Source organism: Cyprinodon tularosa, unplaced genomic scaffold (assembly GCF_016077235.1).
Source record: "Cyprinodon tularosa strain WSP-4 unplaced genomic scaffold, ASM1607723v1 ctg1675, whole genome shotgun sequence".
Lineage (NCBI taxonomy): Eukaryota > Metazoa > Chordata > Actinopteri > Cyprinodontiformes > Cyprinodontidae > Cyprinodon > Cyprinodon tularosa.
This window is the reverse complement of record NW_024038510.1, coordinates 1-65875: the sequence shown is the minus strand read 5'-3', so window position 1 is coordinate 65875 and position 65875 is coordinate 1. Positions and strand designations below refer to the sequence as shown.

Below are 65875 nucleotides of genomic sequence, written 5' to 3'. Positions count from 1 at the left end.
GGTCTCAGGGAGCCATCTTTCTTTCCAACGAAGAAGAACCCGGCGCTCAAAGGAGAGGAAGATGGGCGGATTATTCCTGCAGCTAATGATTCATTAATGTATTTTTCCATGGTTTCTCTTTCAGGCTTGGAAATATTATATAACCTGCTGCTAGGTAGTGGTGCACCAGGTAAAAGTTCAATGGCGCACTCATATGGTCTGTGTGGAGGTAGGGACGTCGCACTGACCTCACTGAAGACAGGAGCTAGGTCATGGTACTCGGAAGGAACAGAAGAAAGGGCAGGAGAGTCCATCTCCCCCCCACCTCTAGGAGACCCCACCAAGGGGGCAGCTGAACGGAGGCATAGGTTAGCTTTGGGGTTAGCTTTGGGAGAGTCACTGTTGGATCTGGAGAGGAGTAGTTCAGCAGAGTCCGCTTGCTGCTTCAGCATCTCACGTCTAAGAATGAACAGACCTTGGCTTTGTGTTTTCCAGCTCTTAGTCCAGAGCTGCATGGAAGTTCTCTATGATTCTTCAGGTTTGGCTCAGAGGGTCGGCTCGGCAGGTTAGCTCTTCCTGAGCTTCACAGAGGAGACACTGGTTTCCTGGAAGACAGAGACAATGGTTAGAATCCAGGCTGGATTCAAAGTCACAAAGTTACACTGAGGATCTAGGCTTAGGCGCTGACCAACTGGATCAACACTGCGGCGTTGAGGCAAGGTCTGAAGACAGCTTATATAGTGGATCCTCTGATGATCCTGATGGGCTGCAGCTGTGCAGGAGGCTCACTCAGAAGGATCCACGGCGGACTCTGCTGGAGAAAGGTGGAACTTCTCCAGCTCCCAACAAATAGATGGTTTCACAGCAGAATTCCGGTTCAAAAACATTGAGAAAACTGCATGAAGGCAAAACCTAATTCATAATCATAATTCCTAATACATAATCTGAATAAAAGTTTCAGCACCATAGATGTATGGACAGCATAATCAAGATAGTGACATGCAGAGAAAAGCCATTTATGTCAGATTAAAACACATTTTAGCACTGATTAGTAGAGGCACATCACCACTCATTTTGGAAAAAGAGCACTTTTTAATTTATGAGTGCCTTAGTTCACCACGTACATAATTATGTTAATTTTCAAAAGACAGACATACTGAAAGCTGCTTCTCTGTACAAACAGCACTATTTACAGTATGGTTGTGTAGATTTTAAAGCGCTGAATATCCACTGGTCAAGGGTTTTGTAAACTTGTTTTTTCAATGTGTTCGGCTTAGAAAGAAATTCAGGGTTACATTCTGCGTAAGTCAAGGAAAACAGAAAAATGAAAACATTTCTCAGATTTTTCCACATGAAAAATAAAAACACTGGTATCCCTGTGAAGAAGTCTTTCTTTCATTTATGATTCAAAGAAGAGCATTAAAGCTAACAACCAACAATTATGCCAAATGATTCTGGTCCTTGCAATTGAAAGCTTGTTATTTTGGCACAGAAATGTAAGTTATGTGCATTTAAATGTAAACAAATTACTTTTTAATTGAATGTAAAATGTTATAAAATGAAGCAAATCTGTCTTGAACCTTATTTTTTAATTTCATTTTTTATTTAACGGCACGCTTATGTAATAATTCAGGTTGTGTTTGTTTATCCCTGCTCTGTTGATGGGTCAGTAAGTTGGATGCTATAACCTACAAGACCCCAGCTATGTTAACTGGCTGTTCACTCGAGTGTCGTGGCATATGGGAAGAGGAGCTCCAGTTGAGTGCCATATGTTATAAAAACAAGCAAAGCTCATAAATGTTGCATGAGGGAAAGCAAAAGTTACACTTAGAGCACTCCGGCTTCACAGCCTGCTTGTTTTGCAAGATAACAGTGCAGGACTGTATTATGGTTGATCCAACAAGTGTAATAACACATTATATAATGCTCCTTGGGTTTTTTATTATGTGAAAGAATTGGGAAAATAGTTTCACAAAAACGATTTCAACATTATGTATTTAGCTGAATTTTTTTTTTTCACCAATGGCTGTGCTTTTGATAATACTTTAACACTGAGATGTAATTTGGAAAAAGCAGGACACCTTTGAGCGGGGTGGGGGGGGGGGGGGGGGGGGGGTTGATTGAAAGAACAAATGTTGCATCATCGGGATTTGCTCCGTGATCAGAGGAAATGTTACTTGGCGCAGAACAGTGGTGAAAATTGGAAGTTTAGTTTAATATAATACAACTCTGTGAATAGTTCCATCTGAAATGAATGAAAATAGTTTTAATGGTTATTGAGTCAGATATGTGGCAGTAATGTTTGATTTATCTAAAGGTTTTTATCTGTTACTGTGTAAATGGGTTTGGCTGTAATTAAAGGACAGATTCTAATAAATCTACAGAGTGGGAACTATAAATCTGATAGGAGTTTAATTTTTTTATTGTTGTTTTGCACAATATGCTTAACTAAGTATTTTTTGTTGTTGAATATTAGAGATTTTGCAGATATATTTTGTAGATACATTGTTTAGATTTACTTATATTTCTAACCCTTTTATAGAATAGAATAGAAAATCCCTTTATTGTCCCACAATGGGCAAATTTACAGCAGCAGAAAGATTATTGAAAATAGTCACACAAATAAGGACCTTAGAAGAATAACATAATAGTAAAGAGTTAAAATATAAAAAATGAAATTCTGTAAAGTGTTTTAACAATATAAAACTGGAGAACTAATAACCAATATGCAGCTATGGACATTTTTACAGTGATGGATATTTGAAAATAGCAGCAGCATCAGAGATGTGCAGAATGACAGCAGCAGGTTATTTAACTGACTAAGGTTTCTATCATTACATTTGATTTTATTTGTTCCTGCTCCAGGGTGATTGGAATCTTTATTCCACTCTGGATTTCTTGTGAGTGTAGTCTTTGTTCACCGTAACTTTAAAAAAAATAAATAAATAAACAAACAGTTTTGAAAACCTCGGTATTCATTCTTTTCCTGCTTTGTGTGTCAACTTTCACGGTTGCTAAGCAACAGAGCATACGGCGGTAAAACCCGCCGAAGGGTGGACCTGGTCGAATTCACAGCCAAAACTCTTCCGGCCTCCTTATTATTAAGGACTTCGAAGGATCAAGTCTAGGTAGACCGCATCCTTGGAGGATGCGTCCTAGGTTTTCGAACAGAGCCTCTGATTAAGAACAGGGCTGCCCGCACTGACGCGGCTCAGGGATTACGTCACACAGAGCGTCGTGCGCAGTGAAATCAGGACATTTCCTCACTTTCTAAAAAAAACCCGGGACGCCCGGGACAGGACGTGAAATACGGATATGTCCCGGGAAATACGAACGTTTGGTCACCCTAAATTTGAGAATCATTATTCCTTTACTCATCCAAGCACACACTATTCCGTTTGGGTCGTGAATTGGTTGCCATTCCTCCACAAGGCTTCAGCTTTTGTAAAAGAAAGTTATTTTTTGCCAAACTATCGAAATTAGTGATTTATGCCAGTCATGCACGCGAAACTGGCAAATATTGGCATTTTTTGCTCCTCCCGTTGTTTTTATCCAGTGTTTGCAAATGTCAAGTGCATGTCAATTCAAAGAGATCCAGCTTTTCATTGTGGCTCCATTTCTATGTTTTGGTTTATTATAATTTGTAACCAGGCTTCTAGTAATTTCCCCAAAGATATCTATGAGTCCCTGTATCAAACTCTGTAATCTGTACCAAATTACAGGGAATTGGCACACCATCAGTAAACAGTATGATACCTCTGAGGAATCGACTGCTTACCCCTTCAAACAAATACAAGCACATGAGGCAGTCCCAGATCATTTGTGAAGTCATATTTTTTATTTTAATTAACTTATTTTATACAGTTATTAGACAATAGCAAAACAGGCTTTGAGAGAAATTTGATTGATCTTAGAATTTTTAAATCATCTGTAATTATTGTAGGTATTTAAGAAATAGGCTTGAGAATTCTTCTTTTGTCTTTTGAGGCAACAGAATATGGCTTTGGGATCATTATGATATCTTGATTTGATGCGTGAATTAATATCATTCCACCTATTAAATTCAGTACAATAACGAACCCATCCATGTTTTTACAACAATGCTTATATTTGCACATTATGTGACAAAAAAAAATGGATTATCAGGTCTTAAATGTTATAAGGTCATGATAAATATTTTATTTCCCACCACAGGTTTAATATAAAATTACTTAAAGTAATAGTCTTGGCAGTTTAACATTTGGGATTAATTGAGAAAGATATCCAGAGTGGACTATAAAATAGCTTTGCAAACATTGCTGCAGGCAACTAGATGGTTGTTTCATAGGCTGTCATGTTTGAACTATACCAGTATAGGTATGCTGGTCAGAAAAAGAAGTGGTTTTAAATTAAAATCTTGGAAATACAATATTCTTTTAGAAAAGATGCCAAAATATTAGAAAACTCTATCTCCAACTAATGTACTGCATTACATGTATTCTTAATCAATAAAGTAAACGCCTCTGGGTCAATACTTATATCTTTACAGCTCTTGACATGGATGAGGCATATTGATCTCAAGTTTCTAGTCTAACACTTTCTCCATTCAATCACACACCAACAGACACACAAACACATCCAATGTTGTCTTCATAAATGGGCACAAAACTAATATTTACTTATATTTTTTTCCTCCAAGAGCACAACTCTCTTCTACGTTTGAAATATATATTAAAAAAATCTAATTTAACTACATTTATTTAGTAGAGAAATCAAATGAAATCCCAGTAAAAAAAAATATTGAAATGAATGTGAAGAAAGGTTTTCCTTCAATGTATAATTTACTTATTTTAAGTTCATAGAAATGTATTAAAAGTAATAAACCAAGAGCTTTTGAAGCAAAGACTCATTTCTTTTAGCCCTTTTGTTAAAGAGATATAAACCATGTTTACATTGCCTTGATAAATGTTTCCTGCCCTTCACAGTGTCCCGTTTAACCCTTAATGTGATTCTATCAAACATAAGTAGTGTACAATTACAATTAAAAACCGATATTCTAAAATAAGAATGTCTGAAAAATTCATTTAGCGCCCCTGGGTAAATGTTTTACAGAACCACTTCTACAAGCACTTACAGCTTTAACCCTTGAAAATTAATCAGACCAAGTAGGGACTGCCAAAAGTTTTAGATGGATACAGGTCTTAGACTTAGACTAATTTTATTTTCATTTTTTATATACAGAGTGTATACAAAACAAAATTTCATCTTGTACAGCTCTCATGACATTTCCATTTCTTAAAAAGCAGCAGGGATCAAATTAAAAAATTGTGGGAGAAAAAAAAACATGGTGCAAAACACTGAATGTTTGTGAGAGTCTGTGACATGATTTAGCAGTCTGATGGCATTTGGGAAGAAGCTGTTCTTGAATCTGCTGGACCTGCAACAGATTCTTCGAAGTCTCTTGCCAGAGGGCAGCAGGGAGATCAGACAATGGTGGGGGTGAGAGGGGTCCTTGATAATTTTGCAGGCTTTGGACACGCAGCGCTGTGATGAAATGTGTTTTATACAGGGAAGAGGAGCCCTGATGATCCTCTCTGCTGTTCTTAAAACTCTCCTCACAGTCTTCCAGTCTGAGGCGCTCCAGCCTCCACACCACAGTGAGACAGCTGGTCAGAACGCTCTCTATGGTGCTTCTGTAGAAGGTGGGGAGGATGGGTGGGGGCAGGTGGGCTCTGCTCATCATCCGCAGGAAGTACAAGCACTTCTGTGCCCTTTTGATCAGTGAGGTGGTGTTTACCAGAGATGGCAAAAGTTCTCACTTTCCATACATCAGTAAAAGTACAGATACTTGTGTTAAAAATACTCTGGTAAAAGTGGAAGTACTGATTAAACTTCTTTACTCAAGTAAAAGTAACAAAGTAGAGGCTTGTAAATTTACTTAAAGATAAAAGTAAAAGTAGAAACCACTTTTTTCATGCCGTTGCCTACATTTTAAATGGATGTCTGCCAATAGGACTAGATCTCCGTTGTGTTCATTTTCAATCATCTCGTCGTCCATACTACTATGCTAACGCCACCGCCACCAAACTGCAATGATTTGCTGCGAATGAATACCGCCAAATCTGTCGATTCATCTTGTAGTGGTGCGTCATATGCAGCGTAGATTCCCATCCAATTAGATTGAATTTGGTATTGATGACGTGAAAAATAATAACGGTAACTCCATTGAAATAATTCAAAACTAAAGTAATGAGCCAATTTTTTTAAAATGTAAGGAGTAGAAAGTACAGATATTTGTGTAAAAATGTAAGGTGTAGAAGTAAAAAGTCACCATAAAAATAAGTAGTAAAGAAAAGTAAAAATATCAGAAAAATCTACTTGAGTACAGTAACGAAGTATTTGTACTTCGTTACTTCCCATCTCTGGTGTTTACAATCTAGGTGAGGGTGTCTTTGATGTGCACCACCTAGAATTTGGTGCTGCTGACCACCACTAAAGCTGAGCTGTTGATTAGGCCGATTTTTCCTGAAGTCCAAGATGATCTCCTTCGTTATCTCCACGTTCAGGATCAGGCTGTTATCTCTGCATCAGCCCACCAGCTGCTCCACCTCCTCTCTGTAGTCCTGGTCGTTCTCATCTCTGATGAGGCCCACCACCGTGCAAACTTCCCAATCTGATTTGTTGTGAACCTGGGGACACAGTCTTAGACTTAGACAGATGTATTTTATCATTGTGTAAACACGAGTGTACAAAACATTTAAAACAGCTCTAGACAATTTTCATTTTTTTAAAGTGTGCCCTGAGGAGATCCTGTGCTTAGGGTGATGACATCAGAGCGTTCTGTCCAACCCGGACTGACAGAGGTGTGTTTGTGAGAAAGAGCTAATTGCAGAGAAGTGTATTAAAGCCCAACTTTTCCAATTTGCCTATCAAATACTGTGGGATGATGCTGTTTGAAAGCTGAAACGAATGTGTCCATTAACATCTTCTTTGAATAAACACACAAATTACAGCTCTTTCTTTATATTTAGAAATCTTGTCAACCTAGAATGTAGACCTGACCTATAGTCCATGTTTAGTTTCTAGTAGGTTTTCTATGAATATTTAGCTCCACCTAACTTCCCATTGACTTTGACCCACTTCCCTGTCTCTGCCAAAGAAAAGGATCTAAAATGTTAAATGATCTGATCATAAAAGATTGATGGAAATGGCAAGATACAAAAAAACTATGCAAAAAAGGTTTGCTTGAGGTGATTGTTAATATGCAAAAAAGGCTCTGACGTAGCGACTTTTATCTCATATGACAGATCAACTGTTTCCGTTTTTTCCAGGTTGCACAGAGATATGACAGGAAGCAATATCTCCATTACCAACTGACATGTTAACGTAGGAACAACTTGCCTGATAGCAACACATTCATTAAAACTTTCCTCCATTACTGATCAGTAGGCCTGTGCTTGACTGCAGCCTCTACTTCCTGTTTATTACAGCCATCCATGACAACTTAATGTGGGGGAGGATGTCTAAATTGCAACTTTGTGGTGCTTCATTAGTTTGCTTTGAACCAAATGGAAACACCGCAAATTAGCAGGGTTAGGTTTGCTTAAAATTCGCATTTCAGTTGCATGTAAACAAGACCAATGATGCAAACTAGACTCCTTCAGGATTTCTTTGAAAATAAATAAAAATAACAAAGTCCTTTTTTTAGAATGCTCCAAATATTTCTGCTTATGACACAATTCTTGTAATAGTGTTCCCCAGCAGACCTCTAAAACCTTTAAATTGATGCACGGATCCATTGTTATCCTCTATTGTTAATCAAATTTCAAAGTTTCAAAGAAGAATCAAAGGATCTTTATTTGCCACCCAGCTAGGAGCAGCACTCCAGTAGAGAAACATTAAATTTTTTGGTACAGCATCCAGTGGGACAAGGTGTCCAAGGCGTTGCTGCAATCAACAGCAACGCCATCTCTGCCCAAGGTTGTTAGTTGAACTGAGTTTTATTTATGTGCATCGATAAAGAAGATCAAGTTAAATAATGAAGATTGTTATGTAGTCAACATTATGCATGACTTTGTGTTGGTCTCTGACAGAAATTCCAATAAAATAAATCTAGGTTTGTGGTTTTGCAAGACAATGTATACAACAAACACAGAAATATTTGAAACACTGTTTTTAAAGTCAGCCATTTTTTGTTAGTTTGACTAACTGTATATCTTTAAATCTAAACACAAAGGCTTAGTCGTTGCCTTAAAAAAAAGCATAGATTGGAAGCTGCTTTTATTGGTCTTCAAAGGCTGTATACTTCCAAACGTGAAGAGGCTTAAAGATCAAGCATACTTGACACCCACCAGCCTCCTGCAGCACACTCCACTGGCCCTGTGAGAGAGGCAGTCTGCTGCTCCCTGTATGCTCTTAAATCATCCAGCCTGATAAAGACAGCTCGACGGAGCCTCATTGGAATTTTAAAACCTCCAAGCTCGTCTATAAACACGCAGCGTGCTGCTTTTAGCGGTGGCGGTGGACTTTCTGCATGAGCTATTACTCCAGAGTATGCCGCTAACTGGCCAGCTGCCTTGTTTCTCCTCAATTATGTCTACCCTGAACCATGCAATCCCCAGTTTGAGTAAGGCAGAGATGGTTCTGCCTCGTATGTTTTCATAGCACAGGACCAGTTTCCACATTTTATACAAGCAGCCATGGCACACATGTTTCTGAAAGGAAACTGCTGCAGGTTTTGACACTGGTGTAATAAAGTGATAGGAAAAAAGGGTGAAATACAGATTTTTTTAAAAGACAATCTCTGTATGCAGCTGCCACATTGCCTGCATCGGATTAGTGAAAAATAAATAATTAGTGTTTCACTAGTAACCTCCCCTTTAGGGATGGTATCTGCATGACAGGTATTGCTTCATGTCGCTCTGAAAAGTCAAACGTTGGTGCTGTAGTCTATTACCTCATTTACACTACCGTTGAAAAACCGTGCCGAGACCGGTCCGAGCTCAGTAACTGAGATAACTTATCGTGTGTAAATGGAAAGCAAACTGAACTAAACCGAGCTAGACACAACCGGACCGAGCTAACTGCAGACCAGTTCCAGTGGTGGGCCCGGCTCGGTTTTTTCCTGGCTCGGTTCTCTGATAACAAGAGCGCATGAGCAGAACGCGTCATCTACATCTGGCTGCACATCCCGATTCGCACTCCATTCCAGTAGTTGGCGGTAATGCCCCACCAGAAACAGAAGAAGAAGAACAACTTCTTCTTCAACTATAAACAACAAACAAAATCTTCTCCATATAAAATTTTAAATAATATCATTTTAAATAATAACACTGAAGTACAGCAATGATAATCAAGCATAACTTTCTGAATGTGACGGACGCCGCCGTTTTGATTTGCTTGATTTTCTCCTTCTTCGTCTTCTTCTTCTTGTGTTTTATAGCTGTTGACAAACAACTTTTGGTGCATTACTGCCACCAACTGCTTGATTTCCTCCTTCAATACTGGCAATAATACCGCAGATCATCACTAGAAGGCGAGGAGTCGAGGAACCAAGATAGCGTGATTTGTAAACGGTCGTCAGAACTGAGGTCGGCCTGGTTAGCTGATCCGAGCTTGGACCGGTCTCGGCATGGATCGGTTTTTCAAGGGTAGTGTAAATGGGACTTATCTCTAATGACTCAAGACACCAACACTTGCCATATATGTATTTCAAAAGCACACAGAAGGTGAGGATATTGTTGCATGCATGCAATAAAATCAAGGAAGGGGTCATTGCTTGTAAGACAATTTGGGAAACTGCACACAGACAACCTGAAAGTATAGTGGACACACAGATGCAAAGTATTTTACATCTCTACAGCTGAGATCTAGACTCTTTTACCACTCATCACACTTTTTTAAGCTCAGTCACTGCAGTTTGAATGTATAAGCAGGCGGAGAGATGAAGGCGTCTACTAATTTTAGCTGCATGTGCGTGGCAAAGCGGGACAAAGTGAAATCGCAGGGACAGTAATGAGGACTGTCGGGAACCAATCGAAACTAAGAGATGTAGTGTGGGTTTTGAAGAGCTTTAATCATTACAGTTTGTCAAGAAATGGCATGCATCCTGTCTCTCTTCTTCCTGCTGGCTCGTCTTTCAATCAGGCCGATTGCAGGCGCCGCTGTTGGATGTCATTTCTGCCAGACTAAGCAGATCGGCTTGTCTCTCTAGTTAAGAGTAAGATGGATGAATTTCTGTCAGGGTCCCAGAAATGTGCAAACTGAAGCTGTAAATCTTGAGGAGGTCACATAATGTGTTCTCCACATACTCCAATGTGATAATGTATCCTCCCATAGGATTTGTAGAGGGGTGAGAGGATTGGAAACATAATACACCTGTGTCAAAATGAGTGACAGGGTGACCTTGTCATTAGGAGCATCAGATGAGGAATTTCAAGCTACCTACTGTACAGATCTTTTATCAATAGGTAAAGATTGAACTGTGGTTATTATTATTATTATTATCATTATTATTATTATTGTCTTAAATAATATTAGGAATTCAGTTTAGGAGCTCTGACATCTAAAAGAGTGACCATAAATATGAAGTCAGAATTCTGTAAAAATTGCATACCTAGTAAATAATCAAATGAGCAGCTTTATTTAAAACACATTCACATAAATTACTCTCCATGCACATTTTTTATGTTTTAACCGTAGACACCCCCAATATATCACAGGCATGATTGCATGCTCCTTCTTTGGGCTTGTCGCTCGCTTTTCAGACATCGGTAGCCTCTTTCTTATTCATGTTTGGATCTCTTTCTATGCGCTTGATGTGAAATTTTCTCACTCTGATTGAGAAATTAAAGGTATTGTGGAGGATTTTCGCGAATTTTTTAAAAGGCCTGCCCCCTCATCTTTAAAGAAAATACGGGTGCGAGAGCATGCACAAGCCCATTTCACCTTGTGCACGTTCTGTTTTAAAATTGCTGTTTTCATTGCTCTTAGAAGCTTCCTGTGCCCGAACGTATGCTGTAACCCTCAGTCACTGCATAGAGCAGGGAATATATGGTGGCATTTATAGCAAAGTCATTTAACTTACCATTCAGACCAACATATTCTCATTATCAGTTCGTATGAAATCGTACGAAAAGTTATGCACAGTATTTCGTGGGTTTTTGACGTTTTTCCTCGAAAAAACATATCAGTGCACATGCGCAGCCAGCCAGACGAAAAAAGCAGATCAGTGGACGGACGTAAAACTGGGACGGACGAGCTTTCGACAGTGTAATAATTACTTCATGATGTCTCTCACTAGGTTGCTTGCTGTTTTGTATGTTAGGGTTAGGATTAGGGTTAATTGTATGTTAAATTGTATGTTATTCAATGGTGCGTAACATGCGCATGCGCACTGATATCTTCTCTCGAGGCAAGACGTAAAAATACAACGAAATACGATGAAAAAAACGTAAGAAACCCACGAAATACTGTGCATAACTTTTGTTACGATTTCATACGAACTGATAATGAGAATACACTGTTCAGACATATGATCACTGCTTTTTGCTCCCCGTTGGTCATGTAACTCCTCCTTCACTACATGGTGCGTGTTGCACCTTTTTTTATTAATTGTGTCAGCTGTGAAAATCCCATAATGCTTTGCGAGGAGAGCTCTCCATACAAAGAATTCTGGGATATACAGTATCTGCCCCTTCTGATGCCTTTCTTTTCTTCTAATACACTTTGTAGACACTTTTTCTCATATGACCCTCTGCCATTTTCAAAGAAACGCGTTGAGAAAGTTTAGCACTCTGAAACCGTAGCTCACTACAGATAGGAAACAGGAAGAGCATGTAGGATGGCCAGAATATCACCAGAATGTTTGATAATTAGGAGGACAACTTTATAACCTAACATTCATCAAGACGGCATCTACTATATTTGATGTACATATGTAATAAGATAATCAGGATTACTTGGTATCACTTATGCTCGTAATACTGCTATTGCAACAAAAATATATTACAGTTTCAGACAGCAAGCAAATTATCCTTCTGTCCACATCTTACCCATCAAACTGACATTCAGACTTCTTCTGAGACTTCATCTGAGACCACTGAAACCTAACTTTGTTTAGTGAAAAGAGATATCTCAAGCTTTAAACATACATTATAAATAAGCAGCCTATTTTGAGACATCTGCTACCTCACAAAATCCTTTTGCATGCCCTTAAACACAAATTGTGTTTGAAATTCAGATGGATTCCTTTGACAGACATACAAAGTGCATCATTCAATGTGTGGGGTGGCAAATGCTAGACGTTCTCACATGAACAAAGTAGAGCTCATCAGTGCACTTTTGCTCCTTTTCTCTGCAGCATTCTTTGTTCTGGTACTAATGGAGCATTGTGGTTATGATAGAATCATGTCAGAGGGAGTTTTAATGTGTATTGTGAATGGTGTTTTAGTGGCACTTTGTGATAACACATACTTGAAATGCAAAAGTCTTTACAAGCCTTTTCTTTTCAAGTGTTTTTTTCTACTCCCAAAGTAATTTCAAGTGTTTATCACCCTGACAAAAATAACAATTCAGTTTTAGTCTTGAATTAATGCATCTCTAATGTAACTGCCAGTTAAGTATGCTGCTATTATTCTTTCAAAGTGACATTCAGCTGAACACTTTATCTGATCAACAAGGCTGTGCACATAATCATGGAGCCCATTCTAATTATTATGATGAAAAAAATTTGAAGTTAAACATAGAACTGAATTGTGCTTTCTGGTTGCACTACGTATGATTTCTCGGTCTGTCCTGATCAGAAAGCCTACTTTACTGAGTTAGCCCATTATGGTTATTTTTCTCCGGTCCTTATTTTAATTTCTTAAAATCTGAGTTACCTCTAACTCAATTCAATTCAGTTTATTTATATAGCTCCAATTCACAACACATGTCAGCTCAAGGCACTTACAGGTGTTTTCTATCTAAGGAAAACCAGTTGATTGCATCGACTCATTGACTTGAAGGCAATCCCTCACACTTAGCATACTTGTAGCGACAGAGGAGAGGAAAAACTCCCTTTTAATAGCAAAAAACCTCCAGGAGAACCAAGCTCAGGGTGAGCGGCTATCTACCGAGACCAACTGGGGTTCAAGAAGACAGAAGCAGAGATACAAAAAGCAGCTGTAAAAGGCAGCCCTGTCCAGGAAACAAACAGCCAGGCAGACGAGCTCCGAGCCACCTCCCATGTCAGAGGATGAAGAGAGCATATTAAGCCAGTCAAAGTCAGAGAAACAGGACTACACTGAAAAACAGGCTGATCTACAACATCTGTAAACAAAGGTGTTGGTGGCAGCAGCACAGCTGATATTTCTCTCCAGGATAGTGTCACGGCCAAACAGGAATAGACGAGGTGAAGCTACTATGAGAAAAAAGCAGAGAGAGCATAACGTTAGAGATTGAACTAACAGATTCTGCAGAGTGGGAGAATAGAGATAGAATGAAGCAGAATGATGAAATAGGGGTCCGTATAATTCCATTAAAAAGTACCTTAAAAAGGTTCTGTAAAGTAATTTTCTACAGTAACAGTTGCTGTCTTGAACCATATTGTCAGGTTTGGTGGAGGTTTTGAGAACCCAAATGTAGAGAGGAGTAAGCACGAATGAGTTAAGATGGTTTAATGTCAGTTCAAGCGAAATGGAGGCAAAAATCCAAAAATACTGAAAACCAAACAAAACCAATAAACGTCATGAAAAATCCTCGAAAGAATCAAGAGACGTGGAAGCAACAAAACAACATCTACAACACACAAGAAACCAGCACTGAATGAAGGTTCTGGAGCTCTTCTAAGCCCAGCACTATGATTATCAAGATTACTTTCAAGTGTGAAGGCTACCCAAGTTCTCCACAAAGATTCTCTATAGTATTCTCTATTCTCTATAGTATAGTATTCTCTATAGTAGATGCACAACTCACACACAGGAACCCTGACAGTACCCCCCCTTCAAGGGCGGATACCAGACGCCTTTGGAGTCAAAAAACAAACCCGAAAAAAGAAAAGAAACACCAAACAACCCACTCAGGGTGGGCGGACGGGGGCCCAGGAAGGAGGGCAAGAAACATAACAAAACCCAGAGTCCGAAACAAAAAAATTAACCTCCGGAGGTGGGCACCAGTGAGGTAGTGTCTCTGGAGGTGGGCCCTGAGCCCGGAGGCGAGGCAGAGTCTCTGGAGGCCGGCCGTGAGGCCAGAGGCAAGGCAGAGTCTCTGGAGGTCGATGACGAAGGAGGGCCTCTGGAGAATGCCTTCTCTGCAGCAGGAACCTTGGGGGCCGCCCACTGCGGCACTGGAACAACCTCGGAGGGGGCCGCCGACTGCGGCACTGGAACAACCTCGGAGGGGGCTGACGACTGCGGCAATGGAACAACCTCACAGGGGTCACCGACTGCGGCAATGGAACAACCTCAGGGCGAGGAGCGCTCGCTTAGGGCTCTTGGAGGATTGGAGCTCTTGGAGGCTGTGGGGCTTTGGAGATGAACTCTCACCGGGCTTTAAGTCTGAGACCATTTCATCAGCGGGCTCATGGGTCTCATGAGAGGGGACACTAGAGGACTCTGAGACTGGAGAGGGGAAGGCTGGCTGGCACAGAACTGAAATCAGAGAAGAATCATAGGCTTGGGAAGCAGGCAAACAGAGAGAAGGTTTAGGTCAGGGGTGTCAAAGTGGTTCCAGAAAGGGCCGTGTGGCTGCAGGTTTTCTTTCCAACCAAGCAATAGCACACCAGACTCCAGGCATCTCATCAAGTCATCATGTTCAGATTGGACTTAATTGATGAGATGCCTCGAGTCTGTTGTGTTATTTTATTTGACAGAATGTTAAGTTTAACTCTAGTTTATTTTTTATTTTTTATAATTATTGTAAGGTTTCAAAGGTTAGGTAACAAAATCCTATCTGTGATAAAACTTGCAGTTTGAGTGGCTCAGGTTATCCCAAGCTTTCTCTATAGTTATGCTGTTATAGGCTTAGGCTGGTGGAATACATACAACTGCCTTTCATCATTCTGGTACATTTTTGGTTCTCTGATGTAGAATTTCATTTAGAAGGGTGAATGTGGGCTTTTCCTCACAAGGATGACTTCTCAGTCTACTGGTCCAAAGTGGCAAAACACAGAAGAAGATGTTTAACCTTTGTGACAGTGAGGTGTTGCAAGTTGCTGGTTTTGAAGTGTGGTTTACCCCAAGTAAAAACATAATCCTACCCCAGGAGTAAATTTGAATAATGCCACCAATTGGTAAGTGCCAAAAGACCCTGAGGGACAGGGCTCAGTGTGGGGATGGGCGGGGTGGTTAAGACACTGGAAAGCGGCAGCTTAATTTGACATTTTGAAGCCTGGAGAAAGAGCAGGTGGCAAATGTTTTACTCCCCTTCTCATCTGAGGTTAAGTGAGCCCGGAGCCTAAAGTTGAGCCAAGTGGGCAGACATATCAATTCAAACTGCCAGCTTCAAGGTACTGACTTAGTGATGCCCATAGTCGGTACTGCTAAGGACAGGACAGGATGACTCACTATGGAGGCATACAATATGTCCGTGTGAGCTGTATTTATTCCCAAACAGGCTATGATTATGAAAGTCCTGGGCCAGAGACCATAATGTAGCATTTGGACCAATAGGATTATATGTCTGTATTTGCCAACGTTTCACCCTCAGAGGGCAGCACAAAAATTGTTTGAAGACAAATATTGGAATGTTCGATCATCAGTTGGATTACCCGGTCAGAAAGATAGAAATTCTCTAAATTTTCTCAGATAGATTAGTCATGTTTAACAAAATCATTGATATAAGCACAAATATCAGATGAAGTCTATATCTTCTTTCTCAGGCCTGTTTTCTTCTTGTATATAACTGAGGGACCAGCAACAATTGTACAGAAGTACTAAATGTTTTCAGATTTATCTAAAAATTCTACACCCACCAAGGAGGTGCCTCTTCCAAGGTCTCAAGCTACAGTATCCTGCCCTCCTCACCCACACTACAGCATTACCATATAAGATTATGTTAGACTTTCTCTGGTCATCATAGGTCATCTTAGCCTTCAGCATTGGGATGCTATTCTAGCTTACTTACGCAGAAGTAATTATTTAAAACCAAAAAAAAAAAAAAAAAGAAATCAATCTTCAACAGGAAAAAAATTGTTTACATAAAGATTTTAAAAAAAACTACACTATAACATTAAAATATGATCCATAGACCCTGTTTATACAATGGATCTAGAAAAGTTAATTATGTGTTGAGCTTCATTTTAACCTCTATCATTACATGTCAGCAACATTCAACAATCAACAGTTCCATTGACAGTTGAGGACTTTTTCTTTGTGCCAAAATTGTTTGTGTTAAGAATAAAAGTACATCTTCAGCTCTGTGACACAAATGCATGCATGGGTGAATTCATAAAAGATGACAGCTTCCAAAAAATACACTTTTTTATACAGCACAGTTTCCTTGAGGAAAATATATCAGACATGCCGGGGATTCTGAGACATTTAAAAGAAATGCACTGCCAGATATATCACATTTTATCAGCCTGGGGTGTCTGTATCAAATTGTTCCACTGTGCTGTAGGACCAGTAGATTCAAGCTGAGCAAAAAGGGCATTTTAAATCATTCTTTTGTCATATGTCTGTAAAAGCCCCACTTCTCGTGTGTTTGGTGTGGCTGCCTCACATTACAATAGGCAAACACTTTCCAGTCATACATATTTATACAGGTTGGATTATTTACTTCTCTTTAAAATTAGTCCTTTTTTTAGTTGCTGCCTGGATTCTGTATTCATCATATCTCCTGGCAATAAATCCACTGTCTCTCCTTTAACAAACGCTGGGTTTGAACATTTGACTCCAAGACTGTCAAACTCACTTTTCTTTCCAAACAAGTCTTGAATCTCGTTTACTCTCCTGTAATCCTCCTGGCTCCAGCATGTGCCTCTTGGCCTGAAAAACTGGTGTATTATCATGTCTCCTAAGACCGTCGACTGGCTTTGCTGTCCAGTCAGAGCAGGATCCTTCGCCCTCACAGGGCTCAGAGTAATGCCAGTAATGAGTGCAGGGAGGCTCCGTAGTATGGATCGATGTTCCAAGCCATGTGTCGAGAAGAAGCAGCTGCCCGGGTCTGACCGGCTGACGCCCTGCACGTACAGCAGCTCTGCTGACACTGGGTTATCAGGGTAACCCCTCAGGCTTGCATTTGAAGAAGTTTCTGTAATCACCTGCTATCTTTCTCACAGTAACACCTGAGGCTCTGAAGTAGCACTGTAGAGGTACAACAACAAAAATGTCCTCTTTTCTATTTACTGAACTTCATATCAAGGTATGTTTAAATTCTGACCTATAGGCTACACTGTAATTTGCAGATGATTGTCCAATTGTCCTTTAAATGGATTGATTGACTGGTTAGCATTGGTAATAGTGTAGAAAAAATAAGGAGTTTCACTATTTCAATTTAATTAATCTACTTTACTAAAGAGTTTATGTTTTATAGGAAACTAAAATACATGATAGGAGGGTAAAAGCAGATCCAATTATGGTCAATTATATGGAAATGCTAAAACTTCATTTAAATTATAAGAGCAACAGACTAAACATGGATTTACAGATGGAAGAATAAAAACTGTAGAAAAGCAAATTTTTGCGATCATTAGGACAAACAAGGATAAAACCTCCAATTATGCAATTTGTATTTACAATTTAGCTTTAATTTGCCCAAAAACTGACAATCTGATGCGCACGGACTTTAACCAGAAAATAGGAATCATATAGGACAATTACACACATACCTATTGATTCAGTCACAGCTCAGGTAGTCATATACTTCACCAGTCTGTCATTTATGGACCAGTGGCAAAAAAAAAGCTATTGTTCAGTGAATCCATATGCAGTTCTCTTTGCATCTGGGGTCTGAAGAAATACTAAAAACATTCACACAGATGGTATGAGGAGCGAATGTGATGTAACTGTGATTGTTGTTTTAACATAACAACCTGACTATCTCACCTGGAAGGCAAACGTGGCTTGCTGTAGTATTGTTATAGTCTATTTTCTGAATTTATTTTTACTCAACATCTTTAAAGGGGTCATAGAATGCAAAACCAAGTTTACATTGTCATAGATGAATAACGATACTTGAGTGGGGGAAATGGACGTATAGAGAAGTTCAAAACCCCTCGACACCTCCTTTCTCTGCAAATCTCACAATTCTAAACTTTCACCATAAAATGGGTGAATCCAAATGAAGCCCCCGAATTGCCTTATTTGGTTGTGACCTGTACTGAAACCCCCCAACCCCCAGCCCCCCCCACCCCAAATTGACATACAGACCGGCCCACTGGTTCACTGGCCCAAGAACAGAGGTAGATGTAAGACACCAGTTTAGCTGTTTAGCCAACAGTTGGGTTTACTTCTACGAGAATTACAAAGCAGGCAGTTTCTCTATTGAAAATGAGTCAGAACCACAGGCGTAAATGCAGTGTTCCAGGCTGCACGGAGATAGGGGACAATTTTGACACTCTACACAAAGATCCAAAGACTCGACAGGCATGGATTATTTTTGTGTAACAGAAGATCCCTGCAGCGTTTGATGCTCAGCTGTTCATTTGCTCTAAGCATTTTACTGAAGAAAGCGTTAAAAATCTTGGACAGTTCAAAGCAGGAATTTGCCAAACTTCTTTTACTGAAACGAGGAGCTATTCCGACCATAAGGCCATCACTACCGCAAGCTGTAAGTATGATTCTGTCGCCAAGCTGTTGATAGTACTGCAAGCATATCTATGGTGACCAGCTTTGGGTTTCTGAAAAGGAGGACACTTTTTTTTTTCTGGTCACCAGTGTCCAGGCTACCCTCACCGGGTCGGGTTTGGTCACTCTGTCCCCCGCTGGCTCCCTGCCCCCGTCCGGCGGGGCTCACGGCTCGGTTTGAGTGCCCAGTGTTTTGCGACTATCTACCGCGCTGTAGTCGACCAAAATATAGGAAGATTTGGAAATTCCTCCCGGACATTTTTTTAGGTATGAAAAGTAGGACATGTCTGGGAAAAAGAGGACGTCTGGTCATCCCAACCATATCAACAATTTAATGTTTCAGTGAGTGAGTGCTTGTTGCTATGATGCGTCTATGCTCAGCAGCATCGCTCGTTGTAAACCAACCAATCAGTGCACAGCTCATCTAAATATTTATGAGCACACCATAAAGAAAGAAAACCTGTCGTTTCTATCTGAGGCTTATAACCAGGCTTGCATTAGGGCTCATAGAACAGCAAATGTGCCATTACCTGCCCAACCAATGTTACACACCCTATTCAGAGACCCTAAGGACCAGCACCAAATAAACTGTATAATCATTCTATGGCACAATTCATTTCTTTTAATTCTTTGGTCGCACACAAAATATTTTAAAATTCAGCTTCAAGTAGGTAGCGTGAGTGTTTCTAGGTGAATGAAAGCTGTTTTAAAGAGAGACAGTGTGTCCTTTAAATGATATAATAAAAACCTTCACAATGCATCCCAAACATATTTTTCCAGTAAGAGTTTTGACCTTAAATATGCAAGCCTTCACATTGTATGGAGACAGAGGTGCAGTTGGTCCAGTTTTCCTCATGGTTGCATCATTTGCTGTCAACAATATTCTACACAACACAAATATGTGACTTGGAACACAATTTAAAGCAACAAAAAAGCTCACGACACTCATGTAAAAGCAGTCTATTGTACTAAAGCTCAATTTTGGATAAGTCATTAAGTGCCTCTTATAGGCAGGTTGTGATTTCACTGCATAACACTGCTGAGTCATCAAGCAGCTAATTGGAGTGGGTGGATGGGAGCTTCATGAGTAGATTCTTGCATGGAAATGGTGAACGCTTGTGAGAGAGGAGTGAAACAGTTTGGTGGTGATAAAGACGTCGTTAGGTCACTTTCCTTCAAAACATCTGTTCAAGTGTGTAATATGTAGTTCATAAAAATGTAGTCACGCCTGCGATGACAGATTTGTAACTCCTTAAAGAGCAGAGATTATTTTGAAAGTCGTTAGTGTGCAACAGAATAAGGGTAACATTATAGTCCTGCTTCTTTTTTGATTGATTGATAGCAAAAACACAACTTTGTCAGAAAGTATTAACTTCTGACTCAATAGTTTTTTTCAAGGAGTCTCGCCAAGAAAAGTCCACTAGTTCAAGTTGAGGGAGAAGTTGATATCTATCAGAAAATTAGAATATTGTGAAAAGGTTCAAAATTGATGGCCCCTGGTGCCACACTCTAATCAGCTAATTAACTCAAACCACCTGCAAAAGCCTTTAAATGGTCTTTCAGTCTAGTTCTATAGGCTACACAATCATGGGGAAGACTGCTGACTTGACAGTTGTCCAAAAGACGACCATCGACACCTTGCACAAGGAGGGCAAGACACAAAAGGTCATCGCTAAAGAGGCTGGCTGTTCACAGAGCTCAGTGTCCAAGCACATTAATAGAGAGGCGAAGGGAAGGAAAAGATGTGGTCGAAAAAAGTGTACAAGCAAGAGAGATAACCGCACCCTGGAGAGGATTGTGAAACAAAACCCCTTCAAAAATGTGGGGGAGATTCACAAAGAGTGGACTGCAGCTGGAGTGAGTGCTTCAAGAACCACCACACACAGACGTATGAAAGACATGGGTTTCTGCTGTCGCATTCCTTGTGTCAAGCCACTCTTGAACCACAGACAGCGTCAGAAGCGTCTTGCCTGGGCTAAAGAGAAACAGGACTGGACTGCTGGTGAGTGGTCCAAAGTCATGTTCTCTGATGAAAGTAAATTTTGCATTTCCTTTGGAAATCAAGGTCCCAGAGTCTGGAGGAAAAGAAGAGAGGCACTTCATCCACGTTGCTTGAAGTCCAGTGTAAAGTTTCCACAGTCAGTGATGGTTTGGGGTGCCATGTCATCTGCTGGTGTTGGTCCATTGTGTTTTCTGAGGTCCAGGGTCAACGCAGCCACATACCAGGAAGTTTTAGAGCACTTCATGCTTCCTGCAGCTGACCAACTTTTTGGAGATGCAGATTTCATTTTCCAACAGGACTTGGCACCTGCACACAGTGCCAAAGCTACCAGTACCTGGTTGAAGGACCATGGTATCCCTGTTCTTAATTGGCCAGCAAACTCTCCTGACCTTAACCCCATAGAAAATCTATGGGGTATTGTGAAGAAGAAGATGCAATACACCAGACCCAACAATTCAGAAGAGCTAAAAGCCACTATTAGAGCAACCTGGGCTATCATAACACCTGAGCAGTGCCACAGACTGATCGACTCCATGCCACGCCGCATTGCTGCAGTAATACAGGCCAAAGGAGGCCCAACTAAATACTGAGTGCTGTACATGCTCATACTTTTCATGTTCATACTTTTCAGTTGGCCAACATTTCTATAAATCCTTTGTTTTTATTGGTCTTCAGTAATATTCTAATTTTCTGATATGATGAATTTGAGATTTTCATTTGTTGTCATTTGTAATCATCAAAATTAAACAAAATAAACATCTGAAATATATGAGTTTGTATGTAATGTATGAATATAATATACAAGTTTCACTTTTTAAATGGAATTACTGAAATCAATCTATTTTTTCATGATATTCTAATTTTATGACCAGCACCTGTATAATGATGCAAAATTGTGCAATTATCTTACTGTCATTATTGTTTCTGAAGAAAATATGCAAATCGCTGATAAAGTTTAGCCGAATAAAATGCATATACTGCTTTGCAAAAACATGTGTTTAATGTCTTCCTACATATTCTTATGCTACAAACTCCAATGTAAATGGGTTTTTTATAATTTGCTATAAAATTCAAGTTATAATTGTAGAGTTGGAAAAAAAGCATATAGTTTGATCAATAAACTACATACATAAATATACTAGAATAGGAGTTATAGGCAACAAAGCAAATGGACAGGCTTTCTCAAAACAGAACCTGAGCTACTGTCGAATAGTTTAGATTAAAGAATGTAAAGCAAATCCAGACTTGATTGTTTAGATATGTTAAAATGATTTTACATAACATGAAAATGTTACATTTATTAAGTTTCTCGTTTTTTCTTTGAATTTAAACTAATCTTTTCAAGTTAAACAATGTTTAGAAAGGGTTTTCCAGTGTAATAACCAGGATTGGTAGCTGACATTTCCCATTCATTGATTCCCATCATCGGTTCAACCTTTTGGAGGGCTTTGCTCTGACCTACTCTGCTCCACGGGGAGGCCTTGGACCACTGAGACTCGTACAAAGAGTCCGTATCATCGATCGGCCTCTGTGCCTAAAAATAAAAGCTATGGCCAGCCAATGACAGAAAAACAGGCAAAAAGCCTGTGTCTGCTAATCAATGGTGACCCAGAATTTTAAGTCTTGAATCAATACATCTTGCTTTTCTCGCATGATCTAATGATCTTCTGAGTGCATCTGACACTCATGAGGAGTGCAGAGACAGAATATCAATTTGGAAAATATGTTTTATTTGTTGTTTTGGATTTTTGTTTTTCTTTAAATGGAGGGATTGGGTTTTTTTTTTTTCCTAATGTTGAATTTAGAGTCATTACAACTTATGGAAGTGTTTCATAAATGTGTTCACTGTATTTTATGAACTTCAAGACACATTTGGAAGCTGATGTGACCTTTCTAAGCTAAGTTAAATTTGACAGAGTGGGTTTTATAGATTGGAGGCGTTGATTGCCTGCTGGTCATTCTCCCACCTGTTCCCTCTTCAATGAAATCTCTTTATATTCTGTCTCGCATATCTCCCTACAGTCACTTTCTCTCTCCTACTCCAATATCTTACAGGAGAAGCCATTCTTCCTTAAGGCAATGAGCTATCTCCCTATATTTCTCTCTGGTGAATATTTTATCTGGCCTTTCAAGTATCATTTTCATACAGAAATGCACTTTTCATTTTTACTCCCATTTTCTCATTTCGCTTTCAAACAAGCTGAACATTCAGACAGGATGGTTAGATTGACTATTATTAGCAATCAGTGATATTACCTTCAATGGTCTCATGTGGAGGAAATTAAAAAAGTAATCAGGACAAGAAACCATGCACACTAAAACCAATAATTCAATACAATTTTAGGCCAATTGCATAACATTTTGCAAATCATTCATTGAGTTATTACATTTAAACTTGCTATTAACGTTATAATTGCAGTTGATTAATGCATTTGTGAAAACAAAAAAAATATTTATTACATTTTGCAGTTTGCTCATCAACAACAGGTGTAGGGGATATATAAACATGTAGAGCTTTATATTCATTGACTACACGAGTTACTGTTTATTCATTCTGTTGTTTAATTACTTAGTGAAAAAATCAGGGATTATTTCCCTCGTGCTACTCAAATTTCTTTGGTTGATGTAAACATCCCATAACTTCATTTCATGGCAATATAAAATAATGATTTTTTTTATCTCATAATTATGGCTTTGTTACTCATAATTATGACTTTGAAAGTCGAAATCAAGACTTTCTTAATCATAATAATTACTTTGTAACTTGAAATTAGGACTTTGTAACTCATCATTATGACTTTGCAACTCCTAATTATGACTTTGGCTTTTGAAATTATGACTTTGTATCTCATAATTATGACTTTGAAAATCAAAATGATGACTTTTTATCTCAGAATTATGACTTTCAAAGTTGAAATTATACTTTCTTTCTCATAATTGTGACTTAGAAATTCATAATTATAACTTTGTATCTCATACAATGCTCATACCCCATACAATGCTTTATAATTATTATAGCACTAATTGCAACATACATTTCAGAACATTCATTTTGGCGCAGGCAGACAAAGATTGAGTTTTCTTGTCTTAATAAGAAATATGCTTAAATGAGTCGAGGTAAGGACTTTACATTGAGGAACACATGACCAACTTAGAAGTATTGGTGTTGGCAATATCCTGCTATGGGATTCTTGTTTGTAGTGCTACCAATACACTCTACAAAGTAGTTGGATTAATAAAGATAGGGAATAGAGCTGTTTGAGGCTTGGTGCTTGTCTGTGTTTTTTCCTTCTCCACCTCCAGCTGCTGGGTGTGACTGGCAGGTGTAGCTCCACAGCTATTGACAGAGAGGACTGATTAGGAGGTGCTTAAAAGAAGCACAGAACAAGCAGACAGATACCAGTTTGTTACCACTACCTTTGTGTTAATTAGGCCATCCTTTTCGTGGATATTGTTAATCCTGCAAGTTAGCTCTTATCCAAGTCTTTCCTTCTAGCTCCAGGTTCTTGTTCCTTCACCTTGGTGTTCAGTCCTTTGCTGCTTAGATCCAGGTGGAAATCATCTGAGAATCCAAAACTGTCTCCTGCTGCTCAAGTTCAAAGCCTCCTAGAAACAGTAGCATCCTTTACTCTGCCTCCTACCATTCACTCACCTGTCCATCAAACCCTCCATCGCTTACCACTCAATCATATGCACCTACCTGAAGATCAGAGACAGACGTCACAAACAGGCAACCAAATACCACCAGTTGTCAGTTTTAGTCCCAGTGAAAGTATTAGCCTCTCTTAGGAGAGATCCTCCTCCTGCTAAAGCAAGATCTAACACTTCTCTCAGAAACTTCTCTCCTCTCAACCAATTAAACAATAATCAACCACCTACAGTACTAAAGAGCTCCAGTCATCACTCTTTCTCCAATAAACCTGCTACGCTTCTATTACATTATTAATTTATTCATTTATCAAGTTTTATTCTTATTTCTACATTTTATTTTCTATTTGTGTCCTGCTTTAGAGTGCATTATTACAACCATGACAGCTATTCTGAAAGGTTTTCTCAAAGGATGCTCAAAACATGAGACAGTGCTACTAAACACAATGAGTTAAATTCCAGTCACAAACAGAAGAGTGTTCAAAGATGAGAAGAATAATTTTTACCTACAAATATGTTGATGAATATATAGATATATAGAATATATAGATGAAGTAACTGCATAACTGATATGATATTGATGTTTAAAATATGTATGTGAACCTCTTCCCTGAGCGGTGCAGGTACATATTTTTTAAAGACGTGTTATATTTTGCAGGTCTTCCCTATTCTGTTATTCAACTTTCAGCTCCTGAAATTCTCGACTTAGTGACTCACATTTAGGATAACCGACTCTAACTTGTTTGCCAAGCTATATCCTCTGGCAGTGTTTCCTGAACACATGACAATAGACCAGTTCTCATATGAGCTGAAAATGAAAAAAAGAGGGGGGGAAATAAGCTCACCGTAGAAAATATGGTGGAAAAGACAGAAAGGAAAATCTCAAGAGCAATTGTAAAATATTCATAGTTATATTTAAATCAAAATGCATGTGTTTATTTGCACATGTTTTATTCATTGACTGCAGTTTTTACTGAGGACTGAATAAGCAAGAGTTTGTATCTGGCAGTGCTTCAACCCTTGCATTAATTCACTCTGACACTCTCCTTCATATGTATGTTTGTTTGCACTTCCCCACATGCATTTCCCCATGAATACATACTGAGGGTAACATATGTCTTGTTAGAGAGTAAATGTCAAATAATTCCTGTCTCTGACCTGTCAGGAGTTCTCATGTGATCAAACGGGCCTTTAACAGCTTATAGCGTATTGTATATCTTAATTATCCATCTAGGCTTTAGGTGGCATGACCTCTAAAAAGACAAGAGGAACAATCAAGAGGCAGCTTCTACTTTGGCATTCTGTAGAACAGCCAGCAGAGATACCAGATAAGGCTCAGGATTCAGATGAGACCAAAACTGGGTTAGGAAATGTTTTAAAAGTGCTGAAACACCTAGATATATTTAACTGTGATTCCCGTGTTCAGCACTTGCAGGTGAAGGATGGGAAGAAAGTGTAATGTATTTTCATTTACCAGCTGTTATAGGACACTTTCTATCTGCTTATATTTTTCTGAGTTGGCACAGTTGTTCATCATCTGGAGTCCAACACAAATGCACAACACCAGCTAAAGCTTTTTTTAATACTCATTCTTGGTTTAGTCCACTGATTCATACAGAGAAAGAGAATGTTTATTTTGATGTAATTTTCTCAGAGCTGTAAGTAAAAAATATGGCTGCAACTTTTTCACCAAAGTGATCCCTTTTACAAATCTTAATGACTAAGTCCACGTAAATGTCCCCGATTTTACCATTTTATGATTGAGAGGGAAAATGTTGCATGTAGACTGTTATTACGGTTAAAAAAAAAAAGCGCCTAAACATGTTGCGAGTAGAAAAAGCTATTACGGTAGCATTTTGCTGTGAACATAAAGATGATTAAGAGAGTGCACCGCTTGTTGGACTGTCATGATCCTTATGGCTCTCAGCTGCAATTAAAACACAAAGAAGAAAAAGAATGGACCACTTTTTAAACAGATGAAGAAGTAAAAGCAGAAGTTTGTCATCACAACACAGAACCGCACAATGGCAGCCCACTGCTCTCCATGGGTTTAAAGGCTTGAATGCAGAGAGTTAATTCTTTTGCTCTGTACTTGTGACAGAGTAATGACAATACATCGCTGGAAAAGTAAAAAAGCAAAAAGCATTTTTTTGTTTTTTATTTCCCTCATTTCACTCTTCCCTATGGGGGAGAGCTCTTTAGGCCTCAAAAATTGAAAAGCCCTGCTCCGAACCCAGAGACACAGTTCTAGTTTTCTAAAAAAAAAAAAAAAACACTATTGATTTATTCATTTTATTAATCTTAAGAAAATACTACCAGTGTTAAGAGACATTCCTGGCTTTTACACTTGATTTTTTGTTGTTTAAATATTAATATACTTGTAAAAACAAATGAAACCGTTACTATCCCCATTTCCTAATTTCATCTTGATGAAATGTACTTTTTTATCTACAAGCTGTATATGTCCCCAGATTTGATTTCAGACATCTGGTCATCTTAACATAATGCTAATAATGAATTTACTAAAAGGTTACTGATTTCTTTTTTGACAAAAGTGCAATATTATTATTTTAACAAATACTTTTTTATTGTCCCGTCTTTGCATTGTGAAATAGTTTGAACTCTTTCCAATTGCTCTACATTAGTTAAAAGCTGATTTGATCTAATTCCAAACTCTTTAAGATAAACTTTGTTTCTCAAGAATAATTTTATTGCGTTATTATTTTATTATTTTATTGATTATTCTTATTAAACACTACAGATTTTTTTTGTTTTTTTTTGCATAGTAGCTTAGTTTAGTTCAGTTTGGTCTAGAGTTTTAACATAGATATTTTTGAATTAGAGTACAATGATTTTTGTGTTCATAGAACAATTTAATGGTACTGCATAACAATGTTGTGAACTATAGTTTTTTTTGTGCTCCTATTGGATGCATAGGATAATGTGATTTCGTATGCATCTACTGTCATCATAATGACAGTAAAGGTTTAACAAATATTGCCCTTCTGGTTATTAGTGACTTTAACTAAAAGATCATTTGACTACCTGTAATAAATAAGAAACTTTATTTAGAATCAACTAACATCTGTCATGCCTTTGAACATAAATGGCAGCCAAAAAACCAAGCAGCTGCATAGAGTGGGTGCTAGGTGCCCAAGGCTTCTATGCCCCCTTTGTGTTTTTGTGAAAGGACTGCCATCATTAGCATTGTGTATAAATTAAAAAGAAAAACTTTATAATTTTCTTCAGTTAAAACCTTTAAACATAGTTGAAGTCTTAAACAAATACAACTAAAGCTTTTTTTCTTTCGTTGGGATTATGTCATGATTCTGGTGGCTGGCTTGATTGCTCATTCCATTCACCTGTTTAACTCTGCCCTGTTTCTCATCACCACTTATCCCTATCCACCTGTGTTCAGCTACTATATATAGTGTTTGTGTTCAGTCACCAGTGCCAGATTATTCAAGCTGCTGTGAGAGTAACTCTAGCCTTCAAGTAAGTCTGTTTGTTATCCTGATTCTGAGTTGTTTTCTGTTTTGGATTTTTGGAGAGGTTTTTTTGCCTTGCCCCTCTCTGTTCTGTTTGCTGTGTTTTTTACACTGTTTTCCTGGATCCTGCTGCTTACCGAACCTGGACTGTTTCTCTGACCTCGGCTTGGATTCTCCTTAAGGACACTGTTGCCCCCTCGGCGTCGGCTAACATCAGCTCATCATCTTTCGGTGCTCAGGAAGCGGCAACGGCTGCGAACTGTCTCCCTTTCATCTGTGCTTGGACTGGACTCTGAACCAGGTCAGTGACTTTGCTCCTTGTCATTTTAAGTCCCATTTTCTCAGTCACTGACCTGTGTTTTCTACCTCTGCAGTTTATGCAGTTATCCGCCCCACTGATAAGCTGCTCGCCAAGTTATTGGTTCTAAATAAAGCTTGTTGTAAACCGTCCTGAACTGTCTGTCTGATCATTGGGTCCAAGTTTCTGAGGTCATTACAGATTAACTGTTTCATCCATGAATCAATTGCCTGCACCCACTTTAGATTGCAACACTGAAAATTAGAATAGGCTGGAACATTCAAAACAACAGTTCTGAAGTAGAAACATGGGTTTATGAACTACATTTCTCAGATCTACTGTCATTAGATAACTTTAAGCTCCAGCCACATTTGGCTTATACAGCAGGAAAATGGTCCAAAAAAGAAAGCACACCAGACTCTAAAAGGTCTAAACTGCAATGCACAATACGGTCTGCAGAGAGGATCATTGGGGTGGCCCTTCCCTTCATGACCTGTCTAGGTCAGGTCATGGAAGGATACGTTTCTGCTGACCCCACACATTCTGGTCAGAAGCTGTTACTACTTTTACCTTCTTTTAATGAAACAAAGAATAAAAAAAAACAAGCAAGTACAGAAACGGTTTACTTCCCCCAACTATCTCTCTGTTGAAAGCAGAGAGCACCTCACCAGGGTACCAAGACACTCTGCTTGTTAACACTACAGCCTTTTGTTTTGTTATCGCATACCTGCTCTCTTTCACTTATAAAAAGTACTGCACACACACAGATGTGCATACAGCTATTATCTCTTATTTTAGTAGCTTCTCCTTTTTCATACCTTTAAGCTTTTATATACTGTGGCTGTTCTTTGAGCTGTTGTTGATGTGTGCAATGGAAAACTGAAGTCATCTTCCTTTCCTGTGCACACATTTATGGCCATTAAAGTTTATTCTGAGCATTTATCTGTAAGTAGCTCATATAAATAAAATGAAGATATAAGATTCAAGTTTTTTATTTTCATACTGTTGTGATTATGTATATTGGATGAGCATTTTTTTTAATATATTGCTAGATTCAAGTTATTCCATAAAAACAGTAATCTGGATGTAAAACATTTGATGCAAGTGTGGAAAAAAGGAAACAAAAAGGAAATCTGTTATTTTCATGGTATTGTATCCGACCATACAGCTGTATTTATTGAATTGATGTTCATTTGGACAGACACGTCTAATCAAATTTTAAATGTTGTGGTTTGAGATATAAAAAATTCACTCAAAGGAAAACATCTGAGTGATTTTGTAAGAAATGAGTAACGTTTTTACCTTGATAAATATTCCTACAGTGGTCATTCTGGCAGCCTTCTCACTTATGCAGTATGTGAATGGATGTCTCTGGACACATTCAGTCATGCACAACAGGATAACTGCTACTGCCTTTAAAGCCTTCAGCAGAGGACCGCACAAAGATAACAGCTGATATTTATTGAAACCTGCTGTTTGGATTGACACAAATCCAATCTTTAGATAACTGTGAGAACACACTGAAATCATGAAGCAGGGTGGGCGGCCCACGCCTGATGTTCCCCCAGCACAGCACGAGCCGGGCTGACCAGATATGACAGATGGGGAGCTGAGATACAGCAGACCTGTGAGGCATTCACTATCCCCCACAGACGGTGTGTGGTGACAGCAAAGAGCCACCTACAAAGGAGGGAGAGAAGGCGAGGGAGGCATATGTGAAAGAATGATGGGTAGGCAATGCAGTGCTAGGCAACAGGCTTGCAATTCATACGAGGGGGATCAGGCATGAGCCCATTGGTAAAAGGGATCCTGGCAACAGCAGAGACGTGTCTTGACATGAGATTTTTAGTTTTGACCTCAGTTACGCTCATCAGTTCTAATCGGATTCTGTCTATTGTTTCACTGAAAAGCCTCTCAGAAATCATGAAACTATTCAAATATCAATGTTTAACAGAATTTTATATAATGCTTTAATAAAATAACTTAGACTTACGGTTTACCTCTGATTAATATTTTTTCGACCTTCTCAAAAGATGAAAATATTCTTTATGTTCCGGAATGGGGGCATTTCTTCTTCAATCAAATATGATAAGAACATAGTTGTATAGAATAAATACTCTAAATAAGGTAATTACATTTTGCACTACTTGGTCTAGATACAAAACTTTGAAAAATCTTGTTAACTTGTTAGATGTAAACTATTGTAACTTTTCATTGATCTACTGTCAAGTAGGTTTTTTTATTCAGTAATTGTTGTTGGCCACTATTAAACACATATTTTGTAAATTATTGATGTTGAATAGAGATAAGATTTATCAATTTACTGGTTGATCTGAATTATTCTTATCAATCGTCAACTAATTAACTAACAAGCTGAAATGTTCTTACAAATCTGAGTTTTTCTTGTATCAGGAGAATCTTTTTTTTTAAATATTAATGGATATATTTTTTTTTATTCAGTTCAGTTTATTTATATTTCCAATAATTTGCACCACATCATCTCATCATCTCAAGGGACTTTACAGAGACAAATCAATCAAATCATACAGTCAGATTAATTCAAAATGTTCTATCTAAGGAAAACCAGCTAATTGTTTCGATTAATGCTGAATTTAAAAAAGCCAAAGAAATTGTTAATATTAACACTATTGTGCAACCAGTAAAAAATCCTGACTGACTAAACAAAAACTACTAATTTACTAAAACATCATTAAACTTAGACATATAAAATCTGAACCTATTAGGTTACTGAAAAATTAAATAGAATAAATACATTAGAATATGTGAAACATTTCTAACCACCTACAAACAGATACAAGATACAAACAATCATCTTAAGAGAAGGTCGTCCCTCTGACAGACTGTCAGACTTCAGTGGCCACTTCGTGTGAATGAACTGGATGGTTGCTATGAAATAGCTTTCTGTTTTCAGTGCAATCCAACAATCAGAGGTGGAAGCAACACTGTGCTGTTAGCTGTGCATGTAAATTGGTGGTTGTGGTTGCTCTCGAAAGGAATCCTAGAAGCTGGCTGCATGAAATACTCATAAAAATCTATTGTGCTTTTTAGTTTTATGTCTTTTTATATCATAGTACAAATGTTTTGCATAAAGCCCTCCACTTCTCTGTCATCACACACTCATCTTTCTCACAAATTAGTAATATTTGGTGAGTTGTCCCTGCTTCGTCATGTAGCACCTCTGAATAAGCTCTATTTAGGTGATGACATAAAGGCATTTATGAAATCTTTATATCTGCAAAGAAACAGCATAAAATGTGTTCTCCAGCCTTGTTACCATTAAACTCTATAAAATAATTCCACAATGGACTATATCTGGATCTTTTTTATATTTCCGTTCTGGCAAACCTCCAGCATAATTATTTCTCTTGCAACTAATCTGTCATGGCTCCACCGAAGGATATACAACGGCTGATCTAAGAGACCGCTTTGACAATTAATCGTGTGTAGACTGTTTGATCTGTTTGCGTCCCTTTTGTTGAATAATCATACCTATATCTCCTGTCCAATAAAGGTAGGCTGTCAGGAGCAGTCAGTGAGAGATTCTGGTGCCTGTGTAGATTAGATGGAGGCGAAAGCCATCTGATGCTGTTCCCACCAGTTTATTGGGGTCCAGTTCAGTTATGCTTCTGTAATTAAATCTCTAAAGCCCACCAGCTTGAACATTTTCCTTGTCTCCCTGCTTTGTCAGACCCTGATCAGATGATTTGATTAAAGCCAACTGTTCAGGCTGGATAAATAGGAAAGTAATTTACAGAGTTCGAATGACACCAGATGTTATCTTAGGTGTTACAGTTATCCAGGTTATTTCATAAAAACTTTAGGAGGGAGGAATCTGCATTCAATCTCTTTCATTAGGGTGGGCTGGTAACCAAAGCACTGAACCATGATCCTACCCTTCCATGAAGATGATGTGACATGTCTAATCTTATCCTGTTTTACTGAGAGTAAGCCTCTTAAAGCTTCATCTGTGCTACTGATCCACAGCACTCACTTCTGTGTGATGTCAGAGATTAACATCCAGGCTAAATTAAAAGGGCATTTCTGCTGGGGAGTGGGGTGTTTTATAGTCTCGACTGCACTTGATTTTCTCAAATTTATTCCTTCACAGTTTAAGCATATTCAAATTTTTACTGTAAAATATGCAAATGAAGCTTTTTAATGCGGTTTTCCTCAAACCTGAACGGCGATTTTGTAAATTATTTCAAACCTTTACAAAATAAATATCTTTGCTCCGTTGATTCGGTCTTGTTCCTATAAACTAGATATAACTTATCACTGTCTCCCATATGTTATAGTCCAGAAAAAAAGAAACCTGGCACCTTTTGGATATGTTTAAAGATCTTTACTTACATTAGCACTATTGTTTGCTGGCCTAAAATGAGTTAAATAATAAGGTGAGAATACTGCATAACATGTAGTGATTGTGTATCAGCAAGTTAAATTCATCTTAATAGAACCTGAATGAATCAATTCAAGTTTCCTCATGTTAGCAGGTATCCCTACAATAATATGCTCCCCTGTTCCATTGCAAGTGATGTTGGTTTTTATGGGCAAGCATGTTCTCCTCAGCAGTCTGCTATCCACTAAACTTAATTCCCAATATGTAAACCAACAGAAGTCATGTCAACAGAATAGTTTGGAAATATATTTTACACAACACAGAAGACTACCCTGGGTATGGAGACACCCTCAGTAATCCACAGGTTGGAGGATCAAACACTTTGAAGTTATTGATCAGATGGAATCCCACCTTTCAATTGATCATATGATTTTGAGGAGGAAGTAAATCGACAGGTTGGTCTAGAATTAACACAACACTGTAAACTGCTGCCAAAGTAAAAGGATTGTATGCAACTATTTTTCACTATTAAATAAAGAAATTAAAAACCTTCGTTTCAGGGTATTAATGATGCCAAAAGTTTCACATGTCATTCGTCAGTGATAATAATTCATAAATTAATCAGCATATTGGTTATGTTGTCTATAATATAACAACAAATTGTCATCACAATAAAATAAGTGCAATCTGGTCACAACAGAGAGGAATATAGCTCTGCCTTTCTGTGTGATCCTAAAATGTAAATATCTTTATACTGTGGTCTTATTGTGTGAACTGCCAATCCGTCTGTTATTTTTTTTCTGTGACAAATCAAGCAAAATAAAAAATAATAAAATGTGGGTAATGTAGGCTACATGTTCCATTAATGGTGAGCTCCTCTTTATTCTTTTTTCTGCTATAAAATTCAGCATTAGAAATAAAACAATGTCTAAAACCACACTACGTTTTGCTTTTCTACCTATATTCCAAGTGTAACCCACATGTATATGTGTGATACTGTTAGTAGTATTTTATTTCTGTAGGATTTTGTTTTGTTATTTAATGTTCCCAGCAATTCAGTTTATATTTTCAATTTGAGTTTTCTTGTCATACCAGAAACCGCCAGCAGGTGGCTTGTGAGTTACACTCTGGTTTAGACAGCAGAAAATTATTAGAAGAAGAAGAAAACCGTAGCTGGTTGTAGCACCTTGTGGAAATTACTGCATGCTATAAGATAAATTCTTGATCAATTCCGGTAACGGTTAAGAGAAAAGAAGATCCGTGACCTGATCCCTGGCAGTAAAACATATTTTTACTGTGATTTTCTCTGGTGAGTGTTGTAACGTGTTTTTGCAACCGAAATCAAGCTAATGCTCACTGGCGTCACAGGCATTACTGCTCATATATTCCGACAAGGAAGAACAGAGAGACGTAAATAAAACCAATCGGAGAAATGTGTGAGATTAAAATGATGATTTTCACTGTATTGTATTTTTTGTTATGTACAAACTAAGAGGTCGGATACAGTGTGATACGTTTGTTTTGCAAGCTTGCCATTAGTTGAATATTATTTTTGTGATAAATGGAATTTATTGCTTCCTGCATACTTTTGAAACTTAATAGTTAATTAAGTTCTATATATATGCAGGTGGGTTTTTTTTAGAACCCCATTCAACTTTGAAGACTGTCCAGCTGCACATCATCGCAGGCCTGGATTGGATTGCTGAGCTCCAGGTTTCAACCCAAGACCTGGGACTGCTGGAGCCGCTGCCTACTTTGCACTGGATAAGATAAGATTTTGAATCCAAAGAAACACATGGCCATTTAACAAAGACTTGACTGACTGACTTAAATTACTGAACTAAAAAAAAAAAACTAAACTTCCAAAGGACGAACTGAACTATAAGGAATCTGTACCAAAAGAAAATACACTGCCTGATATAAAAAAGGTGGACACTTTATGTTGGGAAAAAGAACTGTACAGTAACATTCTGTTTCAAGTTGTATTAAATAATCTGTTCATTCTTGATAATATGGTTGTTTGTGCTTATTATCCTCCTTTTTGAACTTAGAAAGATAAACTAACTGTAACTTCAACATTGAAATCTAAGTTTCTCAACTTATCTATTCGTAAGTTACACTAGTGGTTACATAAGTGGCGAGCCAGCCAGGAGGATTTTAGGCTATAAACAACCAATATAAATAATTGATTAGTGATCAGTGTGTTATTTGATCACAGTGATCAAATATTGTCTGATAATAACCAGACAAAATATGGCTTCTGTTGCTGACATTGGTAGCGAGCATGGTGTAAATGACAGAAAATCAATCCTTTTGAAGGGCATACTTGATGATGACACAGATGAAGACATTGTAGAGGCTGTATCATTATATGGTAGTGTCAGTAAAATAGTGAGACTCAAAGACTATCAAGTGATTGTTGAGCTCAGAAGAGTCGCTAAAGCTCATCAGTTTCCCCTCTGTGATACAGTCTCCTAAGAACCCAGTCTCAAAATGGTGTTTGGACAGAGTTGAGGTTTTAACTACTCCCACACAATCACAGTCAGCCATTGATGAAAACCCTGAAGCCACATGTTCCTTTAAAACTGTGCAGAATGAACGGGGTAGCTCAGATAGTACTGGAAGTGAATCAGACAGCAGTGGATCATCTGTTATATTCAGTCCTCAAAAACCACAACCTCCACCCAGTAAGCCATTAAAATCTGTCTCCAAATCACAAGGTGGAACTGAGAAGCTTAAGAGGACAAGAAAGGGACAGGCAGTACGACCAAAAGAACAAGCCAAGGGCACTGCCACAACCCTAGACTCTGACATACTAAACCCACCAGATGTACAACGAATAATAGTGGAGCATGTCATTAAGAGTGAAGCTACGACAGCTCCAGGCTCCAAGAGACTGCGTTCCTTCTCAGGCAGAGTTCCTAAACCGCCTGGTGAAGTGGATTTTGAAACATGGTGTTTACATGTTGAACTTATGTTTCAGGATGGTTATACAATGGATGTGCAGCGACGACTGATTCTGGAGAGCTTACTGTTGCCCGCAGCAGACATTGTAAGACAACTAGGCTCTCAGTCACCTCCTCAAGACTATGTAAAACTCCTCCAGTCAGCCTATGGCCTTGTTGACGATGGGGAGGAGATCTTTGCCAGGTTCCTCAGTACTCATCAGGACGCAGGTGAGAATGCATCTGAATACATTCAGAGACTGCAGACACTTCTCAGCACTGCGATCAGACGGGGTGGTGTAAGTGAGGCCAATGCTAATAGACAACTTTACAAACAGTTTGTGCGTGGTTGCTGGGACCAGACTTTACTGTTGACCCTGCAACAGAAACTGAGAAATGATCCTGCCCCAAATTTTTCAGAGCTTCTTCTTGAATTAAGAACTGAAGAAGAAAGATCTCTAAAAGTAGACAGAATGCAACGTCACCTTGGAGGGTTTAAAGCAAAACCTCTTGCCCAGTTTCATGGCATTCCAGATCCCACCCCCACAACTAATCAAGACACAGATTTAATGCAGAAATATATAACAGAGACTGAGAACTTAAGGAAACAAGTGGCTGAACTTAAATTACAGCTAACTGAAAAAAGAGCCCAAAGACGGAAGAAACACGAACAGAAACATGCCAGTGCTTCAGAACCTCAACCACCACATTTTACAGAACTGCAAGCACATCAACCTGTACACAGATCGGCTCCAAAAGCGTGGTTTTGTTTTAAATGTGGTGAAAATAACCACATTGCCCGAGAATGCATCAATGTTCCAAACAAAGACCTTGTTGATAAAAAGAACAAAGAATTAAAGGCGAAACAGCAAGAGTGGCAAGCTAAATATGCCCCAGCTTTAAACTGGACAGGGTTTCAGTAGAGGGACGCACTGAGACCTTACCAGAGTTTAGTCCCAATTCGGAGCAAAGTCCAAAGCCAGCACAAGATAACCAAAAGAACAAAAGACTGAAACAAATAGATGACATTACCAACTCCTGTTCAGCATTATTGGAGGAGGCTCTTTTGAGTGCTCTGGTTGGGTCAAAACGTACTGCTAGCTTGACTATTGATGGGGTTCACAGCGTGTGTCTTCTAGATTCTGGCTCCCAGGTAACCACAGTATCAGAGACATTTCACAAACTACACCTACCTGCACGCCCGATTCAGTCTGTGGCCAAATTGCTTGACATAGAGGGCGCAGGGGGTCAGCAAGTACCCTACTTGGGTTACATAGAACTCAATTTGTGTTTTCCAAAAGAGGTTACTGGGAGACCTGAGGAAGTGAATACCCTAGCACTCATTGTACCAGACTGCAGATCAAACCAAGAGATTCCAGTTCTCATTGGGACAAATGTTTTAGATGTGCTTTATGAGACATTCACATCCTACAAAGAGTCAGACACAAGTGTCAGACATTGTGACAGCATTCCAGTGATCCAAACCATGTTCAACAAAATCAAAGTTGATAAGAGAAGTGGTAAAACAGGAAAAGTTAAGCTGTTGAGCAGAAAATGTGTCGCAGTACCAGCTGGTGAAAAAGCTGTATTGACAGGCTATGCCAGACATGTTGATATAAACCCAGGTAGTCCTCTGCTAGTAGAATCCACAGCATCATGCTTGCCTGGGGGTTTCCTATTTTGCAACTACATTATGACAGCTCCCTCAAAGGCTTCCTTTGAGCTTCCTATTCTGGTCAAGAACGAGAGTGCTCATACAATCAGAATCCCTGCTGGTCAAACAGTGGCTGAACTGTATGCCCCCTTGTCAGTGTGCTCTTTAGCTTCAGGCTTGAGTAGTAACACAAGGACTAGCTCTCATTCTCCAAAGTCTGTTGGCGAGTTTGATAACATCAAAACCACCACAGACAGCCCACTTAAGTTTGACTTAACTGATACTCCTCTCTCCGAAGAATGGAGGCAGAGAATTATGGAAAAGCTCAACTCAATGTCAGATGTTTTTGCCATGCATGATTTGGATTATGGACACACAACTGCTGTGAAGCATCACATTCGACTTTCGGATGCAACTCCATTCAAACAACGACCCAGACCTATACACCCCTCGGACTATGAAGCTGTCAGACAGCATTTAAAAGAACTTTGTGAGGCTAATGTTATTCGTGAATCTGAGAGTCCATTCGCATCACCGATTGTGGTGGTTAAAAAGAAAAACGGGGCCATTAGGTTATGCGTCGATTACAGAAAATTAAACAATCAAACCATCAAAGATGCATACGCCCTACCAAACATTGAAGAAGCTTTTTCAGCCTTAATAGGCTCAAAATGGTTTTCTGTTATGGACTTAAAGTCTGGATATTATCAAGTTGAGGTTGAGGAAAGTGACAAACATAAGACAGCATTTGTTACTCCTGTGGGATTTTGGGAGTTTAATAGAATGCCCCAGGGAGTTACCAATGCGCCTAGCACATTTCAACGTGTTATGGAAAAGTGCATGGGAAGTCTCAACCTCAAAGAGGTCCTAGTCTTTCTAGACGACCTCATTGTGTTTTCAAGTTCATTGGAGGAGCATGAGGAGCGCCTCATGCGTGTCCTGTCAAAACTCAGAGAATTTGGACTCAAACTTTCCCCGGACAAGTGCCATTTTTTCAGGAAGTCTGTTAAATATCTCGGTCACATTGTCTCAGAGAAAGGCGTGGAGACTGACCCTGAAAAAATGGCTGCCCTCACCACCTGGCCAAAACCCAGAAACATAAAAGAGCTCAAATCATTTTTAGGGTTTGCAGGCTATTACAGGAGGTTCATTAAGGACTACTCTAAAATCGCAAGGCCCTTAAATGATCTCACTGCAGGTTGTTACCCCCCCAGAAGGTCTAACAGAGCAGGAACAAAGCACAGCTCTACTATAGATCCAAGGAGACCTTTTGCTGATAAGTGGACTTCAACACTCTGATACACAAACTGACAACAGCTCCAGTTTTAGGCTTTGCAGATGCTAAACAGCCCTACATCCTTCATACGGATGCAAGCATTCATGGACTTGGTGCAGATGGGCATCTGAGGGTAATAGCTTTTGCAAGCCGGGGTCTGTCCAACTGTGAAAAAAGATACCCAACACATAAACTGGAGTTCCTTGCCCTAAAATGGGCAGTAACGGACAAGTTTTTCGATTATCTCTATGGTGCCAAGTTTACTGTTGTGACGGACAATAACCCTTTAACATATGTCCTGACGTCCGCCAAGTTAGATGCAGCTGGTCACAGATGGTTGGCTGCACTTGCCACCTTTGACTTTCGTATTCAGTACAGGGCTGGAAAATCAAACCAAGTTGCCGACGGTCTCTCCCGCAGACCTCATGTACAAGATGAAATGGACAACTCTGCTAAAGATGAGGACGACCGTATTGACCGGTTCATGTCTGACATCACTCAGAACGTAACTGTTTCTCCAGAAGTAGTACGTGCAATATGCCAACGACACATTGTCCACTCAGAATTTCAACCACAGTCTGAGTTGCCCTTCCTTGGCTTTATTGAGTGTGTTGCTATTGATGCAAATGCTATTCCAACAGATTACAGCCACACAGACATTTTGCCCGGCTCATGCACTTTACCACAAATGTCTCAACGTGACTGGGCTTTAGAGCAGAAGAAAGACCCATCCATCAGCAGGGTCATAACTTTGTTAATGGGGGGGAGGAGACCACCTCACAGGACGCGACAAAAGGAAGACAGAGAAGTCCAGCTCATGTTACGGCTATGGGACCAACTAGTTATGAGAGATGAAGTGCTTTACCGGAAAAGACTTCTAAATGGTGTACCATCTTTCCAACTAGTTCTGCCGAGGACTTTTCGAAATGAGGCTTTGGACAGCCTACATGACTGTATGGGACATATGGGTGTAGATCGCACCACAGATCTGGTTCGTGCACGCTTTTATTGGCCACGCATGCTCACTGACATAAACAACAAAATACACACATGTGAGAGGTGCCAGAGCTGAACACAGTGCCCCTTTGGTGAACATTTGTACCAACAGACCGCTGGAGCTAGTCTGCATGGACTACCTGTCCTTGGAATCTGATGAAAAAGGGTCAAAAAATATACTCGTAATCACTGACCACTTCACCAAGTACGCAGTGGCAGTACCCACAGTTGACCAAAAAGCAAAAACCGTGGCCAAAGCCTTGTGGAATAATTTTTTTATTCACTATGGCCTGCCGGAGCGTTTGCATAGTGATCAGGGCCGGGATTTTGAGTCCACACTGATCAGATAGCTATGCAATCTGCTTGGAATAAAAAAAACAAGAACGACTCCTTATCATCCACGTGGCAATCCTGTGGAAAGATTTAACAGGACACTCCTTGCCATGTTGGGCACCTTACAAGAAGAGGATAAGTTAAGGTGGAGAGATTTTGTGCAGCCATTGGTGCATGCCTATAATTGCACACAAAAATGACACGACTGGATACTCACCTTATCAGCTCATGTTTGGAAGACAACCAAACTTACCCATTGACATTGCATTTTATACTCGACAAGCCTACTGGGAGGGGCGAAACACATAGTCAGTATGTAAAAGGCCTCAGAGACAGTTTGACAGAGAGCTACAACATTGCTATTGAACATAGCGAAAAGACTGCCTCTTACAACAAACAGAGATTTGAAAACAAGGTGAGGGAGTCTAAGCTCGAAGTGGGAGATCGTGTGTTAGTGAAAAATGTAGGTCTCCGTGGTAAACACAAGATTTCCAACAGGTGGACTAACACTGTTTACAAAGTGATCAAACAGATAGAAGACCTCCCTGTTTATGTAGTAGCTCCCTTTGATGATGTGGGTCCAGAAAGAGTCTTGCATAGAGACTTGTTACTGCCCTGTGGTTTTCTGTCAGTTGCAAAAGAGCAACCTGAGCCCATAACACAAACCCAAACAAGGCAGTCTAAAAGACTACAGTCAAGTGCAACAAAAAGAGGTGCTGGAAATGAAGTTCCAGAGGATTCGCTGCTGGACAGCGAGGATGAAGATGTGGAGTATTATTACTATCCTCCAACAAAGATGTTGACTGATGTTGGAACCCGAAACGATGATGAACAGCACAGAGACATGCAAATTGGATCTGAAGACCAAATGTTGGACACAAATGAACTTGCCAGTGAGAGAACAGAAACTGACAATACAGAACAGGACGTGACAAATGAACATGTTTCAGTGCCATCACTTAATCCTGAAGCTTCACCATTTGAGCCACAAGAGCCAAAAGAGACCATATCAGAAGAGCAGCAGCTCAAGGGTGAGTTAATCCAGTCACCCACACCTTGAATGTCCATCCAACCACCAGACCATGTCATAATAGATATTGACAACCCTGAAACATCTGAAACTGTTATCCCTATTGGGACGGACAACCATGAAGAGAATGTTGAAGTAAGGAGATCAACAAGAGAAAGAACCCATCCCAAGAGACTCACCTACCCATCCTTAGGAAACCCACTTGTGGTAGTTATGCAGTCTTTACTTGGTGGCTTAGACAAAGCACTACAAATAGCCCTTGAACGTGACTTTTATGCCCCTGTATTTGATGCTTAGGAGATGTTGACATGCAGGGACGCATGCAATTAATGGGGGGAGGATGTAACCCACATGTATATGTGTGATACTGTTAGTAGTATTTTATTTCTGTAGGATTTTGTTTTGTTATTTAATGTTCCCAGCAATTCAGTTTATATTTTCATTTTGAGTTTTCTTGTCATACCAGAAACCGCCAGCAGGTGGCTTGTGAGTTACACTCTGGTTTAGACAGCAGAAAATTATTAGAAGAAGAAGAAAACCGTAGCTGGTTGTAGCACGTTGTGGGAATTACTGCATGCTATAGATAAATTCTTGATCAATTCCGGTAACGGTTAAGAGAAAAGAAGATCCGTGACCTGATCCCTGGCAGTAAAACACATTTTTACTGTGATTTTCTCTGGTGAGTGTTGTAACGTGTTTTTGCAACCGAAATCAAGCTAATGCTAACTGGCTTCACAGGCATTACTGCTCATATATTCCGACAAGGAAGAACAGAGAAACGTAAATAAAACCAATCGGAGAAATGTGTGAGATTAAAATGATGATTTTCACTGTATTGTATTTTTTGTTATGTACAAACTAAGAGGTCGGATACAGTGTGATACGTTTGTTTTGCAAGCTTGCCATTAGTTGAATATTATTTTTGTGATAAATGGAATTTATTGCTTCCTGCATACTTTTGAAACTTAATAGTTAAAGGAATAGTACACCCAAAACATGATTAGCCTTCATTTTCTACTCACCCCCATGCTGAACAACACTCTGGAATACTTTTGTGATATCTCAAATGCATCTGGAGATCTGGGAGGCTTCTTGCTGTCTGCTGACATTCAAATAATGGAGGTCTATGGTGACCGAGACAGAAAGGTCCATAAAAGTCCACAAAAAACGTGTCAATATTCCTCCATACTGCTCGTCCAATGTAATCCAAGTTTCCTGAGTGGGTAGCATCCAGAATTTACTCGAAACGAAGTCATTTTGAATGTTTTTAGAGCATAAACAGTAGTGTATAGGATTTCCTGAAAGCGCGCACATGCGCGCTCACGAGCCTACGGAAGCCGGCAGACCAAACCAGCGCATTCAGCTCGGCAAAGAACTCCTGCTCTTCCTCAACAATGAAGTCCTCAGACATTTTTCTTTCGTTGTTTCTTTCTTTGCACAGGTAAACAGCACATTTCTTCTTCTACCCTTGCATTATCGGCAGAGCAGACGCTGAATGCGCACTTTCATCTGGTTTGGTCTGCCGGCTTCCGTAGCGTCGTGAACGCTAATGTGCGCGCTTTCAGGAAATCCTATACACTACTGTTTATGCTCTAAAAACATTCTAAATGACTTCGTTTCGAGTAAATTCTGGATGCTACCCACTCAGAACACTTGGAATACATTGGACGAGCAGTATGGAGGAATATTGACACGTTTTTTGTGGACTTTTATGGACCTTTCTGTCTCGGGCACCATAGACCTCCATTATTTGAATGTCAGCAGACAGCAAGAAGCCTCCCAGATCTCCAGATGCATTTGAGATATCATAAAAGTACTCCAGGGTGTTGTTCAGCATGGGGGTGAGTAGAAAATGAAGGCTAATCATGTTTTGGGTGTACTATTCCTTTAATTAAGTTCTATATATATGCAGGTGGGTTTTTTTTAGAACCCCATTCAACTTTGAAGACTGTCCAGCTGCACATCATCGCAGGCCTGGATTGGATTGCTGAGCTCCAGGTTTCAACCCAAGACCTGGGACTGCTGGATCCGCTGCCTACTTTGCACTGGATAAGAGAAGATTTTGGAATCCAAAGAAACACATGGCCATTTAACAAAGACTTGACTGACTGACTTAAATTACTGAACTAAAAAAAAAAAAAAAAACTTCCAAAGGACGAACTGAACTATAAGGAATCTGAACCAAAAGAAAATATACTGCCTGATATAAAAAAGGTGGACACTTTATGTTGGGAAAAAGAACTGTACAGTAACATTCTGTTTCAAGTTGCATTAAATAATCTGTTCATTCTTGATAATATGGTTGTTTGTGCTTATTATCCTCCTTTTTGAACTTAGGAAGATAAACTAACTGTAACTTCAACATTGAAATCTAAGTTTCTCAACTTATCTATTCGTAAGTTACACTAGTGGTTACACAAGACTGGGACTTACTCCATGGTTTTAGTCAATCCAAAGGATGCCTGAAGAGCAGAGGTGTCAAGTAACAAAGTACAAATACTTCATTACTTTACTTAAGTACACTTTTTAGGTATCTATACTTTACTCCATTACTTAGTTTTCTTCTTTCTTCTGACTTCTACTCATTACATTTTCACACAAGTATCTGTACTCTTATTCCTTACATTTTTAAACCAAACATTACTCGTTATTCTTGGCTTCAGTTTTTCACTTCATGTGCTCCATCCAATGCAGATCATTGGCGCCATCCACATCTAGTGAAAACTAATGCAATTGGATAAGGCATATAACGCAAACACTCATTGGTTAGCTATTCATCAAATTTGTCCTGATTCTAAAGGAAATCTTCAGAAGCAAGCAGGTGTTTTTCAAACTGCAAAGGTGAATTGTCTAAGCCATGCTACAATGTAGGATTCAGAAAAAAATTTTGAAATGTCTAAAAGGTCGGACACGGGTGAGAGCGTATGAGGAGTTGGAGATGGAGACCAACAAGATCTCCCTCATCCTTGACCCTTTCTCAAAGAATTTTTCAAAATAGTCAACAGATTGAGCTTTCAATTCATATAGTGGCATCTGGCTTTTTTTTTTTTTAAGATTACTTCATACTTTTATACTTTAAGTAGTTTTTGGAGCACCTACTTTTTCACTTTTACTTGAGTAAAGAGGTCAAGTTGATACTTCAATTTTTAGCAGAGTGTTTTTAAACTGCAGTATCTATACTTCTACTTAAGTAACAAATATGTGTACTTTTGAAACCACTGCTGAAGAGTCAGTCACATAGGGACATCTCTTAATAACATTAAATCTAAATGGTTGAATAACACCTTGTAAGACACTGATAGACTCATTAGGGTTACAATGGAGCTGTACATCTGGTTGGTCTGCTTAAAATAGAGAAAGCAAAAATTTCCTGATTTACTGGTTGTTCTGCATTCTCGCCCTCATTATTAGTAAATTATGAAGATTTTTTAGTTCATTTGTTGCCGGATTATGATTTTGTCTTATTATTGTGTTTATTCACGTTTCTTGTTATTTGTTTGATTTCTCTTCTGTTTTTTTCTCTGCTCAGCTCTTGTTCATTAGCTCTCTTCCCTCAGCCCCCCCTGCCTTCATTTGTCTCACATGTTCCTCTTTCCACCTGATTACTTTTGTCTGTTTCTTTGAGGCATTTTGCCAAACTTCCCCTGTTCATAGGCTTACTGGTTATTGTTGGTCATTGCCAGTTTTCTCCATCAGTCTGCTTATGTTCCATTGCTGCATCCCTCTGGTTTTTGGAACCTGTGTTCCTAATGCTGTTTTTCCTACTGTCTCTCATGTTTGTTTTGCTTGCTGTTGTAAACTTGCATTTTTAACCCATCTGAACTTTGGTCCATCTGGAAAATCTACACACTGATAGAAAGTGAGATAGGATATGGAGCATTATTATATTTCGGAGGAGCTAATAATCAGTGTATAATCAAGGCTCACTGAGAGCATAACTTTATGCTTGTCATAACTGGATAGCGGTGCAGTTGGAAGTTGTTGCCTTACAGTGAAAAGGACCTGGGTTCAAACCCCAGTCCGAGGCTGTACAACCATTGGTTCTTCCTAGATCGTTGGGCTTCTTCCCACAGTCCAAAAAAATGACTGTTAGGTTACTGTAGGTTAATTGGGTTTTCTAATTGCCCTTATCAGTTATTGTGTGTTTGCACAGCTGTGTGTTGAGTTTATCTTTGTTACCTTGTGATGGTCTTGGTGGAGGTAGATAAAACCAGATGGTGGATGTGTTTAGGAAATCGACCATTTCTGAGAAATAATTTTATTGTACTTTTGTGTGGGATATTATCAAATGAACAGCGCAACATAATGTACCTTTCTCATTAATTACCATAATGTTTGAAACCTAACAGATGCTGGCCATTTGGAAAAGTTTAGATGAGAAATGTGCTTGTTTACTTTGTGATGGCAACAGTGGGCAGTCTGTCAGTACATTATCTATTTATTATTTTCAAAATAGCCATTACTAAGGGGACGTATTCTTACTGCATCCCTACATTTTTTTTCATTACCACTGACAATAGAATGCTTACTCAGTTGCCTTCTTCTGATACATAAAAAAATCCCTTAATTACTTGTACTTCAACCATGCAACAGTATTACAAGACCAAGAGCAGAGGGATCTTATGCAAAGCTTTGTATCCTTGTTAATTAATAGCAAGCTTACATATGTAACTGCATTGTGTTCCACATTTCAAAGGATGAACCTGCAAAATGAAGGGTGTGGAAGCTGTTTTAATCACTGCCTTTTCAACAGCTGGATGTTCTCCCCAGCTATGCTGTGCACACGACACTCATACTGACATCTACATAACCTTAAAGGATGTCACTATTTTTCATTAAATTTACTCAATTCAACAGTTTTAGCACATGGTGACAAGGTTAAGCAGCCAGAGTAATGCAAACACAAGTATGGAAATCACCATAATTAAAATGGAAACATCAACTCATTCAGCATTACAATGAGAATGGTTAAACAATTCATTTTCCTATTTCTCATATTTCATTCATTCCTTGCATCATCCATGCTGTATTTTGCATAGCCAGACTGCATTTCAAGCATCTGTGAGCTTGAATATTAAGGTGTCGGGATAGATTCTCAGTTGGAGGTAGTTCTGGACTTTAACTTGGCATTTCTACAACAGAAACATGTTCTGATGTAAAAAATAAATAAATAAAAAAACGTAGATTGTGCTTTGGGTTGACATACTGCTGAAATGAACCATTCAAGTCTTTTGGGATTGGAAATATTGAGTTTTTCTTCCAGAATTGCCCTTTCTGTTGCATCATAGAGCTTTGCATCTAGGCCAAAATATTCAGGTATTCAGTTTATTCACTTTTTTTTTTTATTCTTGTGTGCATGTAAGTGTTAAACCTTCAACAGCTCTACTTATATCTTTCTTTTATCTTTCTTTTTTCTTACCAATCCTCCATAACTGACCAATGTTAGAAGTGCTTCCACCTTTGCACACTGCAAAAATTATCTAAAAATGAGTTAAAATGTCTTAAATTAAGGGTATTTGACCACGACATCTGATTTTCTGCTGACCAATTTCTTCCCATTTTCCAATTATGTTTGAAAGTAGAGATTTTTTTTTAAATGTATCTCTTCAACTAGGCTCTCCACTGCTTCCTCCCTGAACTACTGTATCTTCTTTGTTCCTTGGTCTTTCTTTATGATCGTCTTCATGATGCTGGGAATTTAATTATACGCTATTTATATGATAGGTAAGTGCAAGTATGAAAGTATTGGCATTTTGATTCTGTATAGGGCTATACCTCATGTATTCATGCCTCATTTTTTTAGATTTTGAATGCGTACGTAATTCTTTACTTCACAATTTTGCAAAATAATTTTTCAGTCTTCACATGAATACAACCCAATAAGATATAGCACAATCTGGAAAAAAAATAAAAAATAACAAAGAGTTTCAGTTGTAAAAATAATTTGAAGAGCAAAGAAATATATAATTATTTTTGCTTCTAATGAAATGACTTGTATCAATCTTTTACATGAGAGGTCCATCCAATGCATTTCTTTTTCTAGAGTCCCCTGAAATGCGCATAAATGGAAACTAGTTAAAAATGTAATAAGTTTTTTTGTCTTATACATATTATTTAACTGTTATATAACTACCTATTCAGCCAGTTAGAAGAAAAAATAATATTTACAGAAAGAATAAGTAAACATTAGCTGTTGCCTACATGCTGTGCATGTACATGCTCTGGGTGCCTCAGAGAATTTATGAACTTTACGTCCTTAAAAGAAAAATATACTTTTAGAAAAATGAGGAGGGTGGTGCAAAGGAAGCACCATGCATCCTAACTGTGCAATGGCAGCTTTTCATATTCCAGTGTGTCAGCATATTCGATGCCCTTACTTTATCAGTGTGTTTTATTGCTGTTAAAGCCAGAGCTGAACTTTGATGGCTCATCATTGCACCCCTTGAAGGATTTCACAGACCATAGATTCATTTGGACCACTAAATAATGTGACGGCATTCGCTGAGCTGTGCCAATAAAATTCCTGCTGAGGCACACGCCGTGGCATTAGTGGAGCAGATAAAGTAGATACAGAAGTCACACCAAATTAATGCACCATCCAAGACTGTGCACATTTTTTATTTAGTGTGTGTGTGTGTGGGGGTGTGTGTGAATCCCAAAAACAGAAGGGAGGGTGTCACATCCTGTTATGATTATAGAGGTGTCATGGTGCAATAAGCCATTATGCACATAACAGGCTGACATGGGGAGTCTCATGATTGTATGCTATTAAAGATTTCCCTGTGAGACACAAGGGCACATGACAATGGCGGCACTTAAAGAACGCTTGTTATCCAAGGCAGAAACACTTCGTTATCGCTAGATAAGACAGCAGCCCACACACTTCAGCATTTGACATCGCAGCGACTCAGTGATCATTGTTCTCTCCACTCACAAGCATACTAATATATGAATATCTGCATTCAGGACAGCGGCCATCTTCACTATGGAGATCACTTTGTGTCAGACAAAATGCAGTCTTGGATGGTTTACCCGAGTTGCTGCTCGAAGCATGTCCTTCAAAACTTAAACTCTTTTTTAAAATACTTTTGGAAGCTTGTTTGAACTGAGAAAGGGGAAATCTAAAGCTTATAACCAGCGGTCTTGATACGCAGGTTATATTACAACATTCAAAAACAGGTATGATAATGCGGTGTCCGTCATTAATGGGCACACTCACTACACAGCTGCATTTTAACTTGAATGATAAAAAGAAAGGCAGGTGAGCTCTCTTAAATTACATTAAAATTATTAAGTTAAAAGGCTCCAAATCAAATAACCTTTAATATTTTGTAAAAAAAAATATAAATAAATAAAACTTTAAAATAAAACTTTGCTTGAAAGTAGACGTCTGAGGGGTGCAGAGCAAGTGGCAAAGCATTAAATTTGTGATATTAGATTTAGTTTAGGTAAAATGTATTTAAGTTCTTTTTCTCAGGATTCTGAGCTTCACTTTGAGACTCAGCTGTGTTAAATGTTGGAGTTATATTTTTACCTGCCTAATTAGGAAAAGAAAAGGGATATCTCACTTTATTTTCATAACTGTAAATGCTGACTGCCTAATAACAACTTTTTTGACACTCACACAAAGTTATTTGAGCTCTCTATCTAGTTCCTACACAGAATGCATTTTTCATTTATTTTACCTGAATTAACACCGCTGCTGCAGCTCCTTCTGCTTCAGTTGCTCTTTTGTTTGCAGCCTTTCAAGCAGGAACAACTGTGCCCCAGGAGATCCACAGGGAACTCATAAAAAACACAATAGTGTAATTTGTTTTGATCTCTTTATTAATGTTTCATCATCTATAGATCCTTCACACTTCAGTAAATGTGCTCATAAAACATGCATGACCAGGTGAACCGTCTCTAATTTGCACTTGCAACTGAAAGTGTGGAAATCAAACTAGAGTTCTGAATATTTTCCTCTTATTTTAAATACTACCAGCAGAGCCTCAGTCAGAAGGCAAATGTTAACAGCAGATTTATTCAAATGTGTGTTGGTGTATTCTAAAACACAATCAGAAGCTGTCACTCTTCAAGGTTGTTTAATTTTTGATCCTCTCGGATTCTTTTATTCACATGCAAAATGATGGTGTCTCTGCTGCATGCTAATTGGAAACGAAGGCTGCTTTTCAGATTTGTTTTAATACCAGACACTGTTGACAGAAGCCAAAGAGAGGGAGATAGAATAAATCATAAGGACTAAGAGCAGGTTGTGTGTGTTTGTGCATGTCTGTCAATGTGAAGGCTTCCTGACAAGCTTTTTATAAGTTACAGTTGACAAAGCTGCCATTCACAGGAAATAGCAGCAGTCCTTGGCTGTTTGGGAGCCCATAGAGAATTTGATTTTGTAGTCCTCTCTGACTAACACCAGTCATCACAGCTCAACTAATATACTCTATATTTTTATCAAAACTCAAATAGTTATACATTAATCAGCTAGCATACTGATTGTAAAATGTAAGGTGCAAATGCATTCATATTTGATAACCTTTTTGTTACATTTTGTCAGTTCAAGTGTTGTATAATGATCTTTATGAGTAATAACACAAAGGAATGCATTTATTTAAAAACTTTTAAAAATAAGCATAAAAATTTAATTTACAAATAAAAGTTTTACAGGTGTGAAACATTTATTCTTCTTTCTTCCTGTTAAAAGGGAGATTTTCCTCTCCACTGTCGCTACAAGCATGCTTAGTGTGAGGGATTGTATTTGAGTCAATGAGTCAATGCAATCAACTGGTTTTCCTTAGATAGAAAACTTTGTATCAATTTGACTGTATAATCTGGTTGAACTGTAAAGTGCCTTGAGATGACATGTGTTGTGAATTTGGTGCTATATAAATAAACTGAATTGAATTGAATTATTCAAATTATTATTTAATTATTTCCATAATGAGTTGAGGCCGTCTCAATACTTAAGCCTCTTTCCCAAGGAAATTAGCCGGTTAACCAAGGTTTTTCTAACCTGGGTCGAGCCATTAACCATCGGCATTTGGCTCCCTTGCCATTGGCAAAAGAAGCTTGTTCTAACCCCCCTCTGGCAAGCTGCTTGGCCTCCGTCTGATGGCATCATCACAGGGTTAGCTTTGATGATGTCGCCAGTGTGACTGGTGTGATGTCTTGACATCTGTATGTTGCGCTCATGTAAATTAGCATGCCAATCAGAACAAGGCAATTTTAACACAGGTTGCTTGCTGAGTCGTTTGACACGGGTTGATACAGATCAGTGAGATGTTCCTACTAGTACTGAGAGCCGATTTTTCCCGTGTTTAAACGTGTTTTTCGGCCAGTGGGAAAAGGGTTTAAATAGGAAATTGAATTAAATCCTAAAGGTGAGTTTAGATCAGGCCAACAGTCCTTATGGTGTGTCAAAGCATTAACCAATCGGAAAAGCAAATCCATGAGTTTTCTGAGAGACAGACACCACATGCAAGCTGTTATTGCTTCTGCAGAGTTTGCATTGGAAAAATAAATAAATATAAAGGGGTTAAACTCTGCAGGTTTTATAAAGCCAGAAGAATGGATTTTTATCCACACAAAAAAGAGAGCGAGCTATGGTCGCTCCATATAACTTATATATATATATATATATATTGTTTTTTTGTGTCTGTGAGAATACATGTCCCAGAGCTAGATGAGAGCCCAACAGATTTTCTTTCACGACAAGAAAATGATGGTTGTTGCCATAAGGTTCCGCTTACGACATGTATATGAAACTTTATTTAAAATAATTTAGGGAGTAAAATTGTGTACAACAGAAATAGAGACGATAGGATGGTAAGAAAGAACGAAGATATCAGAAGCAAGAAAAAGATAGAGACAGAAAAGAGTGCATAAAAAGAGATCAAATAAATCAACACAGCAACTAGAAAAGCACTCTGGGAGTGATGTTCACCAAGCAGCACATTTTTCCTCATATTGGGAATTAAATCTATTGCTAAAACTCACACAGCATCTGGATTATTAAAAAATTTTTATGAATGGTTCCTTGACACAAGGAGTGCCTGTGGTAAAAATTTTGTTGAAATCTGATGTATAAATTTTCAAGTGATTTTGTACAAAGACAGACAGACCAACACACACACACACACTCTCTCTTCAAGCTCTCCTAAAAAAATAACCTCCTTGGTAGACAACAGTAGACAAGACAGAAGATATACAGTATCTCCTAGAAGTTTGATTCTACACCTGCATGAGATAAGAGGGAAATAAAACAGAGAACATAACAACAGCAAAAAGAAGACAACAGAGAACCAAAGTCAACATCAGAAAATGCTTCCAGAGCAGTGGGTATTCCTAATACCCTTTTCCCACTGGCTGAAAGACGCCTTTCAAACCCGAGAACAATCAGCTTTTAGTAGAAGTGGGAACAGCTCACTGAACCATGTCAACCCAGGTCAAACGACTTGGCAAGCGACTTCTCTTAAAATTGCCTTGTCACTGATTGACATGCTGTAGGAACGCCAGACCCTGTTCAACCCGCTTTACAGAGACAGATCATACAGTCAGATTGATTAAAAGTTTTCTATCTAAGGAAAACCAGCTGATTGCATCAACTAATTGACTCAAAAGTAATCCCTCACACCAAGCATGCTTGTAGCGACAGTGGGGAGAAAGACTATTTTTAACAGGAAGAAACCTCCAGCAGAACCAGGCTCAATGTGAGCGGCCATCTGCCGAGGCCGAATGGGATTCAGGGAGACAGAAGCAGTCAAATACTAACTGTTGTAGTGGGAAAAAAGTATGCAACTATTCACCATAGTTAAATAAACGGAGATGGATGGATTTCACTCAGTCAGCACTTTATTTTCATATCTTTGCAAAGACAGAAAAGCCCTTACTGTTCTGTATTCAGCCATGTTCTGCCTGGGCAGTGTGTGTTCCCCCTTACTTACAAAACTGGTAGTTGGTTCCACAGGAGAGGAGCCTGATAACTAAAATATCTGCCTTCCGTTCCTTTTTTAGAAATATAAGGAACAATCATATCTCTGATATAAGACACAGCTTGGCCATTTAAGATAGATAGATAGATAGATAGCATTTATTGTCACTGAACAGAATTCAACGAAATTTCCATTGCAGCTCCCGTGCAAAAGGTCAAATATATACAGTACAGACAAGCAAACACACAACAATAATAATAACAACATACACTACTAAATCAACTAAAGGCACTCAGCCATGCCAAAGAAGCAGCAGCAGGTCCAATCATGGCAAAACACAGAAAATGTGACAGTGCAAGGTACAGAACAATATGGCTGTGTGTGTGTGTGGGGGGGGGGGGGGGGGGTGGGGGGGGGTTGTTATGATATGTGTGAGAGGGGGAGACGGCAGGGAGTAATGGCTCTGACGGCTGTGGGGAAGAAACTGTTTCTCAGTCTGTTTGTTGTAGTCCGTATATTCCTGTACCGCTTGCCTGATGGCAGCGGCACAAACAATCTGTGACCCGGGTGGCTGGAATCCATCGCTATGGATCCAGCTCTCTTCTTGACCCGGTCTGTGTAAATGGAGTCCAGGTCTGGGAGGGGACATCCCACAATGCCTTGTGCTGTTCTCACCACCCGTGTCAGTTGTTTCCTCTCCAGTGCTGTGCAGCTACCATACCACACAGTCATGTTGAGGCAGAGGATGCTCTCGATCATCGCCCTGTAAAAGTTCACGAGCAGCCGTGAGGAAAGTCCAGCCCGTCTCAGTTTCCTGAGGAAGAAAAGCCTTTGTTGTGTTTTCTTCACCAGGTGGGAGGTGTTTGTATTCCAGGAGAAGTCAGACGTGATGTGGAGGCCCAGGAACTTGATGTTGTCCACCCGTTCCACCACTTCTCCATCTATGAGAAGGGGAGTGTGAGCCGACCTCCTGGACCTTCTGTAGTCCACAATGACCTCCTTGGTCTTCCCTGTGTTCAGCACCAAGTTGTTGGCTGAACACCACTGAGTGAGCTGCAGGATCTCCTCTCTGTAGTGGGTCTCGTTGTTGTCTGAAATGAGACCCACTACTGTTGTGTCGTCCGCGTACTTCACGACTGTGTTGGTGGGGTGGATGGCCACGCAGTCGTGTGTAAACAGGGTGAAGAGAGCTGGACTGAGCACACAGCCCTGCGGCGTGCCTGTGTTGAGGACCAGTGGGGACGATGTTAAGCCACTTATTCTCACCACCTGATGCCTGTTGGTGAGGAAATCTCTGATCCATTGGCACAGTGAAGCGGGCAGCCCCACCTCAAGTAGCTTCAGCACCAGCTTGTCTGGAATGACGGTGTTAAATGCTGAGCTGAAGTCTACAAATAGCATCCTGACGTAGGTGTTGGGATGCTGCAGATGGGTCAGGGCTGTGTGCAGAGTGATGGAGACAGCATCCTCTGTTGACCGGTTCGCTCTGTAGGCGAACTGAAGGCTGTCCAGGTTTGTGGGGATGAAGTCTCTGATGTACCTCAGAAGAATCCTCTCAAAGCACTTCATGATCACCGGGGTCAGAGCGACGGGCCGGTAATCGTTCAGGCTGGTGATGGACCTCTTCTTCGGTACAGGGATGATGGTGGAAGACTTGAGGCACTCAGGAACCATGGCGAGCTGCAGGGACAGATTGAAAATGTCCAGAAACACTCCTGCCAGCTGGTCGGCGCAGGTTTTCAGCGTCTGGCCTGACACCTTGTCCGGTCCTGGAGCTTTGTGAGTGTTGATCCTCCTCAAGGTGGACGTCACCTGATACTTCTGTAAGACGAGGGGCTGGTGCTGCTCTTCCAGTTGGGGTAGATGTACAGCTTCTCTGCTGCCCGCCGTGTCAAAGCGGGCAAAGAAACTATTTAAGGTGTCAGGCAGGGTGGGGTCGCAGCTGGTCAGCTGAGTGCTGTGTTTGTAGTCTGTCATGGTTTTAATGCCTCTCCACATGCTACGGGGGTTATTGTTGATGAAATATTCCTCAATCTTCTGTTTATACTGGAGCTTGGCCTGCTTAATACCTTTTTTCAGTTCCGACCGGGCCCTGTTATAAGCCAACCTGTCTCCAGACCTGTAGGCAGCATCCCGGGCTTTCAGCAGGGCCCGTACTGTGCTGTCCAGCCATGGTTTCTGGTTTGGAAACACTTTTATGGTCTTAACAGGGAGGACAATGTCGGTGCAGAACTGAACGTAGCACAGAACGGACGATGTGTATTCCTCCAAATCTGCACCGTCCCTGAACACACTCCAGTCTGTATGCTCAAAGCAGTCCTGGAGTGCAGAGGAGGCCTCCTCAGTCCAGACCTGAAACTCTTCTGATGGTCGGCTTAGTTCTGCAGGCCAGAGGCTTGTAGACAGGAATCAGCTCCGCTGAGATGTGGCTTTATATGTGAGAAGGAGGGTTTTAAATTCCATTCTGGATTTAACAGGAAGCCAATAAAGAGAAGCTAGAGAAGCTAGGATAGGAAAGGTATGATCTCTCTTTTTAATTTTCACAAGAACTCTGGCTGCAGCATTTTGGATCAACTGAAGGCTTTTAACTACGGTTTGGACTGTCTGATAGTAAAGAATTACAATAGTCCAGTAACAAACGCATGGACTACTTTCTCATTAACACTTCTGGATAATTCATGCATTTTTCGTCTCGCTTATCCCAAGCAGAGTTGTTAGGGGTGTTGGTGCCTATCTCCAGCTGTCAATGGGCGAGAGACGGGGTTTACCCTGGACAGGTCGCCAGTTCATTGCAGGGTGACAGGAGGCAAACAGGACAGAGAACATACAATGCACACACTAACACCTAAGGAGAATTTAGAGAAGCCTATTAACCTAAAAATCATGTTCTTGGACTGTGAGACAAAGCTGGAATAACCAGACTGAACCCACACATGCTCAGGGAGAACATGCTAAATCCATGCAGTAAGACCCCGGGCCGGGAATCGAACTCAGGAACCTTCTTACTGCAAGCACCTCTGGATAAGATATTTCACATTTTTGCAATATTCCGCAGATGGAAGACGGACATCTAGAAACCTATTTGCTATGGGATTTAAATGACAGGTGCTGATAAAAAAATATATATATACTATTGTTATTATTAACTGACATCCATTTAATCCCATATTATATATATATATATATATATATATATATATATATATATATATATATATATATATATATATATATATATATATATATATATATATATATATATATATATATATATATATATATATATATATATATACAGGTGCTGGTCATAAAATTAGAATATCATGAAAAAGTAGATTGATTTCAGTAATTCCATTTAAAAAGTGAAACTTGTATATTATATTCATACATTACATACAAACTCATATATTTCAGATGTTTATTTTGTTTAATTTTGATGATTACAAATGACAACAAATGAAAATCTCAAATTCATCATATCAGAAAATTAGAATATTACTGAAGACCAATAAAAACAAAGGATTTATAGAAATGTTGGCCAACTGAAAAGTATGAACATGAAAAGTATGAGCATGTACAGCACTCAGTATTTAGTTGGGCCTCCTTTGGCCTGTATTACTGCAGCAATGCGGCGTGGCATGGAGTCGATCAGTCTGTGGCACTGCTCAGGTGTTATGATAGCCCAGGTTGCTCTAATAGTGGCTTTTAGCTCTTCTGAATTGTTGGGTCTGGTGTATTGCATCTTCTTCTTCACAATACCCCATAGATTTTCTATGGGGTTAAGGTCAGGAGAGTTTGCTGGCCAATTAAGAACAGGGATACCATGGTCCTTCAACCAGGTACTGGTAGCTTTGGCACTGTGTGCAGGTGCCAAGTCCTGTTGGAAAATGAAATCTGCATCTCCAAAAAGTTGGTCAGCTGCAGGAAGCATGAAGTGCTCTAAAACTTCCTGGTATGTGGCTGCGTTGACCCTGGACCTCAGAAAACACAATGGACCAACACCAGCAGATGACATGGCACCCCAAACCATCACTGACTGTGGAAACTTTACACTGGACTTCAAGCAACGTGGATGAAGTGCCTCTCTTCTTTTCCTCCAGACTCTGGGACCTTGATTTCCAAAGGAAATGCAAAATTTACTTTCATCAGAGAACATGACTTTGGACCACTCACCAGCAGTCCAGTCCTGTTTCTCTTTAGCCCAGGCAAGACGCTTCTGACGCTGTCTGTGGTTCAAGAGTGGCTTGACACAAGGAATGCGACAGCAGAAACCCATGTCTTTCATACGTCTGTGTGTGGTGGTTCTTGAAGCACTCACTCCAGCTGCAGTCCACTCTTTGTGAATCTCCCCCACATTTTTGAAGGGGTTTTGTTTCACAATCCTCTCCAGGGTGCGGTTATCTCTCTTGCTTGTACACTTTTTTCGACCACATCTTTTCCTTCCCTTCGCCTCTCTATTAATGTGCTTGGACACTGAGCTCTGTGAACAGCCAGCCTCTTTAGCGATGACCTTTTGTGTCTTGCCCATTTGTAATCATCAAAATTAAACAAAATAAACATCTGAAATATATGAGTTTGTATGTAATGTATGAATATAATATACAAGTTTCACTTTTTAAATGGAATTACTGAAATCAATCTACTTTTTCATGATATTCTAATTTTATGACCAGCACCTGTATATAATATGGGATTAAATGGATCTCAGATATATATATATATATATATTTTATTTTTTTTTTTTACATCCTTCCATGATGTTGCTTCTACTCCTGATATAAATGGTTACTGGCCAACATTAAAAATTCTACCTCCGTAACTTCACTTCTCCTGTTTTTCAAGTGATAATCTTTCATGGTCATGTCTAAGAGCCATTTCAGAGATTCTAAATTCAGAGATCTAATCAAAACATTTACAGAAACCCTAGAAGGCAGGCAAATGCAGTTGTGGAGAAAGAGATTACATATTGGGAGTATAATGCCAAATACCCTAACCCACTACTAGATCTCAATGAATTATTCATATAGGCTATATGACTAAAGCACTACAAACAATGGTCTCTTTTTAATCCTAATTTAATTGAGTCATACTTTCTTTAATGAAGGGAACGTACACATTTTTTCAAGTAAATGACTCTTGCTGCTCAAAATAATGTGTAACCATTTCATCATGATGCGCAAACAACTTTTTTTGTATTTTTAGTTGAAAGAGCCGTTTTGGGTGTTGTGTCTTCACATATTAAAGTGAGAAACATATTTTTAATGGTGGTGCTACTGAGATCTTTAACCAGATTTTTATGGAAAACCCAGATAATTTTCATTTTTAAATGTCAGAAATCATAGAATAAATTGCTCCAATTAAAGTGAAAGTTCTTTCTTGTAAGAAAAAGCGGGGACGAAGTTGTTGTGGAAGAGGAAGCCAAGGTGGTAGGGGCTTGGTTTGGTGTAGAAGGCTTACAGCCATACATGTTTGAGCCCTTGCCTCGCAACGCTGCCAGTTCTGTTAGCTCTACGCCTGCAGAAGACACAGACGTCCATCCCCGTGAGCACTGGGACAGAACTCAATGGGAAAGGAAATTATTCTATTTCTTATTTCAAACGTTGCGTATATTAGCTGTAACATATGAATCAAGATGATATGGACAAAAAAAACATGTTATTGACAGATGACCGTCGATATATGACTGGCCGAATTTAGGTGTACAAGCTGACGTATAACTAACTGGCCTTCAGAAACAACAACAAAAAAAACCACCACAGATTTTAAGAAAGGATTTTTTTTTAAATAGAAATTTTAATAGAAACTTTTGGGACAATATTGTGTGATAAAGAGTACATTTATAAACATGTTTAAGCCAGAATGATTAAAAATTTAAATATGACTTCCCTAGGACTTTAAAAGCTAGCACAGATTCAGTCAATACCAGAAACCAACAATCAGGCTAGTTCAGACCTTCAGAGGAACATATAGAGGGTGGCATACTCTGCCTTTTATCACCTAAGGAACATCGTTAGGATTAAAGAACTAATGTCTCAACAAGATCTTAAAAACCTAATTTGAAGTACTACTGATTTCTGCAATTGTGTTTTCATGGGTCTGCTTAAAAAGTCGATCAGAGAGCTCCTGTTGATCCAGATTACTTCTGTATCCTAAACAAATCTAAGAAACTGGAGCAAATTGTTCCAGGCGAGATCTCCTCGCAAAGCATCATGGGATTTGTTGTCACAGCAGCTCGCTGTCACCTACTGCTATCCTTACCCTACAGCTGGAACAAATAACAAGGATGGCACAGGCGCAGTTTATCTGTCCAAACGGTCAGTTAACTGAGTTCACTATAAAGACCACTCTATAGTCCCAGCTCTATATAGTGATTGAGGAATTTAGGGGTTAGTTTGGACATTCAAACACTGCATGTGTCTTGCCATCACAAATATGTGGCAGTTACTGCATTCTCCTTGGGGGGAAAAATACACTCAGTAGCACCACCAAATGATGAGTATATGACTTAACAGTTTCTTAATTTGCTGTTGTTAGAGCTGTATACAAAACTTTGATATCAGTTTATATTAATTTACCTAGACCCATTACTTCTCTGTTAACCTGGTTCTCTTTGAACTTTCTTTAACGTTATCTTCCAGACAAGTAGCTGCATGTCATTCTCTCTGTTTAGGCCTCAAACAAAAAAGGTTTTGTTAAAAAATGTGTTATCAAAAAAGTCTGTTAAAAGTGTACCTTTTGGATATGGCACAAATGTTTTTGATATTTATATTTGGATAGTATTAGGGCTGGTTTAATGGCTATGAGAGACCCATTTTGTGGATTCAAAACAAAAACCCAAAACATTATCCTGACAAGCCCATACTTGATATACTTATTACCTTAGTGTGGTTGCTACCAAATAATGTAAGAAAACAGACTAGGATAGCCAAACATATCTGCTTCTATCTCAGTTGTACAAGAAATAATGTTTGAGTGGTACTGAGGTATATTTAGATGCCAAGTAATGCTGTTAAGTTATTTCTTTTGAGGGGAAAAATAGGCTTTCTCTTGGCAGCTTTTCAAGAGCATCCACACTGGTCTTTTTTATTTCAAATACATCTCCCATCACCTTGAACATATAAATTTCTAATTACAAACTGAGGCACAGCTTTTATGCAGTTTACACAGTCTGAACTTAGGGTAAACTTGATAGAACGTCAGTTCCTGGAAAAACTGGAAACTGTTTTGTTTTATACTGAGAAAACTCTGTAACTGCAAGATGGCAGACCTTATATAACCTCTTCCAGATTTCCTGGCAGCAACAAGCGGTCCTATGAGTTCATTTCTAAGGCTTTACATTTTGGCAGCATGTTAAGAGCAGCTATCACTAAGCAATCACATTAGGCTTACTTTTTACAACTTCTGCTGTATTTCAACGGAATTTTGTTTAACACCAAACGATTTCTCTATATATATATATTTATACTAGACATAAAAAAGATTGAGTGCTGTTAAAAAGTTATTTTTTGGACACCATAGAACTACAGAGACATTATCCACAAATAGAGAACATATCAACCAGTAGAGAAACTTCCCAGAAATTACCAAAATTATTCCGAGGGCACATTGCCAACTCATCAAGAAGTGCAAAACAAAGACAGTTTTGCATGAGCTGCAGATCTCTTTTTCATTGTTCATCATTTAATCATAAGGAGACGGGGGAAAAATGCAATATATGGGACTTGTTTAAGGCTTCAAGGCCAGAGCAAGGTGTTAGGCTAAAGCTTAATTGAGTTATGCAGTGAGAAAATTATCCAAAGCACACAAGTTAATCCATCTCTTAAAGGCTCAATTTGATAAAATAATGTTTTGAAATGGTCCTACAAATCTTTATTTGACCACAGTTGAAAACATCCAGTGTACCAGTGTGGTATTTGAGCTGCATGGCATGGAATAGAAAGGACTTCAGGTGGTGAGGATAGCACAGGGGATTGTGGAACGTTGCCTACTGTATTTGGACATAGTTTTTGCTGCATCACTCCAGAAAAGAGGCAGACATATTGGTACACATCTCAACCACCAAAACATTGCACTTTGTCCCATTTCGACTAGGAACATTTTTTAGGAACATGACTTAAAAAACAAACAGACCTAGGAACAGTTAATTTCTCAAAGCTGTAAAGGCAGTCATCCCTATGTAGTCACACACTTATCCCCCTCTGCTCAAAATCAAAACAATCTTTGGCCCAATTCATAGATTGCTTTAGCACAAGCTGCAATTTATGTCAATACTACATGCCAAATTCCTGGTACCCGATTGGTTCAATTCTCATTTTTGAAGTATTCTCTAAAAAGGCTTGTTCTTCCTTTTTTTCATTATGTTTTTAAGCTATGGCTTGGCATTACATGGCCAATTTTCATGATAACCACAAGATATCATTTAAGACTTTTGTTTCTTGATCCAGTTTTACAGTACCAAATGCTAATATTACCAATCTATATATGGAAGAAGTGAAAAACTTTTTAGGGAACACCACTAAGCCATTGGTTTAGGTATGTGGATCATACCTCTGTCCAAATCCAAGCCATTGCAGCAGCATCTTTCACTTGAAACATTAACTGTATTGATGACATAAGGCAACAGGGAATATGCCAAGGGAAACACTTCTTTAGACTATGTAATGTATATAGAGGAGGACAGAAGTCTCAGTATTTACAAGAAATCAACCGATCAGTACCTTCTGCTTGACTCAGGCCAAGAGAGGAGAGCTTCCACACTAAGGTCTGTGGGAAGATGGCATTGTGATAAATTCCCATGGCAGATAAGATGGCCGACATTTCACTGTCATAAAAGTTCTATTGCTTCAGAGCAGTAGTCTTTTACATATCAACAGTTCTTACACTAACCTTCATTCCCGTACATACAGTCCTCCCCCTCCTGTGCTTTTCCTGACTGCTGGTTGTGGTCCACTTGGAATAGCTAAATATTATTGATCTGGAAGGCGGAGTCTTGCATGTTAAGGTTAAGCCAGGTATTTTGGTTTGGCAAAGTATAGCACCATTTTTCATCTCTGTAAATATACTCTGCTGCAGAGGTAACAAATCCACTTTGTTATCCAGTGAACAGAAATTGGCCATAAGGAAGGTCATAATCGGTGGCTTTCTTGCGTTTTTCCCAGCTAACCCGCCAGACTGCTTCTCTCTACTCTGTTTTCTGCTATGTTTTTCTCTTGACCATTTCAACCGCAATTTGCTATGTTAGCTTTGGTGATGCATTAAAAACCAAACTCTGTCTGATGGCTATCAGTTTGGCTGAGATGTACTACTATTGTAAATTTAGCACTGAACTATAGTGCCAATCAGCCTCAAAGGAAACAATATATGGCTTAATTGTGAGAGCTGTAGAAGCCTCTGCACCTTTGAGCACCTCCATGGTAACTGGTATTTATGGAAGAATGCTGTTGCTAATAATGACCAGGAAACCCAGTTTGAAAGATAATGTATCTTATTGTGCAAACTTGCTAAAAGAAAGAAAGAAAGAAAGAAACAAACAAACAAACAAAGAAAAAACAAACAAACAAACAAACAAAGACACAAAAAAAACAAACAAAGAAACAAACAAAGAAAGAAAAGAGCGTGGTCAAAATTACTTCGAAAGTAAAATAGATTAATGCTACAAAATGTGGCTATCAGTGAAGCAACAGCAATACAGAGTTAGGAAAGGTTTGTGTAGGCTGGATTCCCTTGAATAAGCTGTATAGCTGTGTTTACAAAGAAAGATAAATGGATACAGCAAAAGAGCAACAGTATTTATCATTCTGGAAGACTGTCCACAACAGCGTGTTCTGCCTTATTCCGAGGCGGAATAGAAACCTGCACGACTCTGTCTACTTATATGTCTTTTTTAGGAAGAATCATTGAATATCAACACTGGGAAGAGATTCACAGACATTAAATGCATTTAAGATATAAAACTAATGCTTTATCACTCTATTAAAATTCTAGCACTGCTTTTCACAGTGAGCCATTGTATCTAGCTGCCATTTGGAAGAGCTTCAACAACATAGTTAACAGATTTTTTATAAAACTGTGATGTGTTTTTCAAAAGCATAAGCACAGTAAATGGGTGTTTTAAGACATAAACATTTTAAAATATTTAGATAGAGTTAGATCCCCAATCCTAAGAGAAACAGCTCTGCAAAGACTGTCCTGTTATGACAGATGGCTACAAACTGCCCGTCTTTCTTATATCTGCTGATCTCACATTTTCTACCTGCAAGGACAGCTGGCATCTGTTCCTGTTTCATTTCTCTGTCAGGAAAAGTTGATTGATAGCAAAAATATTCAATAGCAACTCTTTTTTTCTTTTAACAGGTCCTGGTGGCTGTTAAAATGGCTCCTTGTTCAGTGAACTCAGTGAATGTGTCATAATATACACAATGTAACATTCCTTAATTTGTGTATAAAATTCTCTATTTCCATTCTTTTTGTCCCCTCTTTACCCACTGTGTCATCTTTGAGTCTAAGCCGAGCAGTGTAGCCCCAATTGAATGATGCTTTCACTCTTTTTAATTCAACTCCACAAAGGCACAAATGGTTGACGGACAATCTCTACCCTAATTGCGGCTCCAATACATGTCCAACATGGGAGGGAGCTAAAGTTGTAGATAAAAAGGAAGAGAAAAGACTGAGGGCCAGTTCTGAATCTGCCTCCGGCTGTCCTTGACGAAGCTCCTCTGGGCTCCATCCTCCTGGGTGGGCTGGGCAGCACGGAGCACTGAGACGATTTGTCTGGATGGTTGACAACTTCTGCACTACTTACCCTGGCTGTTCATGTCCCCAAAGAGACACAGTGCCAACACTTTAAAGGAAAAGCTATTGGCTATGACAAGACAAGGTTGTTAAATCTGGTTAATATTTAATTTCCGAACAGTGTAATGAAAATAAAGTTTGAGTTCTGCCAAGTTGTGCATTTTCAGTTCAAATGATTAATTATGCACCATTAGACACATAAAACACAGCAACAACAGTTAATGTAGTAACTAAAATAAAATCTGGAAAAAAATATTCTTTGTAAAAAGGGGTGTCTGCTCATCCCCATAATGTCACCAACTGTTAAAATACAGCCAGCTCTTAAAGAGCTGTTATTGGACTCATTATGACAGCCAGAAACATATGGTGGTGCCCCAGCAGCCTTTTGATCTTAATGTCATGTCCAGGTCATTCTGGCGAAACTTATTTAAGCAAATGATCAATAGAAAAAGTGAGGTGAGCTCAGCAAGATGCGCAAAGGATGTTCGTATCAACTATAGGTTGTAATTAAAACTGCAAACAGTGAAGAATAATCAGCAGTTTGTCAAATAAGAAAACCTTGAATGCCTCATCCACACATGTCAATTGATGTCATTTAAGGATACATGGATTGTGTTGTCTGCCTTTGTCTGCTGCCTGATCCTCTTGCATCAGTTCCTCATGGTTACCCCTGTACAGTACATTGGTGAACCCATTGGGGGGTGGCCTTGTTTTGCTTATTGGCTTGGTCAGCTGGGTCCCGAGAGAAGTGACCTGGTCCAAAGCTCTTTCTGAAAAGCCTCAGCTCCAGGCCTGTCTCTATGGAGGAGCACCGGCTTCACTGTAGAAGGAAATGTGCTGTGCCTAATAGTCCTCATGAAGGCTTTTGTCTAACCTGAATTTGCCATACTTATCATACATGGGGCTTTTATCATAAAGCCCTCTGTAGGATCACATAGCCCTAGTTATCATAAGCAACCTAAAACAACATTAAGGTGATTCATTTAAAATTCTGAAAGTATGAAACGCAAACCCCCAGTCAACAAATAAAAAGCCGGTTTTCAAAGTTATTGTTTAAGATTATTCTAATCTAAGCAGCAATCCAATATTTTTTCTTAAAGGTGGACTTGCACTGTACGATTTCTTTGCCCTTTTAGTGCCCATTTTTCAGTTGCATGATAATTTTTTGGATAGGACCGGGTTTCAGCCTCGTGTCATCCTGCATTGTGCAGTATACAGGGGTAAAAAGGGGAACCGTACGGGAGGATGTTTAAAATTCAGACGGACATCGTGAAGTGACCCTGAGCGTATCCTGCTGTTGAAGCAGAGCTAAGTGCCAATTTACCTCAACCTTGCGCATTGCACACATGCAAACAATGGAATTCTTCTTCTTTGACTTTAGTGTGGGATAGACGAGTCCAACCTGCGCCATCTCTCTACTGGGCTGAGTCTGATGTGTGGTTTTTGGTCATACAGCATGTGAGCAGTCAGATTGCATCAGAGCATCAGCGTACGTAAGAACAGATATCATGAACTTTAAACTCTCTGGTTTAGTTGTAAAGTTTGAGCTGTAGCTGAGAACGATTAAAAATATCTTACAGTGTAGGCCAGCCCTAAGTCAGATAAAGCTTAACAATATTCAGTTTTGCTTATGTTCCATAAGCAGATTTCTTTTATAATGAATGAATGAGAACCACATATTTACTAATCCAGAATGCTGGTGGATCACAGACTACATGATTTTTAGTCATGGTAAATCAGAAGTCAATTGAAACATCAAACAAATAAAAAGCCTGCTTTCATCAAACATCAAACAAACTGTGCTGAGGGTGACTGTTTAACACCAAGATTCTAATCCCTCCTGGAGCCGCCATAAGGAGACATATTCACATATCGTTATAGGAGAATTGCTGTAATATAGACATTTCCCAAAGAATCCCTTTTTTTAATTTTAATATTTTTATAGAACAGCTGACCAGAAAATAAAAACAATAAAACAGCATGGAAACTTTATTTCAAAGCTTTTTCATGCATTGATTAATTTTCAATTTGAACAAAATACACTGGAATGAAGAGTCAGGGAGTTAAATCCGCCTGTTGACAGTTTGTTTTATGGAGATAAAAAAACAAATACAGGTGGTCAAAAGTATCCCAACCACATTTAGATTATTCTCAAAAAAAAGAAAGGCATTTTAATTTTTTTTTAATTGAAGACTTATGTGTTAACCCTGAAACACGTGCGTGTTATCACACATTTTTTAGTATTCAGACTTTTCCAAACGGTTACCAACTGGGGCCCAATGTGGAGTTTAGTGTAGGATCATGTAGGGTCCCCGCTTGTTGTGTCGTTGCTGAAATATTCTCTGGTTTCGGAGCTGCTAGGGACAATTGACAACAGTTGTAGTCCATATCCTGGATAAGGTTTGTTTTTAACAACACATTTTTTCTTCCACTTAAATTTTTTTATGGATGACCAATCCTGCCATAATTAAAAATACATACAGAAATAAATGAAGGACTTAATAATATAAAATTGCTTGAAAAAATAGCTAATAATATGAATTTGTGTGCCATTAAATGTGACAAAATAATAATAATTAAAGCCACAAGTGGCATTGTGCGGCCCTCGCAGCTCGCACCGCCTGGTATGTTGCGATCGCTGGAACCAAGCGACCTCCACCTCCATGCTCCTTCCCAGCCTGTGCTCCTGCTCTTCAGCCTATACCTGCTGCTGCTTCTCTTTATCCTCCCCCTCCTTCTTATTCTGCTGCTGCCACTGTTTCTCCTCCACCTGCAGCCTCTCCTCCTCTTACTCATCCTCCTGCTAATGCAGCTTCTCCTCATCATCCTCCTGCCGCTGCTTATCTTGCTGCGTCTCCTTCTCCTCCTCCTGCTGTTGCTCTTGCTGCATCTCCTTCTCCTCATCCTGCTGCTGCTCTTGCTAGCATCTCCTTCTCCTCATCCTGCTGCTGCTGTTTCTCTTCATCCCTGCCTGCTGCTGCTTCTCCTGATCCTCTTCATCCTCCTTATCCTGCTTCTTTTCATCCTCCCCCATTCTCCTTCTGCTGTTTCTCTTCCTTACCACCCTCCTCCTCCTTGTGTTGCTCATTCTCCTCATCCTCCTGTTGCTCCTGCCTATCTTCATCCTTCCCCTCCTTCTGCTGCTTTTTTAAATCATCCCCTTCCTTCTACTTCTTCTTATTATCATCCTAATCATCCTCCTCCCCCTGTGCTCCTTCTCTTCATATTCCTCTTCCTGCTGCTGCTCTCACTGTGTCTCCTACTGCTGTTTGTTTCTCATCCTCATCATCCTTCTCCTCCTCCTAAAAGCATGGCTTTGTATGACTGGAGTTAACGTTTGATGCTTTTTCCATGCCCCACATGTTCCTGTAGAAAATAATTTTAAAAAATTTTAAACCTTGCTA

At 39.2% G+C, this 65875-nt stretch overlaps 1 long non-coding RNA gene across 1 annotated transcript; it reads left to right on the top strand.

The window, feature by feature from the left end:
• The first annotated feature begins 33710 nt into the window (after positions 1-33710).
• Positions 33711-34532, top strand: LOC119780895. The gene is made up of 2 exons (XR_005280467.1): positions 33711-33830; positions 34149-34532. It is a non-coding gene; the product is annotated as an uncharacterized LOC119780895 (long non-coding RNA).
• Positions 34533-65875: the final 31343 nt, after the last annotated feature.